The following is a 72,089-nucleotide window of genomic DNA, read 5'->3' as shown; positions in this document are numbered from 1 at the left end:
CAATAGCAGAAGAAATAATATTAGCTCATAGATTTAATCAGATGCCATACAACACCAGGTTGTCCAAAAGGTTTATTTGAAATCACAAACTTTCAGAGCGGTGCTTCATCATCAGGTGAACTAACCTGGTATTGTGTGACTTCTGACTTTGTCTACACCAGATCAATATCAGCACCAACACATCATATTTAATGTCAACAAACAATCAAACAGAATACATGATTGAATATTTTTACCAATCGAACTGTTCACACGTGTCATTACACACTTCAAAAGCAGTTGGGACTTGAACCCAGGTTTCGAGATTTCTGGAGTAGAAACACAATCACTGCACCACAAGAGGACCCTTATTGAACATGATGGAGATTTTCTCGACCAACCATCTTCAACTGCTTCATAATGACTTCTCTGTGTCATGAGGTCAGAAATGGAGATGTTCTCTGAAGATGAGCTGGCTCATGACTGATGGACTCTCTTTGACATATAGCTTTCTATTTTTCTTATTCTTAAAACTGCAAAAAATGGCACAGAATCATGGTGATAGTGGAAAAGCTTTTCACTGTATTTTACTGTCTTTCTTACAAGAAAATACATGTGACATTAAAACCATTCATTCATGATTGCACAACGTTCATTACCATTCATGAATCCTCAGATACTAAAAAGCAGTCCATCTGCAAATGCAATAAGGGCTGAATGATATCTCGGCTTGGATTGACAAGTGGCAAGTAATGTTTGTGCCACACAAATACTAAGTTATGACAATCACTGATAAGAAATAATCTAACTACCACCCCTTGACTTTCTGTGGTGTCACCATCACTGAATCCCCCACTATCTTTGGGATTAACATTGACCAGAAACTCAAATGGACTTGCTACGTAAACACAATGACAACAAGAGCAGATCAGAAGTTATGAATACTGTGGTGAGTAACTCACCGCCTGAATCCCCAAAGCCTGCCCACAAGGCACAGATCAGGAGTGTGATGGAATACTTCCAACTTGACTGGATGGGTGCAGCTCCAACAACACTCAAGAAGCTCGACACCATCTAGGACAAAGCAATCTGCTTGATTGGCACCACATCCACAAGTATTGAATCCTTCCACCACAGATACTCAGAAGTAGCTTTGTGTGCTCCAAATAAGATGCACTGCAGAAGTTCATCAAAGATCCTTGGACAGCACCTTCCAAATCTGTGCTCACTTCCATCTCATGGGGTGGCATGGTGGCTCAGTGGTTAGCACTGCTGCCTCACAAGACCAGGGACAAGAGTTCAATTCCTGCCTTGGGCCACTGTCTGTGTGGAGTTTGCACATTCTCCCCGTGTCTGCGTGGGTTTCCTCCGGGTGCTCCGATTTCCTCCCACAGTCTAAAGATGTGCAGGTCAGGTGAATTGGCCATGCTAAATTGTCCATAGTGTTAGGTGTAGGGGAATGGGTCTGGATGGGTTGCTCTTCAGAGGGTCAGTGCGGACTTGTTGGGCCGAAGGGCCTGTTTCCACACTGTAGGGAATCTAATAAAGGCAACAGATACATGGGAACACCAGACTTGAAATTTGCCCTCCAAGCCACTCACATGCTGACAGGGAAATATATATTGCCTTCCTTCACTATCTTTGGATCAAAATCCTGCAACTTCCTCCTTAACAGCATTGTGGCTTAAACCACAGAAGGTGCACAGTAGCTGTTCAAGAAAGACACTCACCACTACCTTCTCAAGGGCAAATAGAGCCAGCTGATAAATGTTGGCCTAGCTAGCAGCACCCACTACCCCACAAAAGGCTCTGATTTCATGCTGCAGAGTTTGGTTGTGTCACATTATATGTCGGGATAGTCACCCAGGAAATGTTAAACACCAAAGTCTTAAAACTCCAGGAGAACAATACAACTGAACACAAATCACTCACATTAACCACCCAACCAACTTTCCCCTTGACATCCAACTACTAGCCTGGCAGCATCACTCCCAACATGACCTGAGTCGCCATCAATAATCAACTAATCCTCTGGCACATTGACTGACAAGCCCTCTACCCGGTGTCTCGCACCAGTGACCTGCCATTGAGATTCTTCACTCCTGGCCTAATTCCTCCCCCATGCTCTCAAACCTGATTCAGCACTATCACCAGACATGGCTTCTGATGCCCACCCCTAACAACTCCTGACCTATCTACCTTGCTGCCATTCTACCTCCAATGATGTTACAACTATACACCTTCTTCATGCACTGTTACTTTTGGAAGAAGCTTTGGGTCAACTGAACTCTTTACTCATTTTAATCCAGCAGCTCATGCCCAAGAAAAAGGGGATCTCTACACTATCTCCTCCAAGGAACGCTGCATCAAATCATTGCTGAAGGATCCTCCATTAGAAGAAGTTAGGTGTAGATTTCATTTGTCTGGTCAGAATTGGAATTAAGGTTTGAAATGGGCCATTGACTGACCCAAGCTCCATTCAGACACATTGACCAACCTGTACGTTTACTTTAGGATCCTTTGGGATTGAACCATGTTTTCTTCCTTTAGGTGAGTCTGTTGGATATCAGTGTATCCAGAGGGGAAGCTACCAAAGCTGCCTTTGGACAAATCTATGGAATTGAGAATATTTTATTCCTTCCATGTGATGTAACATCTGAGAATCAGCTGAAAGGTACCAATTCAAACACTAATTTTATCAACATGCCACTGACTTGTTAAATCTGACTAACTGGTTTCTAAACAGACACTTTGCTGCAACCAATGAATGTAACAATTAGCTGGAGTGAACATGAATGGGAGTTACATTGCTGGCAGAGTATGTTTATACACAGCAATATGATTAAATATAATCAGTACAGCATTGAGGATCACCTTTCATGTACTGAGAAAGAAGCCCAAGGATGCAATTACACTTAGAAATCATGCCATCAGAGCAGGGAGCAAATATCTACCCAGAAATGGGGTACTTCATTGGGAACACAAATTCCAGAATTCAATACTTAGTCTGTGCTCAGGCACCAATTTATACTGTTCAGCTTTTTCGTGTTCCTTGGTTTCAGGGTTTCAGTGTTCCTGGTGGAGAATCTTGTGATCTCAGTACATGCTTCTTGTGTAGGTCGTGGTTTAGATGACCCTGATTTAGTGCCCCAGGAGTGAGACCATATTCTAGTTTAGTGTCTCATTTCTCCTGATGATGGTTCCCACAGTCTGTTCAGTTCTGTCCAAAAGACTAAGGCCTGTTGCCTCTTGCAAGGAAGCAGGGATGTTCCTCAATGGTTTGATGTCGCACACCATTACCATTTCCAGGTGTGTATATGGAGGTGGGGAGGTGCTTTTTGCAAATCTACAGGTGGCTTTTTTTTTCAGGATCTGGATGGTTGTTGATTGTGGGAAACAGGATGCATGCTGGGAGCATTCCTCACATTTCATGCACATACAGTAGAAGGGTTCTGATTAGATTAGATTACTTACAGTGTGGAAACAGGCCCTTTGGCCCAACAAGTCCACACCGACCCGCCGAAGCGCAACCCACCCATACCCCGACATTTACCCCTTACCTGACACTACGGGCAATTTAGCATAGCCAATTTACCTGACCTGCACATCTTTTGGACTGTGGGAGGAAACCGGAGCACCCGGAGGAAACCCACGCAGACACTGGGAGAACGTGCAAACTCCACACAGTCAGTCGCCTGAGGCGGGAATTGAACCCGGGTCTCTGGCGCTGTGAGGCAGCAGTGCTAACCACTATGCCACCGTGCCGCCCACTTTTTTAAATTGCAACATCAGCTGAAATGTTTAGATTAGATTACTTACAGTGTGGAAACAGGCCCTTTGGCCCAACAGATTCTCTATGAGAATTTCCAAAAATTCTGGTTGCACATCAAGAGAGTTTGGTGAAAAGGCCTTGCCCAACCTCATTTCCCAGGACAGAGATCAGGAAAATTCATCAATTGTTTGCACGTATAGATCATCCTCGATAATGAAACATCTAACAACTGAAATAGAAAGTCTCATTATAAGGTGAGATTGGATAGGATGGGATTATTTTTCCTGCAGCAGAGAAGGTTGAGGGGTAATCTAATTTAGGTATACAAACCTATGGAGGTAAAAACAGGGGAGATCGCGAAATTCTCTTCCCTGTGGCACATGTGTCTCAGACCAATGGACGAAAGTTTAAAGTGAGGATTTGGAAATGCCGGTGTTGGACTGGGGTGTACAAAGTTAAAAATCACACAACACCGGGTTATAGTCCAACAGATTTAATTGGAATCACTAGCTTTCGGAGCGCTGCTCCTTCATCAGGTGGTTGTGAAGGACACAATTGTAAGGCACAGAATTTATAGCAAAAATTTACAGTGTGATGTAATTGAAATTATACATTGAAAAATACCTTGATTGTCTGTTGAGTCTTTCATCTGTTCGAATACCATGATAGTTCCACTTCTTTTATGTGTAAACCACAAAGTGAGGAGTAAGTGTTTTACAAAAGATGTAAGGAATGAAATTTCCACTCAGAGTAGTGGAAGTATGGAATGCACTGGCTGAAAGGGTGATGGAGTCAGGTGCTCGTGCAATATTTAAGAAGCATCTGATTGAGCACATAACATGCCAGAGCAAAGCAAGTGCAGGTAAATGGGACGAACATAGTTTGGCATTTGTTGGTCAGCATACATATGGTGGACTGTTTCTCTGCTGCATCTCCCTATGATTCTATCACTCAGTAGCTGAATGAGACATTCTGAGGAATGTATTTAGTACTGGTATTTTGGCCGTAGACATTGCAAACTTTGATAATTAACTACATTCACTGTCTTTTCCAGATTGCTTCAGCAAAACTCTTGAAAAATTTCAGAAATTGGATATAGTATGTAACAATGCAGGGATCTTTGATGAGCAAAACTGGGAGAACTGCCTCAGTATAAACCTGGTATGTGTCAATTGTATATTGTTTATTTTAATTGTGTTTCATGTGAGCACATTAATTAACACTTAATGAAACTGGGATGTGGTTTAGTTTGGAGATGAATATTTTTAAGGTTTCATTCTGTAAATCAATGTAAAACTCAGCGAAGAATGGTCGCAATAAAATCCTTGACTCAATAGATTGCAACAATATGGACTCCTGTGGTACTTTGCTGAGGCTGAGGATAAAGTTAAAAATCACACAACACCAGGTTACAGTCCAACAGGTTTATTTGGAAGCAGTAGCTTTCAAATAAACCATGTTGGACTCTAACCCGGTGTAGTGTGATTTTTTTTTAACTTTCTCCAGCCTAGTCCAACACTGGCACCTGAAAATCCATCTGAGGATAATTGGGTCATATCCTTGATCCCTCACTACCAAAAGATATCTCCATCTGATATCTATACCCTTTGGAATCTGGCCAACTCAGACAACGATGGTGACACTGCACAGGCTCTTGCCGATGATGATGGCACTCTTGTCAAAGCCCATGTTTCTAAGCACCACTAACTAATGATGGGTGTGGAAGTCCCCATCCAGAATTTTTGGAAGCTTTCTTTTCCTCAGATCAGGTGATTCTTATCATGGATGTGCTGTAATCTGAGATTGCTGGGAGAATGGGATGGCGGAGAGAGATATGTAAGACAGAAGGATGGGAATTGGTGACCAGCAATAATTTCCCTTGACCTTACACCATGACAATTTTTTAACTTGGGATGTGGGTATAGTTGCCTCGGGACATTTGAGAAGGTGGTGATGAGCTCCTTCTTAAACTGTCACTATCAATGTTCTTTTGGTCCACCCAAAAAGCCATTAGAGAGGGAATTCCTGGGTGTAGACCCAGTGGCACTGAAGGAACAGTGATATATTTCCAAATCAAGATAGTGAGTGACTTGGAGTGGAATTTGCGGTAGTGGTATTTCCATTGATTTAGAAGATTTTAACTGTTCTTATTAAATAGCAGAACATATTTGTTAGGCTGATGACATATGTCTGCTTGATGTGTTTATGACATTTCACACAACATGAACAAATATTGAAGTGGAGGCTCAGGTTCTGTGAAGGCACTGTTGTGCCAAGGGAACAGGAAATTCCCATGAAGATGGGAGAAGATGATGGTCTGTAAACTGAGAGTTACGGTTCAGTCATTACAAATCTACTTTTCATAATAATGATCTCATTTATGTGCTGGAACATTAAAACAGCACCCAAGAAACTTTAGTGGGCAATTCAGTCCCTTTCAGTGTCTTGTACAGGAACATTACATATCCATATACAGCAAGGCTTGAACAACATCCGGGCTTTGTCAGATAAGTAACAAGTAACATTCACACCACACAAGTATAAGGTAGTGATCATCTCCAACCTGAGAGAATCTCACCCTCACCTCTTCACATGTAATGGCATTGCCATCACTGAATTCTACACAATCAGTAACCTGGGTTGTAGCGTTGATGAGAAATTGAAGAGGCTCCTTTGGCTTCAAAATTAAGACAAACACTGGGAATTCAACCACAGATGACTTACCTCCTGACTCCCCAAGTATTGACTGCCATCCCCAAAGCACATTTCAGGTGTGTCACAGAATATTGTCAACTTGTCTGATTCAATGCAGCTCAAACATCACTCACCAAGCATGACACCCTCCAGGATTCAACTGCCTACATAATTGGCACTACGCCACAAACATTCACTCCTTCTAACATCAATGCTAGGTCACAGCAGCGTGTACCATCTATAAGATACACTGCAGAATTTCTAAAAAGCTTCTTTGAAGGCACCTTCCAAACCCATGAATCATGATAACTGGGCTAATGCAAGGTCAATGAATGAAGAGCATGAAGCTATCAGATAATCATAAAAACCTGCCTACTTCTCTTGCGTTCTGTACAGAAGGAAATCTAATGGGGAATCTGATTATCTTACCTGGTCTGCCTGATTCTACACCCACAGCATTGTGATTAACTCTAAAATGGTCTACCACAGGATATAGTGGCACAAAAATACCACAGGAAAGATGAATAAGAAGGAAAGGTGGAGGACCATTGGACATCATCTTAAGTATCAGAAATGACAAAAACAGCAAAGTTAATATCGCAAAGTCCTCCTCAGGGCTATTAACTCAGGATGTGTGCCAAAATTGAGAAAGGTATCCCACAGGCTATTCAAGCACCAGCCTCACATAGATATGCTAACTGCTTTTGTGAGTTAGTAATCATGTCACTATAATAGTCGCCCTAATATCATGGGTTCAAATCCTACCATGGCAGATGGTGACATTTAAATTCAAAAAAACAAAATCTGGAATTAGAAGCTGAAGTTATTGTTACCATGAACTGTTGTTGATTGTTGGAAAAAACCAGCTGCATCACTAACGTCCTTTCGGGAAGAAAAACTACTGCCCTTCCAAGTTCTGCCTACATTTGACTCTCGATCCACATTGTTAGGCAATTAACTGCACTCTGAGCAATTAGGAATGGGCAATAAATACTGGCCCAGCCAGCATTGCCCACATTCCATGAATGAACAAATATTAAAGAAAATCTTACCTCTATCATTTTCTCAAAGGAAATGAGGATGGGCAATCAAATTTGACCTGGGCGATGACTACTCCACCCAGGAACGAATAAAAACCCAACTAATTGCTAAGTGCGATGAAAAGTTTAAGCTTGAGACCAGTCACTGGAAAACACCATCACCAGACATATATCACGCACCAGAGAATGTGCTCCTTTTCCCTGGTCTCTGTCAGCTGCCTGCCAATCAATTTCCTGTGGATGTCAGTGGAGCACTACCACACCCCATTTAATACAATCGACTCAGAGAAAGTGAGGACTGCAGATGAGGGAAATCAGAGTCAAGAAGTGTGGCGCAGGAAAACCCAGTAAGCTACGAGTCATTATATTTATTCAGAAACAGATCTGTTCAAAACTCACTACGTTGATATGAATCTGGGCGCGAAATCCATCCCATTAACCAAGTCACAGATTGATCGAATCCATTTGACCAATCTGTTCATCCATCCACTGACCAATCTTCACACCATCGTAGCTAGTTTGTTCATTCCACTGAATATCCTCTTCATTCAATGGATCAGTCGGTTTATTCTAGTGACCAGTTTGCCAATCCCTTAGTTTGTCCATCCTGTTTATCAGACTTCCCATTCCACAAATTATTCTGCATCTTTCCACAGCATTTTACTGTTTATCATTCTACTAGCATCTGAATTTTTCTGTGTTCTGCTAATGCTTGAATGTAGTAAAAACAATGACTGCAGATGCTGGAAACCAGATTCTGGATTAGTGGTGCTGGAAGAGCACAGCAGTTCAGGCAGCATCCAGCACCACTAATCCAGAATGCTTGAATGTACTCTTGCTGGGTGAATATCAATGAGATTTGCTATCCACATACATCTCTGTATTTTGCAATTGTCTACATGTCAGTATTTTAACATTAACTGAATGGCCTGCTGCCTGGTGATTCCTATGATGTTTGTATTTCAGGTCAGTGTAATTAAAGGAACCTATCTGGGAATACAGCACATGAGTAAAGAGACTGGAGGGAAAGGAGGAGTGATTGTTAATATCGCCTCCTTAGCAGGTAAGTCAGCAAAGTTTATCAATAGTTTATCAATGAATATTCTAAGTTTTGCCTGAGGATTCTGGAAAACATCCACAGTGGACAAATTACACTTTGCACGTAATGTACAGCAAAGGAGAAGATATTTATCTCCACACAAGCTGCCGGTCATCTGAACAACTCACAACATCATTCAACTTCCGTAACTTCCCTTCAAGTGTCATTCACCTCAAGCCATTCTCTCGCAGTCACAAGGTGATTACATTTGAATCACTTCTGGTTTTTCCTTTATTCTTCGCTGGATTTGTTAGTGACTGTTCAATAGTCCGTAGAATTACACAGAACAGGAGAGGCTCTTTGGCCCATCAGATCTGTACTACCAAAAATGTATTGAATCTGCACCAGCCTTGCTTTCCAAGACAAGACCCATCAGAGGCCCACTACCGTTATTGGCCATCTCTGGGAGACAATAGGATAGACGTAGACAAAGATATAACGGAGACACTTAGAGCTCTATAAAATGCAATTAACTTATAAAGGACTTAAATAAATAATGCACGCTGCCTGGGATGGATGTCCTCTGAATGTCTTCATGACACCTCCTGACCTAGAGTACCTTTTGCAGAGGTATTCTTTGAAGTCTTGCTGAAAATCAAGGATTTCCTGGGCTGCTTCATAAACAGATCTGTGCCAAGTGTATGCCTTATTTCGAATTATCTGTGTACATGACCAAACCTGACTATTTTGCCCTCATTTGGGAAAGACACCAGTTACTGATTTCCTGCAATGTTTGCAGACTTGAATGTCTCAGCATAATTACCCTCATAAAACATTGACATAACTGCCCATTGTAAAGCCTCCTATCAGTTCCTGGTATCTTCAGCGTTGTCCAACACAGTTGACCTCTAGTCGAAACATTCTTTTTAAGTCTCCTCTATTATAACCCCTTTATCTATTCCTCAGCCTTCTCTTTCCAAAAAATATAAGCCAAGCCTAACTCTTTGACCCAACAATTTTAGCTGACATTTCAGCTTAGCAATAAGAGAAGGTTGTTCTGCTATCAATAGCTGAGATGTTAAAATGAGACGATGCCTGCCCCCTCAAGGGACAGAACAGTTACCATTGCTACTGTTTTAAAGAAGATCACAGAATACTTCCAGTGTTATTTTATCCAAACAAACTTTTGTAGCACATAAATACAGAATATAGCTGAAAAAACACTTCTACTCATCAGGACAGGTCTCAAGGAAAAACAAAGTAAAAGAAAAACTACATTGATACCAAATGTGAGGAAAGTGCAGATTGTTTGACAAATGGACCCTCTTTATAGAATCCCTACAGTGTGAAAACAGGCCATTTGGCCCATCAGGTCCACACCAACTCTCTGAAGAGCATCTTACCTAAACTCACCCGATCCCTGCAACCCTGCATTGCTCATGTCTAATCCACCCAGCCTGCCCAGTTCAGGAAAATCACCTAACCTGAACATCTTTGAACTGTGGAAGGAAACTGGAGGAAACACATGCAGACAAGGGGAGCATGCGAAAACACCACACAGCCAGTCGCCTGAGGCTGGAATCGAACCCAGGTCTAAGGCGCTGTGAGGTAGCAGTCCTAATCACTGAGGCACCATACCACCCTCTTGGTAGAAGTATTGCCACGGAGAGGTTAATTATGGAGAACCCACTCTCATTCTTTAACTTTGCTTGTTATATTCTCTGTCACCAAATCCTTTCTCCCCTCATCCCACTCCAGCGGGACTGTCTGTTCTTTCCAGTCTGGTACTTGGACACACTATTTTCTGCCATTCTCACATTCCGATCACTTTATCTGAACTTTTCTCCCTCAAGCATTCCACACCCCCACCCCCACACTATAGCATAAATGCTGCCCCCTTCACAGTTCACATTTCACATCCGCCCTGCTGAAGTGTCACCTGGACTCAAAATGTTAGCTTCCTCTCTCTCTCCATGCCTGCTGCCAGTATTTCATGTTTTCAGAGAAGTTATTTATGACTGACAGTTTCCTGCTTGCCTTTCCTTTACATTTTAAATTTAATAAATGCAGGCAAATGGAATCAGGACTATTTCTTCATGTAAGTGGTAAATGTTGACGTGACCTAGATGACCTGTTTCCATACCAATTCATTTCCATATTTTCACATGTTTCTGTTTGATGGAGTGTTTGATGCTAATTCTCTGCTGTTTTGTGGTGAACAGGTTTGATTCCTTTCCTCTTTGGACCAGTTTATTCAGCCTCAAAGTACGGAGTAGTAGGATTCACTGCGTCACTGTCTGTGAGTGCTATACTATAAAGAGTAAAGGTTTTCTAAATAAATAATGCACCAATACCATGCAAGAATCTAAGATCGGTTTCCTTTCATGAGTACACACCAATCTCTCTGAACATTAACCTTTACAAATTTCATGCTTTTTAAAATATTCTGTTTGTCTACAATAACTAACAAAGTGAACAAGTGCATACTTATAAATTGATAATTCATCCGTCAATAACCCTAATAGTTATGTGTGTTTGAATTGTGCTGCCACTCAGCTGAGCCTCAAGCAAAGCACAAACTCTTTCCAGGGAACTTGGGCTGGATTCCTGATTCCCCCAGTCTGTTGCAGTCAGGATGGGCCCTCAACATAAAACTCCACATAAACCAACATCTGAGAGCTTCCTGTCAGGAAGTTGTAAAGTTCTATAAAGCTCAAAGAGTATGAGACATTACGAAGTTTCTGCTTTCAGCTGACTTGCCTTGAGAAGCATGGGGTGCGATTACAAGTGCTGTGTCCTGTTTTCGTCGACACGAAGATTCTGACAGATCTGAAATCAGTGAAGACTCCAGATGAGAAGGAGAAGCTTGAGATGATGATAGCCAACCTTGGAGTTCTGAAGTGAGTTTGAACATAATCAGGAAGTGGGGTGGGAATTGATAGGATGAAAACATGTTCAAATATCAACATGGAGTATTTGTAGAGTAATGTGTTACAGAAATGATTGGCGTGGTATCCACAAAATACACAGATTGATTTCTGAGTCTTTGGCATTAACTGAGAATTTACATGTTTGATTTGATGAGTTTAAAGAATGATGTGAGAGGAGATGTGGAAACTACCCTGGAATGCCGACTGGAAATCAATGATCTTGGCTGTTTCTCCTTTGTTGACCCTGCTAGTTATATCCTCTCAGATTGGGTAGAAGGCCCAGTGGTGTGCAGCCTTAACACACTGGGGGAATTTGAGTTCTGATGGTGGGATATTTTAAACTAACTAGCTTAATGCTCATGATTACCATATGACTTTTATAGGACCTCACATGTTGCAGAGGGATTCTTGCAGCTCGTCATGGATCCGACCAGGAATGGAGCATCGCTGAAGGTGTTGGATAATGGCAAGCTTGAGTATGAAGCCATTCCGGCAATTCTTCCAGAAAATCCAAAATCTATTTAGGTACCAAATGAATTCAAGCAACAGGTCATTGAGAACAATGAAAAGTTTAAACATGGTCAAATATAAAAGGATGAACATTTTAATTGGTGGTGATGCTTTTGGTGTTTTCATATGAAATTGTTGGATATAAATCAGAACTGATCGAGGCTGTGTTATGTTCTTGGAAGAAGCATGCTGATGATACCATTACTACATCATAGCATGTGACCAGAGGGTATAAAGCGGTCAAACTGCATCTTACATCAGATCACTTGAGGCATGGATTGCTTAACCCTGCCCTAACCACTTAGGTGGCTGGGAAGTAACAATTGTTCACAATAGTTAGCTGCATAAATATCAGTTGGATTCTTTAATACCAATATTGATGATACAGGAGAGACATAGGTTTCAGAATTTTCACAGCTTTCAACTGCTGAAGGGAAGATAAATCAATTTTATTCATGGGCCAGGTGGCTTTTATGGCAGAGATTAGAGAGATCTCCTGATCTGGTGAATGTCTGATGGCTTCTCCCTCTGTTGTTCACAGCTACAAACTGTTCAGAGAACTGAGAACACAACACATAATTATAAGCAGCAGAAGACTTTTTTTATCATTAGATGGTTACTAGTCTACAGACCAATCAGTGACATGTTAGAGGTGTTATGGACTAGATCAAATCCCCATCAAATTTAACAAGGAGGTAGCCTAGGCCCCAACTTCTCTCTCATGCAAGGGCATGCATTAGATGCTATGTTCTAGATGAAACTAGTTTGGTTGCACTCCTTGGCTTTATGCCAAATACACTTTATTTTTACCCTGCAGTTAAACTACAAACAAAAGGACGAAAAAGTAGAATAAATTCTTTCTATTGGAAAACTTAACAGAATAACTAATTATTTAACTACCAAACAACAAGTACTTTTTATCATTTATGTAAATGATTTGGATGAGAGCATAAGAGGTATAGTTAGTAAGTTTGCTGATGACACCAAAATTGGAGGGGTAGTGGAGGTTACCTCAGATTACAACAGGATCTTGATCTGATGGGCCAATGGGCTGAGGAGTGACAGATGGTGTTTAATTTTAGATAAATGTGAGGTACTGCAATTTGGGAAAGCAAATCTTAGCAGGACTTATACACTTAATGGTAAGATCCCAGACAGTGTTGCTGAACAAAGAGCCCTTGGAGTGCAGGTCCATAGCTCCTTGAAAGTGGAGTTGCAGGTAGATAGGATAGTGAAGAAGGCGTTTGGTTTGCTTTCCTTTATTGTCACAGTATTGAGTACAGGAGTTGGGAGGTCATGTTGCAGCTCTACAGGACATTGGTTAGGCCACCGTTGGAAAATTGAGTGCAATTCTGGTCTCCTTCCGATCAGAAAGATGTGGAGAAATTTGAAAAGGTTCAGAAAAGATTTACAAGAATGTTGCGAGGGTTGGAGGATTTGAGCTATAGGGAGAGGTTGTGCACACATGGCTGTTTTCCCTGGAGTGTCAGAGGCTGAGGGGTGACCTTATAGAGGTTTATAAAATCATGAGGGGCATGGATAGGATAAATAGACAAAGTCTTTTCCCCGGGGTGGGAGAGTCCAGAACTAGAGGGCATAGGTTTAGGGTGAGAGGAAAAAGGTGCTGAGAGGTGCGAGGGAGGAGCGAAGGACTTCTGGGAAAGTGAGTCTAATGGTTTAAAAGACTTACTTCAGGCGTCGGGGCCTCCATTTACCAAGAGGTGCGAGGGAGGAGTGATGAACTTCTGGGAAGGCTTTAAGTGGGTGAGATCTAAACCCGAGACCATACACCATAGGGCCTCCCTCCCACCCACCTCCTCTAACCTTACTAAGTGTCTGTAAACTAGCTAAATTTTCAGGTTTCTCTTTTTTTCTTCTTCTCTTCCTTTGTTTAGTTCTGTATGGCTTTCAGAGTAGTGGGAGATGGATGTTAGGGCAGTTGCATGTTTCTCCTGCAGAATGTGGCAGGTGAGATTCACTTCACATGTCTCTGCCAACTACATCTGCGGGAAGTACACACAAAACTCCAGCTCCTTTAAAACTGGGTCAGGGAACTGGAGCTGGAGCTGGATGAACTACGGATCATCCAGGAGGCTGAGGGGGAAATTGAGAGGATGTACAGGGAGGTGGACACTCCCCAGACACAGGATAAAGACAGCTGGGTTACTGTCAGGGGGAGGAAAAGGAACCGATAGTCAGAGCAGGGACCCCTGTGGCCGTTCCCCTCAGCAATAAGTATACCATTTTGGATATTGTTGGTGATGACAGCCTACCAGGGGAAAGCCATAGTTGTCAGGTCTCAGGCACTGAGCCTGGCACTGTGGCTCAGAAGGACGGGGTGGGGGGAAATAGAAAAGCGCTAGTGGTAGGGGATTCAATAGACGGATTGACAGGAAATTTTGTAGTTAGGAACGGGACTCCCAGAAGGTATGTTGCCTCCCTGGTGCCAGCGTCTGGGATGTTGCCGATCAGGTTTACAAGATTCTGAAGGGAGAGAGTGAGCAGCCAGAAATCATGATACATAGTGGCACCAATGATATAGCCAGGAGAGGGATTGAGGATCTGAAAAGTGACTACAGCGAGCTAGGTTGGAAGTTGAAGAGCAGGACGAGTAGAGTAGTGATCTCAGGTTTGCTACCGGTGCCACAAGATAGTGAGATGAGGAACAGTCAGCAAATGCAACTTAACATGTGACTGCAAGGCTGGTGCAGGAGGGAGAGCTTCAGATACCTCGACCATCGGGATACCTTCTGGGGAAGATGGGACCTGTACATGAAGGATGGGTTGCACATGAACTGGAGAGGCACAGATGTCCTGGGTGGAAGATTTGCCCATGTGATTCGGGAGGGTTTAAACTAGTTTGGCAGGGGGGTGGGAATCAGGGCCATATGTCTGAGAGGACGTCAGTTGCAGAAGGGACAGTGACAGGATATATTGAATCTATCAGGAAGGTTTCTCACGCGATGAAACAAAGAGATCGGTTAAAGTGTGTCTGCTTTAATGCAAGGAGTGTCCGAAATAAGAGTGACGAACTTAGAGCATGGATCAGTACTTGGGGATACGATGTTGCGGTCATAACGGAGACGTGGGTTTCACAGGGGCAGGAATGGTTGCTTGATGTTCCAGAGTTTAGAACGTTTAAAAAGAACAGGGCGGGTGGAAAAAGAGGAGGGGATGTAGCATTGCTAATCAGAGAGTGCATCACAGCTATAGAAATGAAGGTTGTTGAGGAAGTTTTGTCTACTGAGTCAGTATGGGTGGAAGTTAGGAACAGCAAGGCAACAGCCACCGCACTGGGGGTTTTCTACACACCACCTAATAGCAGTAGAGAGATTGAAGACCTCATAGGAGGGCAGATTTTGGAAAAATGCAAAAGTAGCAGGATTGTTGTTTTGGGTGATTTCAACTTTCCCAATATCGACTGGAACCTCCAAAGTACCGATGGTTTGGATGGAGCCATTTTTGTCAGGTGTGTTCAGGAGGGTTTCCTTACTCGGTATGTAGACAGACTGACGAGGGGAGAGGCCATTTTGGATTTGGTGCTTGGCAAAGAGCCAGGACAAGAGTCAGATCTCGCGGTGGGAGAGCACTTTGGTGAAAGTGATCACAACTGCCTCACATTTAGCATAGCCTTGGAGAGTGAAAGGAGCAGTTACAGAGAGAAGATATTTAATTGGGGAAAAGGACATTATGATGCTATCAGACAGGAGTTGGGAAGTATGGACTGGGAGCAATTGTTCCACAGAAAGGGTACAGCAGACATGTGGAGACTATTTAAGGAGCAGTTGTTGCTGGTGATGCACACATTTGTTCCTTTGAGACAGGTAAGAAGGGGTAAGATTAAGGAACCTTGGATGACAAGAACAGAGGAACTTCTCATCAAAAGAAAGAAAGCAGCTTACATAAGGTGGAGGAAACAAGGATCTAGCACAGCTTTAGAGGCTTGCTAGAGAGGAGCTTAGAAATGGACTGAGGAGAGCCAGGAGGGATCACGAAAAAGGTTTGGCAAGAAGGATTAGGGAGAACCCAAAGGCATTTTACTCATACGTGAGGAAGAAGAGAATGATCAGGGAGAAGGTAGGGCCGATCAGGGATAGCATAGGGAACTTGTGCGTGGAGTCTGAGCAGATAGGGGAAGCCCTAAATGAGTTTTTTGCTTTGGTTTTCACCAAGGAAATGGAACTTGTTGTAAATGAAAACTTAGAGGAGCTGGGATACAGTCTTGACCAGATCAAGACTGATGACGTTGATGTGATAGAAATTTTGGAAAATATTAAGATTGATAAGTCCCCAGGGCCAGACCAGATTTATCCTAGGCTGCTCTGGGAAGTGAGAAAGGAGATTGCTAAGCCGCTAGCAAGGATATTTGTCTCCTCATTCTCCACAGGAGTCGTACCGGAGGATTGGAAGGAGGTGAATGTTGTTCCTCTTTTCAAGAAGGGTAACAGGAAAATCCCTGGACATTACGAACCAGTCAATCTTACATCTGTGGTCAGCAAAGCTTTGGAAAGAATTCTGAGGGATAGGATTTATGACTATTTGGCAAAGCGTAATGTGATTAAAGGCAGCCAGCTTGGCTTTATGAGGGGCAGGTCATGCCTCACAAATCTTATTGAGTTCTTTGAGGAGGTGTCAAGACAGGTCGATGACAGTCGAGCAGCGGATGTGGTATATATGGACTTCAGCAAGGCATTTGATAGGGTTCCCCATGGTAGGCTCATTCATAAAGTTTAGAAGTATGGGATACAGGGAGATTTGGCTATCTGGATTCAGAATTGGCTGGCTGACAGAAGGCAGAGTGTGGTTGTAGATGGAAAGCATTCTGCCTGGAGGTCAGTGTTGAATGGGGTCCCGCAAGGCTCTGTTCTTGAGTCTCTGCTCTTTGTAGTTTTTATAAATGACTTGGATGAGGAGGTTGAGGGGTGTGTTAGTAAATTTGCAGATGACACAAAGGTTGGAGGTGTCATCGATAGTATAGAGGGCTACTGCAGGCTGCAGCATGATGCAGAGCTGGGCTGAGAAATGGCAGATGGAGTTCAACCTGGATAAATGCGAAGTGATGCATTTTGGAAGGTCGAACTTGAATGCTGAATATAGGATTAAAGACAGGATTCTTGGCAGTGTGGAGGAACAGAGGGATCTGGGTGTGCAAGTCCATAGATCCCTCAAAGTTGCCATCCAAGTGGATAGGGTTTTTAAGAAAGCATATGGTGTTTTAGCTTTCATTAACAGGGGGCTCGAATTTAAGAGCCGCGAGGTTTTGCTGCAGCTGTACAAGTCCCTGGTGAGACCACACTTGGAATATTGTGTCCAGTTCTGGTCACCCTGCTATATGAAAGATACAGAGGCTTTGGAGAGGGTGCAAAGAAGGTTTACCAGGATGCTGCCTGGACTGGAGGGCTTGCCTTGTGAAGAAAGGTTGAATAAGCTTGGACTTTTCTCTCTGAAGAGAAGGAGGAAGAGAGGAGACCTGATCAAGCTATACAAAATAATGAGAGGAATAGATAGAGTCAATAGCCAGAAACTTTTCCCCAGGGTAGGATTGACTGGTATGAGAAGTGATAGTTTGAAGATATTAGGAGGAAGGTTTAAAGGAGACTTCAGAGGTAGGTTCTTTATGCCGGGAGTTGTAAATGCATGGAATACGTTGCCAGCTGTGGTGATGGAAGCAGTGTCATTGGGGATATTTAAGCGACTGCTGGACATGCACATGGATATCAGTGAGTTGAGGGGTGTGTAGGTTAAGTTACTATATTTTACATTAGGATTCAATCTCGACACAATATCCTGGGCCAAAGGGCTTGTCCTGTGTTGTATTTTTCTATGTTCTATGTTTGATATAAAAGAAACCTAAGGGGCAACATTTTCACACAGAGGGTGGTATATGTATGGAATGTGCTGCCAGAGGAAGTGGGGGAGGCTAGTACAATTGCAACATTTAAAAGACATCTGGATGGATATATGAATAGGAAGGGTTTGGAGGGATATGGGTCTGTTGCTGGCAGGTGGGACTAGATTGGGTTGGGATATCTGGTCAGCATGGACAAGTTGGACCGAAGGGTCTGTTTCCATGCTGTACATCTCTATGACTCTGACTCTAATCCAAATATAGTAACATCCAATAAACATACCTTTGGCAAAGAGAAATTCAGTAAAATAGATTATCTCACATAGAATTCTGGCAGCAATCTGAACTCCAGGTTTCAGCTGTGACAGAGAGAGGAATAACAGCTTCCACATACAGTGTCATGATCCAAACAACTGCTGAAAGCTGAACAAAAACCCTGGTTCAGTGGGAGCCTGACTCCACCCATTCATGCTGCTTCTATTGGTCCAACTTTGAAAAAAACCCAAGGCATCACAAGATGTTTACTTAATTGACTTGGAGCAGATCACTTGGTGCCTTTGTATCAATATCTGGCCATCAAAAAAGGACATAATTCACCTTTTCAAGCCATAGCATCATCACAGAGGCTGAATCTCCAGTTGCAGCCACAACAACTGCAGCTCATCTGCAAACTGCACTTCAACTGAACCAGCAATTGTGCAAAGAGAACTGACAATGAGTGTCGGGTTACTAATTTCAAAACATGCAACCATCCTTCAACAATTCTTAGTTTTAAAACAATTTCTTGGTCCACAATCAAAAAGTACATTGAATAGTACAACACAGGAGCAGGTCCATTGGGCCACCATGTCTGTGCTCATTATGTTACCATTCTAAACTAATCCCATCTGCCAACATATGTCGTATATCCCTCCATTCCCTGCCTGTCCATGTGTCTGTCTAAATCACTCTGAAACACTGCTGTCTCTTTCTAACACTTCCCATATCAGCGCATTCCAGGCATTGATCACCTTGTGCATAAAACATTTGCCTCGCACACCTCCTTTAAACAATCTCCTTCTCCTCTTAAATCTATGTCCCCTCATATTTGACAGTTCTAACGTGGTAAAGAGGTGATGACTATCCAAGCTATCCATGCCTCTCTAAATTTTACATATATCTATCAAGGTGCCCTCAGCCTCCCAAACTCTTGCAAAATCAATTCAGTTTGTCCAACCCTTCCTTTGAACTAATAAACTACAACCCAGGCAATAACTTGGTCAAATTCTTTTCATCCACTCCAAAGTGTCCAGATCTTCTCTATTGTGTGGCAACCAGAAATGCAAACAATACTTCAAATGTTTCACACAACTGCAACATGACTTGCCAATTTTTATAAAACAAAACCCCAATCAACGAAGGCAAGCATGCTGTATGCCTTCTTTACCACCTTATCCACTGGTGTTGCCCCCTTCAGGGAGCTGACCTCCCATAATACATCATCTCAGACTTTTCCAGATCAAATTCCATCTGCCATTTCTCAGCCCAGTTTTCCAACTGATCTGTATCCTGCTGTGTCCTTTGACAACCTTCCACAATGCCATTAATTTTTGAGTCACCTGCAAAATTACTAATCACTCTATTCACACTTTCAATCAAATCATTTATATAAGTTACAAATAACAGCAGTCCCACCACTAATCCTTGTGGAAAACGCCTCGTCGCAGACCTCCATCAGTAAAACACCACTCAACAACACTTTAACAAGGTTTCTCATGGGAGGCTGGTTAGCAAGGTTAGATATAATGGAATACAGGTAGAACTAGTGATTTTGATACACAACTGGCTCGGATGTAGAAGATGAGGCTGGTGGTAGAAGGCTGATTTTCGGTTTGGAGGCCTGTGACCAGTGGTGTGCCACAAAGAACAGTGCTGAGCCATGGAAATTGACAATATGCTCACCTCAACCAACTCCTCCAAAAACCCCACAACCCTTCTCCCAAATCCATGTTCGTTAGTTTTTCAAAGTAAACGGATGGATCTTGTTGTGATAGCTCTCTGCCTGGGTACAGGGAATACAGGCAGAGTGAACTCAGATCTGGCAGCCCTTTACCCGATCAAACGTTACTTGATTTTAAGGGTGAGAAACTTTTCCAATCCATAGTGTGGATGCTAGTCATGAACTAGAAATGTTTGGGTGGGGAAAAGTGGGAGGGTGAGAGAATTTCAGATTGGTGCAAAAACAGGAAGAAAATGGGGAGGAAACTGATCAGATCAGGAAGATGGACAGTGGACTTTCTGTCTCTCTCTGATTATAGATTGGTTTCAGTTGCTCATGTAAATGTTTACTTGTGATAAGTTAACTGCAAACACTTCATAAAGTCTTTGAGCAAAACAGAAAAGTCCACCGTCAGTGCTGCAATGGAGCTCCAGGGGAAAGTTGCGCTGGTGACTGGTGCTGCCCAAGGCATTGGGAAAGCAATTGCTGAAATCCTCCTGAAGAACGGCGCTAAGGTAACAATTCTGGTTGAATCGGATTCTGTCAATTTCCCTGCATAAAGAAAGGCAACGATTATCCATGCAGCGTGTTCACAAATGCAACCATTTGTGTTATCTGAAGTTTGATATGGAGCAAGTGGTGCATAAAAGCTAGGTTGAATAAAAAGAGTTTTAAACTGAAACTGATCTGCAGGGTAAAATGTATTCCAGCAATTTACAGGAGTTACCTGCGGGTCAGTATGCAATGGCAGAAGGTGTAACACCTGCCCATCTACCTCCCCTCTCCTCACTATCTAATGCTCCAGATATAAGTTCCAGGTGAAGCAGTGCTTCACCTGCACCTCACTCCATCTAGTCAACTGTATTCACTGCTCATAATGTGGTATCCTCTACACTGGGGAAACAAAGCACAGACTGGGTAACTACTTTGCAGAATACCTACATTCTGTCAGCAAAAATGAACATTGTAAAGTCATAGACTCACACAGCACAGAAACTGGCCCTTTAGTCCAATCCCTCCCTGCCATCCAGACTTCAGATCTGACCAAGTCCCATTTGCCAGCATTTGGCCTATATCCTTCTAAATCTTTCCTATTCATGTACCTTTCCAAATGTCTTTTAAATGATATAATTGTACTTGCTTCTATCACCTGCTCTGGCAGCTCGTCCCCTATGTGCACCATCCTCTGAATAAAATGTTGACCCTTTTTAAATCATGGTCTGGTCAATTTAACCTCTATCCTCTAGTTTTGGATTCCCCCACCCTAGGAAAAAGATCTTCACTATTCACCCAATCCATACCCCTCATGATTTTATAAACCTCTATAAGGTCGCCCCTTGGCCTCCCATGCTCCAGGGAAAAAGGCCCCAACCTATTCACCCTCTCCCTCCAACTCAAACTTTCCATTCTGGCAACATTCTTGTAAATCTTTTCTGCACATTTTCAAGTTTAACAGCTTCTTTCCTTGAGCAGGGAGACCAGAATTAAACACAGCAATCCAAACATGGCCAAACCAATGTCCTGTACAGCCAAAATGTGCCATCCCATGTGATGATGCTGTCACTTCAAGAAGGTTTTTTCTTATCCTGGGTTTTTTTGAAAAGAAGTTATAAAAGCTGGCTACTTGCAAGAGCCTAAGTGAAAACGTGGGGAGGCTTTAGGTTCTTTTTTGAAAAGTTGGAATAATGGAAGCAGCTTGAATGGCAGTGGCCAATTCTCTTACACAAGGCCATCTCGTTATTTTTAGCTGTAGCGGTCAGAAGCAGTTTGGGATCCCAGAAAAGTTGGAAGCTTCAGTGAAGGATTTGTGGGACTGGACCTAAACCTAGTCCGTCAGATGTATTACGTGCTCATGCTTCTCTCAGCTTGTTATGCTGGAAGAGGACAGAGCTCTGCAAGATGAAGCCTAAGATCTTTATATCAACAAGCCACATGCATATATAGTGCTGACATCATGAGCATGCTCTTTAAACGTATATAGAATAGTATCATAGAATCTCTAGAGTGTGGAAACAGACCTTTCGGACAACAAGTCCACACCAACTCTCCGAAGAGTAACCCACACAAACCCATTCCACCTACCCTACTGCCCTCCATTTACCCCTGACTAATGCAACTAACACACATCTTCCTTAACACCAAGGGCAATTTAGCATGACAAATTCACCTAGGCTGCACATCTTTGGATTGTTGAAGGAAACCACTTGGAAGTAACTCAGGCCAGACACAAGGAAAATGTGCAAACACCACACAGACGCTGGAATCAAACCTGGGTCCCTGGCACTGTGAGGCAGCAATGCTAAGCCCTGAGCCACCGTGTCACTCCACAGATTCCACATCTGCTACAAGACATGGCACAACATCTCCCATTTTCCAAAGAAAACCAATCCCAAACAGATAATTGTACAGAGGCACATGTGGTCAATTCAGTAATTATACACACGTGTAAAATAAGCTTTAACAAAATTAATAATTCAACTTTGGTATATCGTTCTGGAGCTTTGGCAACTTGCCCCAAACTAGTGATCATGTAATCACATCGACAGGTATGTTCTTTACTCGGTTCCTTTTTTATTGAAAACTTGGTTGGTTTGCTGCTAGTTGCAATCACTCAGCATCATCATTCAATCAGCATAGTTTTCTTCCTCTCCATATAACATTGCTTTGTTGTATTAAGGATAAATAACTGCCTGAAAATCAATGGCAGAAGAAATAATATGATCTCATGGATTCAATCAGATATTACACAACACCAGGTTATAATCCAAAAGGTCTATTTCAAATTAAGACTTTCAGAATGGTGCTCCTTCGTCAGGATCACTAATCTGGTATTGTGTGATTTCTGACTTTGTCAGAAGTCACACAATACCAATTCAACACTAATTCAACACCAGCACCAACTTATCATAGATTTAATGTCAGCAAATAATCATACAGAATACATGACTGGATATCCTGCACACATTTTTCCCAATTGAACCGTTCACAGGTGTTATTACACACCTCTTAAGCAGCTGGGACTTTAACCTGGGTTTCTTAGTTCAGGAGTAGAAATACAATCACTGCAACACATGAGGACCCTTGTTGAACATGGAGATTTTCTAAACCAAACATCTTCAGCTGTTTCATAATTACCTTCCCTCTGTCAAGAGGTCAGAAATGGGGATGTTCTCTGAAGATGAGCTGGCTCAGGACTGCTCGAATCCCTTTGACATAAAACTTTCTACTTTTCTTATTCTGAAAAATGTAAAAAATGGTGCAGAATCATGGTGATAGTGGAAAAGCTTTTCACTGTATTTTACTGTCTTTCTTACAAGAAAATACATGTGACATTAAAACCATTCATTCATGATTGCACAAGGTTCAGTGCCATTCATGACTCCTCAGATACTAAAGCAGTCCATCTGCAAATGCAATAAGAGCTGGATAATATCCAGGCTTGAATTGACAAGTAGCAAGTAACATTTGTGCGACACAAATGCTAAGTTATGACCATCACTGATAAGAAACAATCTAACTACAGCCCCTTGCCTTTCTGTGGTGTCACCATCACTGAATCCCCACTATCTTTGAGATTAACATTGACCAGAAAGTCAAACGGACATGCTGCATAAACACAATGCCAACAAGAACAGATCAGAAGTTATGAACAGTGGTGAGCAACTCACCTCCTGAATCCCCAAAGCCTGTCCACAAGGCACAAATCATGAGTGTGATGGAATACTTCCAACTTGACTGCATGGGTGCAGCTCCAACAACACTCAAGAAGTTTGAGACCATCTCGGACAAAGCAGCCGGCTTGATTGGCAGCACAGCTACAAGCATCGATTCCTCCCACCGCCGATGCTCAGAAGCAGCTTGTGTGCCATAAATAAGATGCACTGCAGAAGTTCATCAAAGACAGCACCTTCCAAACCTGTGTCCACTTCCATCTCAAAGGATTATAGGCTGCAGATATACAGGAACACCACACTTGAAAGTTGCCCTAAAAGACATTCACATGCAGACTGGGAAATATATTGCTTTTCTTCATTATGTTGAGATCCTATGCCTGTCTCTTTGTTGGCTACGTAGAGCAGTTGATCTTCCGTAATTACACCTGCACCACTCCCCACCACTTCCTCCACTACATTGTTTACTGCATTGGCGCCACCTCGGGCTCCCGCGAGGAGGTTGAGCAATTCATCAACTTCACTAACACATTCCACCCTGACCTTAAATTTACCTGGACCATCTCTGACACCTCCCTCCCCTTCCTGGACCTCTCCATCTCCATTAATGACGACCGACTCGACACTGACATTTTTTACAAACCCACCGACTCCCACAGCTACCTGGATTACACCTCCTCCCACCCTACCTTTTGCAAAAATGTCATCCCGTATTCCCAATTCCTCTGCCTCCACCGGATCTGCTCCCAGGAGGACCAGTTCCACCACAGAACACACCAGATGGCCTTCTTCTTTAGAGACCGCAATTTCCCTTCCCACGTGGTTAAAGATGCCCTCCAACGCATCTCGTCTACATCCCGCACATCTGCCCTCAGACCCCATCCCTCCAACTGTAAGAAGGACACAACGCCCCTGGTGCTCACCTTCCACCCTACCAACCTTCATATAAATCAAATCATCCGCCGACATTTCTGCCACTTCCAAACAGGCCCCACCACCAGGGATATTTTTCCCTCCCCACCCCTTTCCACCTTCCGCAAAGATCGTTCCCTCTGTGACTACCTGGTCAGGTCCACTCCCCCCTACAACCCACCCTCCCATCCTGGTACTTTCCCCTGCCACCACAGGAACTGTAAAACCTGCACCCACACCTCCTCCCTCACCTCTATCCAAGGCCCTAAAGGAGCCTTTCACATCCATCAAAGTTTTACTTGCACATCCACTAATATCATTTATTGTATCCGTTGCTCCCGATGCGGTCTCCTCTACATTGGGGAAACTGGGCACCTCCTAGCAGAGCGCTTCAGGGAACATCTCTGGGACACCCGCACCAATCAACCACACCGCCCCGTGGCACAACATTTCAACTCCCCCTCCCACTCTGCTGAGGACATGGAGGTCCTGGGCCTCCTTCACTGCCGCTCCCTCACCACCAGACGCCTGAAGGAAGAACGCTTCATCTTCCGCCTCGGAACACTTCAACCCCAGGGCAATGTGGACTTCAATAGTTTCCTCATTTCCCTTTCCCCCACCTCACCCTAGTTCTAAACTTCCAGCTCAGCACTGTTCCCGTGACTTGTCCGGACTTGTCCTACCTATCTCCTTTTCCACCTATCCACTCCACCCTCTCCTCCCTGACCTATCACCTTCATCCCCTCCCCCACTCACCCATTGTACTCTATGCTACTTTCTCCCCACCCCCACCCTCCTCTAGCTTATCTCTCCACGCTTCAGGCTCACTGCATTTATTCCTGATGAAGGGCTTTTGCTCGAAACGTCGATTTCGAAGCTTCTTGGATGCTGCCTGAACTACTGTGCTCTTCCAGCACCACTAATCCAGAATCAGTACAGCATTGAGGATCATCTTCCATGTACTGAGAAAGGAGCACAAAGATGCGTTTACACTTCAAAACTGGGCCCTCAAAACCGAGGGTAAACATCCACCAAAAAATGGGATGCTTCATTGTGAGAACAGATTCCAGAATTCAATAAGGTAAAAACAATGACTGCAGATGCTGGAAAGCAAATACTGGATTAGTGATGCTGGAAGAGCACAGCAGTTCAGGCAGCATCCAACGAGCAGCGAAATCGACGTTTCGGGCAATTTCGCTGCTCGTTGGATGCTGCCTGAACTGCTGTGCTCTTCCAGCACCACTAATCCAGTATATCCAGAATTCAATACTCAGTCTGTGCTCAGGCACCAATTTATACTGCTCAACTTTTTCGTGTTCCTCAGTTTTAGGGTCTCAGTTTTCCTGGTGGAGAATCTCAGTTCAGGTGTTCCTTGTTTCGACCCTTGTGGTCTTAGTACATACTTCTTGTGTAGATCATGGTTAAGATGATCCTGGTTTAGTGCCCCGGAGTAAGACCATATTCCAGTTTAGTGTCTCATTTCTCCTGATGATGGTTCCCACAGTCTGTTCAGTTCTGTCCAAAAGACTAAGGCCTGTTGCCTCTTGCAGGGAAGCAGGGATGTTCCTCAATGGTTTGATGTTGCACACCATTAACATTTCCAAGTGTATATGGAGGAAGGGAAGTGCTTTTTGCAAATCTACTGGTGGCTTTTTTTTTAGGATCTTGGTTGTTATTGATTGTGGGAAACAGAAAGCATGCAGGGAGTTTTCCTCCCATTTCACACACCACAAAGAGAAGTATTCCCGATGAGAAACTTCAAAAATTCTGACTGCACAGCAGGAGAGTTTAGTTTAAAGTTCTGTCTAGGCCTTGCTCAGCCACATTTCATGGGGAAAATATCAGGAAAATTCACCAATTGTTTGCATGTAGAGACCATCCACGATAATGAAACATCTGACAACTGGGATAGAAAGTCTCATTATAGGGAGAGATTGGATAGAATGGGGTTTCTTTCCCTGTAGCAGAGAAGGCTGAGGAGTGATCTGATTCAGGTACACAAAACTATGGAGGCACAGACAGGCAAATTGTGATATTCTCTTCCCCATGGCAGATGTATCTAAGGCCAAAGGCCAGAAGGTTAAAGTGAGGACTAAGTGTTTTACAGAAGACCTGAGGAATGAAATTTCCCCTCAGATGGTGGTGGAAATGTGGAATGCATTGGCTGAGGGGGTGATGGAGTCAGGTGCTCTTGCAATATTTAAGAAGTATCTGATTGAGTACTTAACATACCAGAGCAAGGTAGGTTATGGACCAAGTGCAGATAAATTGGATTAGCATAGTTGGTATTTGTTGGTCAACATAGATATGCTGGACTGAAAGGCCTGTTTCTCTGCTGCATCACTTTATGACTCAGTAACTGAATGAGTCATTCTGAGGAATGTATGTAGCGTTGATATGTTTGTTCCATAAGACCATAAGACCATAAGACATAGGAGTGGAAGTAAGGCCATTCGGCCCATCGAGTCCACTCCGCCATTCAATCATGGCTGCTGGGCACTTCAACTCCACTTACCCGCATACTCCCCGTAGCCCTTAATTCCCCGAGACAACAAGAATCTATCAATCTCTGCCTTGAAGACATTTAGCGTCCTGGCCTCCACTGCACTCTGCAGCAATGAATTCCACAGGCCCACCACTCTCTGGCTGAAGAAATGTCTCCACATTTCTGTTCTGAATTTACCCCCTCTAATTCTAAGGCTGTGTCCATGGGTCCTAGTCTCCTCACCTAACGGAAACAATTTCCTAGCATCCACCCTTTCTAAGCCATGTATTATCTTGTACGTCTCTATTAAGTCTCCCCTTAATCTTCTAAACTCCAATGAATACAATCCCAGGATCCTCAGCCGTTCCTCATGTGTTAGACCTACCATTCCAGGGATCATCCGTGTGAATCTCTGCTGGACGCGTTCCAGTGCCAGTATGTCCCTCCTGAGGTGTGGGGACCAAAACTGGACACAGTACTCCAAATGGGGCCTAATCAGAGCTTTAAAAAGTCTCAGTAGCACAATGGTGTTTTTATATTCCAACCCTCTTGAGATAAGTGACAACATCGCATTCGCTTTCTTAATCACAGACTCAACCTGCATGTTGACCTTTAGAGAACCCTCGACTAGCACTCCCAGATCTCTTTGTACTTTGGCTTTATGAATTTACTCACCATTTAGAAAGTAGTCTGTGCTTTTATTCTTTTTGCCAAAGTGCAAGACCTCGCATTTGTTCACGTTGAATTCCATCAGCCATTTCCTGGACCACTCTCCCAAACTGTCTAGATCCTTCTGCAGCCTCCCCACTTCCACAGTACTACCTGCCTGTCCACCTATCTTCATATCATCGGCAAACTTCGCTAGAATGCCCCCAGTCCCTTCATCCAGATCATTAATATATAATGCGAACAGCTGTGACCCCAACACTGAACCCTGCGGGACACCGCTCGTCACCGGCTGCCATTCTGAAAAAGAACCTTTTATCCCAACTCTCTGCCTTCTGTCAGACAGCCAATCCTCAATCCATCCCAGTAGCTCACCTCGAACACCATGGGCCCTCACCTTGCTCAGCAGCTCAGCAGCCTCCCGTGTGGAGGTTGTAATTGTTGCTAATCAACTGTATTCACTGTCTTTTCCAGATTGCTTCAGTAAAACTGGGAGAACTGCCTCGTGTAAACCTGGTATGTATCAAATGTATATTGTTTATTTTAATTGGGTTTCATATGAGCTGAATAATGAACATATATTGAAATTGGGCTGTGTTAAATTTGGCGATGAATGTCTTTTAGGTTTCATTCTGTAAATCAACGTACGACTCAGCAAAGAACGGTTGTGATAAACTCCTTGAGCCAATAGATTGCAACAGTACGTACTCCTCTGGTAGGTTGCTGAGGCTAAGGATAAAGTTAAAAATCACACAACACCAGGTTATAGTCCATCAGGTTTATTTGGAAAGTTGGACTATAACCTGGTGTTGTGTGACTTTTAACTTTGTGCAGCCCAGTCCAACATCAGCATCTCCAAATTGAGGCTGAGGATAATTAAGTTATATCCTTGCTCCCTCACTACCAGAGGTACCTCCATTTGAAATCTACGTCCTTTAGGATCTGGCCAGCTCAGACATCAATGGTGGCACTGCACAGGCTCTTGACGATGATGGTGACATTTTTGTCAAAGGCCATGTTTCTAAACACCACTAAGCAATGATAGACGTGGAAGACCCCACCCAGAATGTTTGGAAGCTTTCTTTCCCTCAGATCAAGTGATTCTTATCATGGATGTGCTGCGATCTGAGATTGTCAGGAGAATGGGATGGGGGAGAGAGATATGTAAGAAAGAAGGATGGGAGATGCTGACCAGCAATAATTTCCCTTGATTTTATTGACCTCATACCGTGACAATTTTTTAACTTGCTCATGGCATGTGGGTGGAGTTGTCTCGGGACATTTGAGAAAATGGTGGTGAGCTCCTACTTGAACTGCCACAATCAATGTTTTCTAGGTCCACCCAAAAAGCCATTAGAGAGGGAATTCGAGGATGCAAACTCAGTGACACTGAAGGAACAGTGATATATTTCCAAGTCAAGATATTGAGTGACTTGGAGTGGAATTTGAGGTAGTGGTATTTCCATTGATTTAGAAGATTTTAACTGTTCTTCTTGAACAACAGAACATATTTGTTACGCTGATGACATGTGTCTGCTTGATGTTTTTATGTTCTTATAACATTTCACACAACTCGAACAAATATTGAAGTAGAGGCTCAGGTTCTGTGAAGGCAACTGTTGTGCCCAGGGAACAGGAAATGTCCATGAAGATGGGAGAGGACGATGGTCTGTTAACTGGCAGTTTCAGTTCAGTCATTACAAATTCCTGGCACCTTCCTGAACAATCTACTTTTCAAAGTAATGATCTCCTTCATGTGCTGGAACATTGAAACAGCACCCAAGAAACATTAGTGGACAATTCAGTCCCTTTCAGTCTCTTGAACAGGAACATTCCATATGCATACAAAGCAAGGCCCCAAGGGATCCTTCCATATCCACCACAAATTCACCTGCACCTCCACACACATCATTTATTGCATCCGCTGCACCCGATGTGGCCTCCTCTATATTGGGGAGACAGGCCGCCTACTTGCGGAATGTTTCAGAGAACACCTCTGGGACACCCGGACCAACCAACCCAACCACCCCGTAGCCCAACATTTCAACTCCCCCTCCCACTCCTCCAAGGACATGCAGGTCCTTGGACTCCTCCATTGCCAGACCATAGCAACACGACGGTTGGAGGAAGAGCACCTCATCTTCCGCCTAGGAACCCTCCAACCACAAGGTTTGAACTCAGATTTCTCCAGTTTCCTCATTTCCCCTCCCCCCACCTTGTCTCAGTCAAATCCCTCGAACTCAGAACCGCCTTCCTAACCTGCAATCTTCTTCCTGACCTCTCCGCCCCCACACCCACTCCGGCCTATCACCCTCACCTTGACCTCCTTCCACCTATCGCATTTCCAACGCCCCTCCCCCAAGTCCCTCCTCCCTACCTTTTATCTTAGCCTGCTGGACACACTTTCCTCATTCCTGAAGAAGGGCTTATGCCCGAAACATCGATTCTCCTGCTCCTTGGATGCTGCCTGACCTGCTGCGCTTTTTTAGCAACACATTTTTAACAGCAAGGCTTGAACAACATTCAGGCTTGGACTGATTCTTGGCAAATAAATTTCACACCATGCAAGTGTGAAGTAGTGATCATCTCCAACATGAGAGAATCTTACCCTCACCTGTTCACATGCAATGGCATTGCCATACCATGGGTTGTTGCATTGATGAGAAATTGAAGAGGTTCCTTTGGCTTCAAGTTAAGTCAAAGACTGCGAATTCAGCCACAGATCACTTACCTCTTAACGCTCCAAATTGTGACAACCAGCCCCAAAGCACATGTCAAATGTGTCATGGAATACTGTCAACTTGTCTAAATCAGTGCAGCTCAAACATCACTCACGAAGCATGACACCCTGCAGGATTCACAGCCAGCAAAATTGGCACCACAGCCACAAACATTCACTCCTTCTAACATCAATGCTAGGTTGCAGCAGTGTGTACCATCTATAACATACACTACAGAATTTCTACAAAGCTTCTTTGAAAGCACCTTCCAAACCCATGAACTCTCCTACCCTGAACACCAAATGCATGAGAACACCATTACCAACAAGTTTCCCTTTAAGGCAATCACCATGCACACTCGGAACAATGTCAGCTTGTCTACAATAATGAACAAAGTGAACAAGTGCATACTTATAAATTGATAATTCATCCATCACTTTGTTACACAATATTATTTAACCTGCTTAGGCATTATTGCAACTTCTTTGTGACCTCATCATAGCTGGCATTTTTGTCTAGCTTTGAATGGCTGGTAAATGTAAATATCTTACTCTGTCTCTTTGCCAAATTTATTAACATAGATTGCAAATCACTGAGGGCCCAGAACTGATCATTGTGGCCCTACAAATGACACAGTCTGTCAACTTGAAAATGAACTTTTTCCTTCCTAATTTAAATCAGCCACACTGAAGAACTTACCTCGTGCCATAATCTATTAAATTTTAAGGGGTAAAGAATTCTCCCAAATATCATTATTGAAAGAAAAAGATTTAACAATTTTATTTTTTAAGTCCAAAAGAGAATATAAGACAACAACTATTTACAATTCCTTTCTCTTAAACCTATCTTTTACCTCCCACCACAATACTGTCCAATTTTTTTAAAAAGATTAAGATTTACAGAAAAAAAATTATGTTTCAAAACCAGCCAGCTGTGTTGATTCTCCTTTGTAGATTTTCCTGGGTCATCTTTTCTTCAGTCTTCTGCTGCACAAAATTCTTATGTACAGGTACTTTTCAGAGAAATACTATAGGAGCAACCTGTCTTTGTTGGTGCTCTTTACTCTTCTCCCCCTAACTGTTCAAAATTTCTGATTTTATATCCCAAAATACCAGATCATTTCATTGGTTTGATGTCATTCAAAACAGTGAAATTCAAATTCAATTGGATTTTGGTATCTGGGGCATAATTTTAACTGATTGGCCAAATTTGAATTTGTTTTGTATCATGGTATCATAGCTCCAACAATTTGTGTCAACCAAATGTTACATTTTAAAATCTTTCAGCACACTCTGTGCCTCTCGAAGTCCATTCCAGCTTCCACTATCTCTTAAAGGGGTCGTACATGCTTACACCTTCATTACACCCCCTCCCTTTAGAAACAAAATTAGCCATTGTAATGAAGAGATGGCTCATGGTTTTCCTCTATTCCTTAACCACATCACCATGAACATAGAACATAGAACGTTACAGCACAGTGCAGGCCCTTCGACCCTTAATGTTGCGCCGAACTGTGAAAATAATCTGACGCCCATCTAACCTACACTGTTCCATTATTACTCATACATACGTCCAATGCCAATTTAATTGCCCTTAACGGCAGCAAGAAAATTACATTAAATTTCCTATAGTATGGAAACAGGCCCTTCGGTACAACAAGCCCACAACGATCCTCCAAACAGTAACCCAACAAGACTCATTTTTCTACCTTTACCCTGGACTAATTCATCTAACACGATGAGCAATTTAGCATGACCAATTCACCTGACCTACACATCTTTGGACTGTGGGAGGAAACCAGAGCACCCAGAGGAAACCCATGCAGGCACGGGGAGAATGTGTAAACTCCACACAGACAGTCAGAGGCTGGAATCAAACCCAGGTCCTTGGTGCTGTGAGGCTGCAATGCCTACCACTGAGCCACCATGCCAAATGATATCCATATAACTTTAATCTAAGTTCATCCTAACTTCTTCACATATGTGTACTACATTGGATAGATACAAATCTCATCTATACTTTATTAGTTAAATCCATGATAATGCATCTGCTATTATATTCTTACAACCCACAACATTTACGATTTGTAAATTATATGTCTGTAATCTAAGACTCCAATTAAATAGTCCAATATTCTTGTCTTTAAAGTCTTCTAAGAATGTAAGAGGATTATGATCATGTCCACAACTGTCTCTGACACATAGTTTGTGTCGTACACATTAAAATGTCATAAGGCCAGTACCAAATGCAATAGTTCTTTTTTGATTGTTGAGCATTTCTTCTGGCGGATGTGGAGTTTCTCCAAAAAGTAAAGAACTGACAGTGCAATCCCATCATCATCTTCCTGTAGCAGTACTGCTCCAACTCTTATGTCATTCACATCAATGGCAACTTTGAAGGGCTTCAAAAAGTTCGGTTTAGCTAAAACTGGTATGGTGGTTAATATTGCTTTTAAATGGTTGAATGCCTCCTGGCATTGTTCTGTCCACCAATTTTTATTGTTCTTCTTCAGCAAATTGGTTAACGGTGCCACTACACTGCTAAAGTTTGGAATAAACATCTGATAGAATCCGCTGAGTTCCAAATATCAAAGCACCTCTTTCTTCGAGGTTGATCATGGAAATTCCTCGATGGCCTCCATCCTTATGTTCCATGCAGTCAACCTTCCATGACCAATGTTATGTCCTAAGAACATCAACTCTTCGTGAATTCAGTTTTGTTTAAATTTATTACCAGTTTTGTTTCTCGTAGTTGTTGAAAAAGCTCTATCAACTTTACCATGTGATCTTTCCAGGATTGCCTGAAGATCACTACATCGTCCAAATAGACAGTACAATTTGTTAACCCAGCCACAAGTCTGTTCATGGGTCTTTGGAAAGTGGTGGGTGGGTTCTTCATTCCAAGGGGCATCACTTTGAATTGATATGGCCCATTTGGGATTACAAATGCAGAAATTTGTTTTGGCGTCTCTGATAAAGTTACCTGCCAGTAACTATGCAGTAAGTCCAACTTGGTAATGTAACTGGCTTGTCTAACTCTCTCTATACAGTCCTCCAATCTCAGGATTGGATATGAGTCCAATTTTATAACGGCGTTGACCTTCCGATAGTTCACACAAAATCGTTGAGTCCCATCAGGTTTTGGAACTAAGACAACCAGCAAACATCACTCACTCTGGCTTGGTTTGATGATATGCTCATTGAGCACGGCCTCCATTTCCCTCTGAACCTGTCTGGCTTTGAAAGGATTAAGATGATAAGGGCGTTGTTTCATCGGAACAGCATCCTCGACATCTCCTTGATGTACAATAGCATTAGTCCTCCCCAACTGATTCCTACATATGTCCTTATGTACTGAAGTAACAAATAAACTGCGTCTATACTACTAAGATAAATAGTTTACTAACCTATCCCATTCCTCAAGGACTTCTTCATTTTTTAACATATTTTGAGACACATCAAAATCCACAACATCTAGATTTGATTCCTTACTCTGCAGGGCAGTAACTAACACCTGTTTCTCCAGTTCTTTGTCTCTAGTATAACACAGTTTCAACATGTTCCTATGACATGCCCAATTCAGTTTTTTCTATCTGGCATCCTTCCAGATGCTGGAAACCAGATTCTGGATTAGTGGTGCTGGAAGAGCACAGCAGTTCAGGCAGCATCTTGGATGCTGCCTGAACTGCTGTGCTCTTCCAGCACCACTAATCCAGAATCTTTCCCAGATAGTTCACCTGACACAACCTTTTTCTCAATTTGATAGGGACCACTAAACCTGCCTTTGAAGGAATCTCCTAACACTGGTAACAGTACTAACATGTCATCCCTTCAGGAAAACATCCAAGTCTCAGAGTTTTTATCTGCCACCTACTTCATTCCATGCTGTGCCCTCTTTCAGTGCTGTTTAGCTAAATCACCTATGTGATTTATTCTCTCCCCCACCTCCGATACTTAATCTGAGTGTGAGATCTCCGACTTTGGTCCTGGCAATTTCTCTTTAATTCATTTCAAAGGGCTTCTCACTTCGTGTCCGAATATTAACTTGAAGGGAGTGAACTGAGCAGATTCAGTTGGAGCAGGTCTGATGGTAAACAATAGGAATGAGATACCTTTATCCCAATCATTCAGGTAATCCTGGCAGCAAGCTCTCAGCATGATCTTCAAGGTCTGAATCTACATTTCTAAAGCTCCCTGGGATTCAGGATGATAAGCACTGAATTTAAAGTGCTGTATATCTAAGCTATCCATGACCTCCTTAAACAACCTAGCAGTAAAGTTAGACCCTTGGTTTGACTGAATGTCTCTGGGTAGCCCATATTACATGAAGAAAGCTACAAATTGCTCTACCATCCTTTTTGCCTTAATACTCCATAATGGAGTATTAAGGCCTTTAGAAATCTGGTAGACACATCCATTATGGTTAACAAGTACTGGTTCCCACCTTTAGTTCTTGGGAAGGGACTAACACAATCAATTATAACCTCTGCGAAAGGTTCTTCAAATGCAGGAATCGGCAACAAAGGTGTTGGTTTTATTACCACCTGTGACTTACCTACCATTCAGCGTGTATGACACATAGCAAAAGTTAACTACATCCTTGTGCATTCCAGGTCTATAAAAATGTTTTTATGCCTTAGCCTGAGGCTTTCATATTCCAAATTGACCTCCTAGATGCAGTTTATGTGCTACACCTAATACTTCCTGTCTGTATACTTTGGGCAACACAGTCTGGTGCACTTCAGCACATTTCTCCTCTGCACTAACCTGCCGTGGTCTCCATTTTCATCTTAGGATTCCATCTTTCAGATAATAATGCTCATGAATTTTCTCTGAATTCTTTTCTGAGTATATGTCCACATATATATCTTTTATCGTCTCATCTTTCTGTTGCAAGTCACTGAGCCTTTCAGGATTAAACACTGCTGTCTGACCCTCTGCCTGTTCAGGTTTTTCCTGCATCATTATGTCAAACAGAGTGTCCACTAACTGAACCTCAACTCCTTCAACTTTCTCTTTAAGTTTTGCTTTGTGCTGTGACTTATGACAGCGGGATCTGGTGACTAGAGTCTTGGAAAATACCAGGATATTTTTCTTTTACCTCCTTAGTTTCTTGGTCTTCTCTGGGCTTCTCCACAACAAAGGGTGTCACTCCCACCTTGGAACCTGCTAAATCAGTCCCAAGAACAAACTGGATTCTTGGAACAGACCATCTGTCAATCACTCCTTACAGAGGAGAACTCTAAATTTCTGTCCATCTATCCCACAAATTACCACACACTTGAGTAACAGATCAGAAAACGTGCAAATTTGCTCATCTCTTATGATTAGAGACTAGTTAGATCCCATATCTCTCAAAAGTATAACTTCTTGCCCTTCTCCCCTGTTCTTTCCGAGTAATCTTTACTCACATAGGTGAACTCTTTACAGAGATCTGGCACTAACTGCATACCCAGCCCCTGCCTTGGCTGTGCACTTTCCTGCAGCTCCTCAGCTTATCTTGGGGTCTCCTTTGCTACTTTCACTAATGCTACTAGTTTAGCTTCTTTTACCACATCTTTTCCCACAGTGCCTTTCTTTAACAACTAGCACTATGATTGTATGTGTTCCACTTTACCACAGTGTAAACACCTGAGGCATTTCATGTTCTTTCCACGCTCTTGAGTTTCTTTTTTAAACTGTGGTAAACACTTACCAGTGTTCTCTACTCTTTGTTTCATACTGTAAGATCTCCCCTTCTCCCAACTTTTAACCCTCACAGGATGACATTCTGGCCAGAAGCGTGTCTTATGCACCGACATGTATTCGTCTGCTAACTCTGCTGCTCTTCTCACTTCCTGAACTTTCTGTTCCTCTACCTGAATTCTTACCATCTCTGGAGTTGAATTTTTAAACTCCTCCAGCAGAATAATCTCGCTCATAGGTCTTATCTATTTTGAAAGCAGACACCCATTTATCAAAATGACTATGCTTAATTCTGTCGAACTCAACGTACGTCTGATCTGGTTCCTTCTTTATGTTGTAGTTCTGTTCGCCGAGCTGGGAATTTGTGTTGCCGACATTTCGTCCCCTGTCTAGGTGACATCCTCAGTGCTTGGGATCCTCCTGTGAAGCGCTTCTGTGATCTTTCCTCCGGCATTTGTAGTGGTTTGAATCTGCCGCTTCCGGTTGTCAGTTCCAGCTGTCCGCTGCAGTGGTCGGTATATTGGATCCAGGTCTCGTGCTTATTGATTGAATCTGTGGATGAGTGCCGTGCCTCTAGGAATTCCCTGGCTGTTCTCAGTTTGGTTTGTCCTATAATAGTAGTGTTGTCCCAGTCGAACTCATGTTGCTTGTCATCTGCGTGTGTGGCTACTAAGGATAGCTGGTCGTGTCGTTTCGTGGCTAGTTGGTGTTCATGGATGCGGATCGTTAGCTGTCTTCCTGTTTGTCCTATGTAGTGTTTTGTGCAGTCCTTGCGTGGGATTTTGTACACTACATTGGTTTTGCTCATGCTGGGTATCGGGTCCTTCGTTCTGGTGAGTTGTTGTCTGAGAGTGGCTGTTGGTTTGTGTGCTGTTATGAGTCCTAGTGGTCGCAGTAGTCTGGCTGTCAGTTTGGAAATGTTCTTAACGTATGGTAACGTGGCTAGTCCTTTGGGTTGCGGCATGTCCTCGTTCCTCGTTCCTTCTTTATGTTTCTGAACCACTGTCTGTACACTTCGGGTACCTACTCATAAGCTTGCAAAATAGCCTGCTTGACCTCTTCATAATCTCTTGACTGCTCATCTGACAGTGCAGCAAATACCTCACTAGCTTGTCTGACCAGATTAGTCTGCACGAGCATTACCCAAAAATCCTCGGACCACCCTATCTGCCTCGCCAATTTTTCTATTGAAATAAAGAAGGCTTCAATATTTTCTCAGCAAGATGTGGCAGAGGTTTGACATATTTTTATTTATCACTACCTTCTCTTTTAATCTCTATCCTGTTAACTTGACTTTGCTGACTAAGTTGCAACTTCTCAAGTTCAAATTCTCTGTCTTTTTGCTCTTTCTTTCTTTCTTTTTCCTCTTTCTCTTCCTATCTCCCTTTCTTCTCTCTCTCTCCCTGCTCAACTAAGAACCAATTCTCTCTCTTCTTCCTCTCTCTCTTTGTTTATCTTCTAATTCCATTTTCCTCAATTGTAATTGAACTTTTTCTAACTCGACTGCACTTGTCTGTTTCTCTGACTCACCTAAGTGTTTGAGTAATTCCCTCACAATTTCAGCTTTACTTTGGTCCTTGGCTAAACCCAATTCTAACCACTTTCCTAATTCAAAGAGTATGGTCTTTTCTTTTCTTTCTGAACTTTCTTGGCAAATTTGGGAATCATCTTCAGGTCCCTGAATCTCTATAGCAATTTTAAGGGCCATTTTATTCACTTTTAATTTAACCAACCACAAGTGACCAAAATTAAACAAATTGTCTCACCTCCTTTTATTTGAAGATCTAGGACACTAAACAGCAAATGTTTAAACCCATTGGGCTTTTTTTTGTACCCATAATCGATTCAAATCTGTCCAAATCTCAGATTGGATCTGTGTAAACCTGTTCAAATCACAAATCCAAGCCCCAAAATGTTCAAATCCTGGCGATGAACCCCCAAACTGTTACAACACGGGGTAAACCCCTCTGCTAATTTAAACCAGCCACACAGAAAAGCTCAACTTGTGCCATAATCTGTCAAATTTTGCTGGGCAAAGAACTATACAAATACCACTATTTTAAAAAAAAAATAACAATTTTATTTTTTAAGACCAAAAGAGAACATTAGAGAATGATTACCTTTTTTTTTAGATTAGATTAGATTCCTTACAGTGTGGAAACAGGCTCGTTGGCCCAACCCACACCAACCCTCTGAAGAGTAACACACCCAGACCCATTTTCCACTGAATGATGCTCCTAACACTATGGGTGATTTAGCATGGCAAATTCACCTGACTGGCACATCTTTGGACTATGGGAGGAAACCAGAGCACCTGGAGGAAACCCACGCAGACAATGTGCAAACTCCACACAGACAGTCACCTGAGGCAGGAGTTGAACCTTGGACCCTGGTGCTGTGAGGCAACAGTGCAAACAACTGAGCCACCGTGCCACCCCCTTTCTCTTAACAACTTCTCTTTCTAACTCCTTTCTCTTAAACCGATCTTTTACCCTCCCACTCCACAATTCTGGTCCAATAAAAAAAACCCTGATTAAGATTTACAAATTAAAAGTCATGTTTCAAAACTAGCCAGCTGTGTCGATTCTCCTTTGTAGATTTTCCTGGTTTGTCTTTTCATTGATCTTTTGTTGCACAAAATTCTAATGTTCAGGTACCTTTCAGAGAGCTATTCTGTTGGCAGTCTGTGTTTGTTGGTGCTCTTTGCTGTTCTCCCACTACCTGCTCAAAATGTCCGATTTTATACCCCAAAACGTTGGATCATTTCATTGGTTTGATGTCATCCAAAACAGTGAAATTCAAATTCAATTGGATTTTGGTATCTGGGGCATAATTTAAACTGTTTGGCTGAATTTGAATTTGTTTTGTTAACATGGTAATGCAGTTCCAGCTATTTGTGTCGACCAAATGCTATATTTTTAAATCTTTCAACACATTCTGTGCCTCTCTAAGTCGATGCCAGCTTCCACTCTTAAAAGTACAGTACAGACCTACACCTTCATAACATTTGTTAACATATTATCAACGATCCCATGAACTCTTAAGTTACCTTTTCAGTGAAATCCAAATGTATTACGTTGGCTGCTTCTCCTTTATCAACACTGGTAGTTAGATCACCATACATAGGGCAGGAGATACACCTCAAACTGATCAATAGCTAAATCATTATTGGGTTATGTGAGGGTGGCTTGTTCCAAACATTTAACATCTCCAACTAAAGACGGGTCCAAGGTCTGGGGATTGAGAGACAAGTCTAATCAGATTGAATGTGTAGTAATGCGTGTTTGAATTGTGCTGCCTCTCCGGTGAACATCACACAAAGTACAAACACTTTCCAGGAACTTGGACTGAATTCCTGATTCAATGAGGTAAAAACAATGAATGCAGATGCTGGAATCCAGATTCTGGATTAGTGGTGCTGGAAGAGCACAGCGGTTCAGGCAGCATCCAAGGAGCTTCGAAATCGACGCTTTGGGTAAAAGCCCTTCATCAGGAATAAAGGCAGTGAGCCTGAAGTGTGGAGAGATAAGCTAGAGGAGGGTGGGGGTGGGGAGAAAGTAGCATAGAGTACAATGGGTGAGTGGGGAAGGGGATGAAGGTGATAGGTCAGGGAGGAGAGGGTGGAGTGGATAGGTGGAAAAGGAGATAGGCAGGTAGGATAAGCCTGGACAAGTCACGGGGACAGTGCTGAGCTGGAAGTTTAGAACTAGGGTGAGGTGAGGGAAGAGGAAATGAGGAAGCTGTTGAAGTCCACATTGGTGCCCTGGGGTTGAAGTGTTCTGAGGCGGAAGATGAGGCGTTCTTCCTCCAGGCATCTGGTGGTGAGGGAGCGGCGGTGAAGGAGGCCCAGGACCTCCATGTCCTCGGCAGAGTGGGAGGGGGAGTTGAAATGTTGTGCCATGGGGCGGTGTGGTTGATTGGTGCGGGTGTCCCGGAGATGTTCCCTAAAGCGCTCTGCTAGGAGGCGCCCAGTCTCCCCAATGTAGAGGATACCACATCGGGAGCAACGGATACAATAAATAATATTATGGATGTGCAAGTAAAACTTTGATGGATGTGGAAGGCTCCTTTAGGGCCTTGGATAGAGGTGAGGGAGGAGGTGTGGGCGCAGGTTTTACAGTTCCTGCGGTGGATGATTTGGTTTATGCGAAGGTTGGTAGGGTGGAAGGTGACCACCAGGGGCGTTCTGTCCTTGTTATGGTTGGAGGGGTGGGGTCTGAGGGCAGAGGTGCGGGATGTAGACGAGATGCGTTGGAGGGCATCTTTAACCACGTGGGAAGGGAAATTGCGGTCTCTAAAGAAGAAGGCCATCTGGTGTGTTCTGTGGTGGAACTGGTCCTCCTGGGAGCAAATCCGGCGGAGGCAGAGGAATTGGGAATAAGGAATGGCATTTTTGCAAGAGGTAGGGTGGGAAGAGGTGTAATCCAGGTAGCTGTGGGAGTCGGTGGGTTTTTAAAAAATGTCAGTGTCGAGTCGGAGATGGAGATGGAGATGGAGAGGTCCAGGAAGGGGAGGAAGGTGTCAGAGATGGTCCAGGTAAATTTAAGGTCAGGGTGGAATGTGTTAGTGAAGTTGATGAATTGCTCAACCTCCTCGCGGGAGCCCGAGGTGGCGCCAATGCAGTCATCAATGTAGCGGAGGAAGAGGTGGGGAGTGGTGCCGGTGTAATTACGAAAGATCAACTGCTCTACATAGCCAACAAAGAGACAGGCATAGCTGAGGCCCATACGTGTGCCCATGGCTACCCCTTTGGTCTGGAGGAAGTGGGAGGATTCAAAGGAGAAATTGTTAAGGGTGAGGACCAGTTCGGCCAAACGAATGAGAGTGTCAGTGGAAGGGTACTGTTGGGGACGTCTGGAGAGGAAAGAACGGAGGGCTTGGAGGCCCTGGTCATGGCGGATGGAGGTGTAGAGGGATTGGATATCCATGGTGAAGATGAGACGTTGGGCGCCGGGGAAACGGAAGTCTTGAAGGAGGTGGAGGGCGTGGGTGGTGTCTCGAATGTATGTGGGGAGTTCCTGGACTAGGGGGGATAGGACAGTGTCGAGGTAGATAGAGATAAGTTCAGTGGGGCAGGAGCATGCTGAGACAATGGGTCGGCCAGGGTGGTCAGTCTTGTGGATCTTGGGAAGGAGGTAGAACCGGGCAGTGCAGGGGTCCCGGACTATGAGGTTGGAAGCTGTGGGTGGGAGATCTCCTGAGGTAATGAGGTTCTGTATGGTCTGGGAGATGATGGTTTGGTGATGGGGGGTGGGGTCATGGTCAAGGGGGCAGTAGGAAAAGGTGTCCTCGAGTTGACGTTTGGCTTCAGCGGTGTAGAGGTCAGTGCACCAGACTACCACTGCGCCCCCTTTATCCGCTGGCTTGATGGTGAGGTTGGGATTGGAGCAGAGGGATTGGAAGGCTGCGCATTGTGAGGGTGAGAGGTTGGAGTGGGGGAGGGAGGTAGACAGGTTGAGGTGGTTAATGTCCCGGCGGCAGTTGGAAATGAGGAGGTCGAGGGCAGGTAATAGGCCAGCGCGGGTTGTCCAGGTGGATGCAGAGTGTTGGAGGTGAGCAAAGGGGTCCTCGGAAGGTGGGCGGGAGTCCTGATTGTGAAAGTAAGCCCGGAGGCGGAGGCGACGGAAGAATTGTTCGACATCACAGCATGTATTAAATTCATTGATGCGTGGACAGAGGGGGATGAAGGTGAGTCCTTTGCTGAGGACTGATCATTCGTCCTCAGTGAGGGGGAGGTCTGGGGGGATGGTGAAAACTCGGCAGGGCTGGGAGCTGGGATCTGGTGTGGGTGTAGAGTTGGGATTGGGGGCGGAACCTGTAACTGGAGTGGGTGTGATGGTGGGGGGATTGGGGGTGGAGCCATGAGCAGGGGTAGTGTTCCCCTCGGGGTTCTGGGTGGTGGGAATAGTGACAGTGGGGTCTGTGGGGGGCATGTCAGCAGAATGCAGGTGAGTGGCGCTGGTGGGGGCAAAAGTGGTGGTGACCACGGCAGTAGGGGTGGCGGAAGTCACTGAGCATGTGGCATCAGCGATGATGTGAAGGGCGGAAGTGATGTCACGTGTGATGCATGAGGAATTGTGAGGGGTGGAAGTGGTTGTGGAAGTGGCCATGATGGGGGCGGAAGTGACATCATCAATCAGCATGGGGGTGGCAGCTGCATCAGCCACATGGCTAATGGCGGAATAGATTCCGAGGCCAGGGGAATTTTCTGGAATGTTTGAGGAGCGCTGGTTACGGCGGTGGGTAGATAAAAGTTTGTTGTACTTACAGTTTTTGATGTTTGAGATGGAATTGAAATACTGTTTGTTGAGAATATGAATTCTCCTGAGGATGTAGTACAGAGTGGATGCTTTGCAATTCTGAGACAGTGTGGCCCTCAGCTGAGGCAGGGTGTGCTGCAGTCAGGATGAGCCCTCATCACAAAACTCAGGAAGTTGTAAAGTTCTATAAAAGAGTACGAGACATTACAAGGTTTCTGCTTTCAGCTGACCTGCCTTGAGAAGCATGGGGTTCGATTACAAGCGCTGTGTCCTGTTTTCGTCGACACTAAACTTCTGACAGATCTGAAATCAGTGAAGGCTCCAGACCACAGGGAGAAACTTGAGATGATGATAGCCAACCTTGGAGTTCTGAAGTGAGTTTGAATATAATCAGGAAGTGGGGTGGAAATTGATAGGATGAAAACATGTCCAAATACCTACGTGGAGCATTTGCAGAGTAATGTGTTACAGAAATGACTGCTGTTGTATCCACAAAATGACACAGATTGATTTCTGAATCTTTGGCATTAACTGAGAATTTACATGTTTGATTTGATGAGTTTAAAGAATGATGTGAGAGGAGATGTGGAAACTACCCTGGAATGCCGACTGGAAATCAATGATCTTGGCTGTTTCTCCTTTGTTGACCCTGCTAGTTAGATCCTCTCACATTGGGTAGAAGGCCCGGTGGTGTGCAGCCTTAACACACTGGGGGAATTTGAGTTCTGATGGTGGGATAGTTTAAACTAATTGGATGAACGCTCATGATTACCAACTGACCTTTACAGGACCTCACACATTGCAGAGGGATTGTTACACCTCATCATGAATCTGACCAGGAATGGAGCATCGCTGAAGGTGTTGGATAACGGCAACTTGAGTCTGAAGCCCAACCTGCAATTCTTCCAAGAAATCTAAACACTACTTGGTGACGTAATGAATTCAAGCAACAGGGCACTCAGAACAACGGAAAGTTTAAATCTTGTCAAATATAAAAAGATGAACATTTTAATTGGTGGTGCTACTTTTGGTGTTTTCATATTAAATTGCTGGTTATAAATCAGAACTGATCAAGCTGTGTTATGTTTTCATAAGAAGCATGCTGATGATACCATTGCTACATCATAACATGTGACCAGAGTGTATAAAGATGTCAAACTCCATCTTACCTCAGATCACTTGAAGCATGGATTGATTAACCCTGCCCCAATCACTTACGTGGTTGAGGAAAGTAACAATTATTCACAAGAGTTAGCTGCATAAATATCAATTGGATTCTTTAATACTAATGTCCAAGCACAGTTTCTTATGTTAGAGGAGGGATATAGGTTTCAGAATAGTCACAGCTTTCAACTGCTGAAGGAAAGATAAACCAATTTAATTCATGTGTCAGGTGGCTTTTCCGGCAGAGGTCAGAGAGATCTCCTGATCTGGTGAATGTCTGATGGCTTCTCCCTGTGTTGTTCACAGCCACAAGCTGTTCACATAGCTGAGAACAAATCACATAATTGCTCGCAGCAGAAGACTTTTGTCATCATTAAATGGTTACTAGTCCACAGACCCATCAGTTACATCTGACAGGTATTATGGACTATACTAAAACCCCTTCAAATTTAACAAGGAGCTAGCCTAGGCCCCAAATTTCCTCTTACGTAAGGGCAAGTATAAGATGCTCTGTTCCAGATAAAATTAAATTGGTTGCACTCCTCAGCTTTAAGCCAAATACACTTTATTCTTACCCTGCAGTTAAAATGCAAACATAAGGAAGTAGAAATTGAATAAATTCATTCCATTGGAAAACTTACCAGAATAACTGATTATCTCATACACAGTTCTGGCAGCAATCTGAACTCCAGCTTTCAGCTGTGACAGGGACAGAACTAACAGATTCCACATACAGCTTCACGATCCAAGCAACTGCTGAAAGCTGAACAAAAACCCTGGTTCTATGGGAGCCTGACTCCACCCATTCATGCTGCTTCTATTGGTCCAACTTTGATAAAAACCCAAGGCATCATAAGCTGTTTACGGAAATATCTTGGATCAGGTCACTTGGTGCCTCACTTTCAATGTCTGTTCCTTAAAAAAGGACAGAATTCACTTTTTCAAGCCATTGCATTGTCACAGAGGCTGAATCTCCAATTGCAGCCACAACAACTGCAGCTCATCTGCAAATTGCACTTAAACTGAACCAGCAATTGTGCAAAGGGAACTGACAATGAGTGTCGGGTTACTTGATTTCAAACCATGGTTTTAAAACAATTTCTTGGTCCACAGTCAAAAAGTACATTGAACAGTACAACACAGGAGCAGGTCCATTGGGCCACCATGTCTGTGCTCAGCATGTTACCATTCTAAACTAATCCCATCTGCCAACATATGTCGTATATCCCTCTATTCCCTACCTGTCCATGTGTCTATTTAAATCACTCTGAGACGTTGTTGTCTTTTTCTACCACTTTCCCTAGCAGCGCATTCCAGGCATTGTTCACCTAATGCACAAAACATTTGCCTCACATACTTCTTTTAAAAAGTCCCCTTCTCCTCTTAAGTCTGTGCCCCCTCGTATTTGACATTTCCATCCTTGTAAAGAAATGCTGACTATCCACCCAATCCATGCCTCTCTAAATTTTACATACATCTATCAATTAACCTCAGCCTCCCACCCTCTTGCAAAAACAGTCTAAGTTTGTCTTGCCCTTCCTTTGAACTAATAAACTACAATCCAGGCAAGATCCTGTTCAGCTTCTATTGCATCCACTCCAAAGAGTCCAGATCTTTTCTATCATGTGACCACCAGAACTGTACGCGATACTTCAAACGTGGCTGAAAGTAAGTTTCACACAGCTGCGACATGACTTCTCAATTTTTATACACGAAGTCCCGATCAATGAAGGAAAGTATGCTGCATGCCCGCTTTACCACCTTATCCATCGGTGTTGCCCCCTTCAGGGATCTGATCTCCCATAATACATCATCTCACACTTGTCCAGATTAAGTTCCATCTTCCATTTCTCTGTCCAACTTTCTAACTGATCTGTATCCTGCTGTGTCATTTGACAACCTTCCACAAGGTTAGGGCAGCACGGTGACACAGTGGTTAGCACTGCTGCCTCACAGCACCAGAGACCTAGGTTCAATTCCCACCTCAGGTGACTTGACTGTGTGGAGTTTGCACGTTCTCCCCGTGTCTGCGTGGGTTTCCTCCGGATGCTCTGGTTTCCTCCCACAGTCCAAAGATGTGCAGGTCAAGTGAATTGGCCATGCTAAATTGCCCGTAGTGTTAGGTAAGGGGTAAATGTAGGGGTATGGGTGGGTTGCGCTTCAGCGGGTCGGTGTGGACTTGTTGGGCCGAAGGGCCTGTTTCCACGCTCTAATCTAATCTAATAACAACTCCATTAATTTTCAGGTCATCAGCAAAAGTACTAATCACACTATCCACACTTTCAATCAAATCATTTATATAAATTACACATATCAGAGGTCCCAGCACCAATCCTTGTGGAAAACCCCTTGTCGCAGACCTCTGTCAGTAAAACACCCCTCAACAAAACCTTGACAAGGTTTCTCATGAGAGGCTGGTTAGGAAGGTGGCACAGTGGTTACCACTACTGCCTCGCAGCGCCAGAGACCCGGGTTCAAGTCCTGCCTCAGGTGACTGAATGTGTGGAGGTTGCACGTTCTCCCTGTGTCTGCATGGGTTTCCTCCGGGTGCTCTGGTTTCCTCCCACAGTCCAAAGATGTGCAGGTCAGGTGAATTGGCCATGCTAAATTGCCCGTAGTGTTAGGTAAGGGGTAAATGTAGGGGTATGGGTGGGTTGCAGGTCGGTGTGGACTTGTTGGGCCGAAGGGCCTGTTTCCACACTGTAATTTAATCTAGTCTAATATCTAATGGAATACAAGTAGAAATAGCAATTTTGAACACCAACTAGCCACGAAACAACATGACCAGCTATCCTTAGTAGCCACACACACAGATGACAAGCAACATGAGTTCGACTGGGACAACACTACTATTATAGGACAAGCCAAACCATGAACAGCCAAGGAATTCCTGGAGGCATGGCACTCATTCACAGATTCAACCAATAAGCACGAGACCTGGACCCAATATACCGGCCACTGCAGCGGACAGCTGGAACTGACAACCGGAAGCGGCAGATACAAACCACTACAAATGCCAGAGGAAAGATTACAGAAGCGCTTCACAGGAGGCTCCCAAGCACTGAGGATGTCACCTAGACAGGGGACGAAATGTCTGCAACACAAATTCCCAGCTCGGCGAACAGAACCACAACAAGCACCCGAGCTACAAATCTTTTCCCAAACTTTGATACAGATGTTCACCAGGACGATGTCCTCCCAAAACACCACAATCCTTCTCCAAAATCCATTTTCCTTATTTTTTCAAAGTGAAGGGGATGGATATTGTTGTGACAGTTCCCTGCTTGGGTACTGGGCGGGGGGTACAGACCGAGTGAACTCAGATATTACAGCCCCTTACCCAATCAAACGCTCCTTAGTTTAAATGGTGAGAAACTATTCCAACCTATCGTGTGGAAACTGGCCATGAATTAGAAATAGGAGGGTGGGGGGAAGTGGAGGGGTGACAGAATATCAGTTTGGTGCAAAAACAAGAAGAAATGGGGAGGAAACTGATCACATTAGGAGGATGGGCGGCAATCTTCCTGTCTCTCTCTGATTATATATGGATGCCAGCAGCTCATGTAAACATTTACTCATGACAAGTTAGCAGCAAACACTTCATCAGGTCTGGGGGCAAAAGGCTAAAGTCCGCCGTCAGTGCTACAATGGAACTCCAGGGGAAAGTTGCGCTGGTGACTGGCGCTGCCCAACCATTGGGAAAGCAATTGCTGAAATCCTCCTGAAGAACGGCGCTAAGGTAACAATTCTGCTGGAATCAGTTCCTGTCAATTTTCCCATGTAAAGAAAGGTGACCATTGCCCAGGCAGTGTGTTCAGAAATGCAGCTGTTTGTGTTAATCTGATGACTGATCTGGAGCAAGTGGTGCCTAAAAGCAAGGTTTAATAATCAGAGTTTTAAACTGAAACCGATCTGCAGGGTAAACTATATTCCAGCAATTTACAGGAGTTACTTATGGTAAGTATGCAATGGCAGAAGGTGTAACACCTGCCCATCCACCTCCCCTCTCCTCACTATCTAACATTTCAGAAATAAATTCCAGGTGAAGCAGTGCTTTACCTGAAATGATTAGATTAGCTTAGATTACAGAGTAGAAACAGGCCCTTCAGCCCAACAAGTCCACACTGACCCGCCGAAGCGCAACCCACCCAGACCCAAACCCCTATATTTACCCCTTCACCTAACACTACGGGCAACTTAGCGTGGCCAGTTCACCTAACCTGCACATTTTTGGATTGTGGGAGGAAACCGGAGCACCCGGAAGAAACCCTCACAGACACGGGGAGAATGTGCACACATCAAACAGAGAGTCACCTGAGGCAGGAATTGAACCCGGGTTTCTGGCGCTGTGAGGCAACAGTGCTAACCACTGTGCCATCGTGCCGCCCATTTTGATTACCTTCAGCCCAACAAGTCCACACCGACTCACCGAACAGCAACCCACCCAGAACCATTCCTGTACACCCAACACTATGGGCAATTTCACATGAACAATTCACCTAACCTGCACATTTTTGGATTGTGGGAGGAAACCCACGCAGATGTGGGGTGTATGTGCAAAGTCTACACGGACAGTTGCCCGAGCCAGGATTTGAACCCTAGTCCCTGGTGCTGTGAGGCAGTAGTACTAACCACTGAGCTACCGTGCCACCCAGCTCCATTTTTCTTTTTTTTTGGGGTGCCGGCATATTAAACCTGCTACCCTCTCAGGTGGGTGCAAAAACATCACAGGGCACCCTATAGCTAGGGGAGGTGATGGCCTAATGGTATTATCGCTAGACTGTGAACCATGAGACCTAAGTAACTTTCTGGCACCTGGCTCTGAATCCCGCCATGGCAGATGGTGGAATTTGAATCCAACAAAAATCTGGAATTAAGAGTCCAATGATGAACCATGAATCCATCGACGATTATCAGAAAAAAACCCATCTAGCTCACTGATACCCTTTAGGGAAGAAAGCTGCCAACTTTACCCAGTGTGGCCCACATGTGACTCCAGACCCACAGCAATGCAGTTGACCCCCAATTGCCCTCTGGGCGATTAGGGATGGGCAAGGAATGCTAGACCAGCCAGTGACACCCACATCCCGTGGAAGCTTAGAGTCATAGAGATGTACAGCAGGGAAACAGACCCTTCGGTCCAACTTGTCCATGCTGACCAGATATCCCAACCCAATCTAGCCCCATTTGCCAGCCGCCTATATCCCTCTAAACCCTTCCTATTCATATACCCCCTGAAGTCACACCAACTGAATTAATTTGAATTAGCTTTATAGTCACGTACTCAAATAAGTAGTTAAAAAGTTTACAAGTCACTACTTATGGCGCCATTTTGGTACACAGTACCTAGTTTCCCTCAGTGTCGCTGGGTCAAAATCTTGGAACTCCCGCCTCAAGGGATACACACTTTCCAAATCCATGACCTCTACCATCTAGAAGCACACAGGCAGTACATCCATAGGAATACCACCACCTGCAAGTTCCCCTCCAAGCCACTCACCACCCTGACCTTTATTTTAAACAATTGTTTATGAAGGACATGGTGGTGAGTGGCTTGGAGGGGAACTTACAGATGGTGGAATTGGCCTGCCTACTGGAACCGATGCAGTCCTTGGGTTGGAGGTGTGACACCACCCTATAGGCACAATCAACTGATGCAACTGGTGAGGAATCAGAAATAATCCTTACCCCCTGAGATGAGGAGACTGCAAGGGTTTAAAGTGGCCATCATTTGCTGCCTGATTTACCATCATGGACTCGACGGGCTGAACTGCCTCCATCTACAATCAAGTTTTAGAGAGTCAAACTAGCCCAGAAACAGCAGCCAAAGCCTCAAGAACGCAATGGCTTTCAGAACCTGGAGACCATTTGATAAGAAAATGTTAGTAAAATTACCAACATTAACTCGATCAAACAGTCACGTCAGAAAGCATGATTTGGAGATGCCGGTGTTGGACTGGGGTGTACAAAGTTAAAAATCACACAACACCAGGTTATTGTCCAACAGGTTTCATTGGAAACACACTAGCTTTCGGAGCGACGATCCTTCATCAGGTGATAGTGGAGGGCTCAATCCTAACACAGAATTTATAGCAAAAATTTACAGTGTAATGTAATTGAAATTATACATTGAAAAATTGATTGTCTGTTAAGCCTTTCATCTGTTAGAATACAGTGATAGTTTCACTTCTTTCATGTGTAAATCACAAAACCTTTTTTTTAAAAAGTTGCATTCTCGGGTTAGCTGTTAACAATGGTGATAGCTAGACAATATGTTGAAAGTGTTGGCCCCCTGTGTTCTCTGTCTATGACCTGATGTTTAGATTGATTCTAATCTAAAAAGTGAGGTAATGGAGTTTTACATAAATTCATGCAGTTTTTGAGCTCAGAGTTCTACATGAATGCATGCAGTTTTTGAGCAAAGTACAATGTAACCCTGCAAGTACAAATTCACCCCACAAGCTATATGGGTGCATGTGGGCCTTTGTCTGCCTGTGTGTGTGTGTATGTCTGGGTTGGGGGTTGTGAGTGTGAGAAAGTGTATGTCTGCGTGTGTAGTGAGTGCAGAGTGTGTTAAGTCTGTGAGGGGGTGCATGTGTGAGTGTGGGAGTTTTGTGTCTGTAGGGGTGTGTGTGGGTGTCTGTGTGCTACAAATTCTGTGTTAGGATTAAGCCCTCCACTATCACCTGATGAAGGAGCGTTGCTCCGAAAGCTAGTGTGTTTCCAATTAAACCTGTTGGACAATAACCTGGTGTTGTGTGATTTTTAACTTTGTACGTCAGAAAGCAGACAGTCTATATATAGCTTAACACAGGAATATGAAACCAAAATGTGTTAACCACGACAACCACAAGTACCCAGGGCTGCATGACTAGAGAACACAACAGTTTCTGGTGGCTGAAGTCAAAAGATGCCTCTGAAAGGCTCCACAGTTATAAAAAAATCAGTTTAATAAAGTTTATTTTCCTGTAAGTGATGTTAAAGTACTGAAACATTTGTTTGACAGATTTAAAAGAACTGTTGACCAAATTTTAACATATAGTATTTATTAGTTTTCACTGGTAAATTTTTTTTAAATCTACACCAGCAGGATCAGATTCTGCTGAAAGGTGGCAAGAAGTTAATCATTAAGGCAAATTTCCACACGCTCGAGACCGTGCAGGAGTCTTCACAGAACTAGGAGCAGGAGAGGTCCATTCAGTCTCTTTAGCCTACTCCGCTATTCAATACCTGCACCTCACTCCATCTAGTCTACTGTATTCACTGCTCACAATGTGGTCTCCTCTACACTGGGAAAGCAAAGCGCAGACTGGGTAACTACTTTGCAGAATACCTACATTCTGTCAGCAAAAATGAACGTAGCAAAGACATAGACTTATACAGCACAGAAACTGACCCTTTAGTCCAATCCCTCCATGTCAACCAGACCTCTAAGTTGACTTTGTCCCATTTGCCAGTATTTAGCCCATATCCTTCTAAACCTTTGCTACTTGCGTAAGCTGTCCAAATGTCTTTTAAATGATGTAATTGTACTTGCTTCTATCACCACCTTCAGCAGCTCGTCCCGTACATGCACCACCCTCTGTATAAAAAAGTTGCCACTTAGGTCCTTTTTAAATCTTGGCCCTATCACTTTATCCTCTATCCTCTAGTTTTGGACTTCTGCACCCTAGCAAAAAGACCTTGACTATTCACCCTATCCATATCCCCCATGATTTTATAAACCTCTATTATGTCGACCCTCAGCTTCCCATGCTCCAGGGAGAAACAGCCCCAGCCTACCCAGCCTCTCCCTCAAGCTCAAACCTTCCAGTCCTGGCAACCTCCTTGTAAATCTTTTCTGCATATTTTCAAGTTTAACAGCATCTTCCCTTGAGCAGGGAGGCCAGAATTGAATACGGAATTCCAAATGTGGCCGAGCCAATGTCGTGTGCAGCCGCAATGTGCCATTCCATGTGATGATGCTGTCTCTTTAAGAAGGTTATTTTGTCCTGGGAACTTTTGAAAAGAGGTTGTAAAGGCTGAAGTGCAAATTGGCTACTGTTGAGAACTTAAGTAAACAACTTAGGAGGCCTTTTCATTCTTTTTTGTAAAGTTGGAATAATGGAAGCAGCTTGAATGGGAGTCACCAGTTCTCATACATGAGGCTGTCTCGTTATTTTTAGCTGTCTTCAGTGAATGATTTGTATGGCCGGGCCTAAGCAAAGTCCGTCAGATGTATTATGATCTCATGCTTCTCTCAGCTTGTTATACTGTAAGAGGACAGAGCTCTGCAAGATGGACCCTGAGATCTTTATATCAACAGGCCACATTCATAGACAGTGCTGACATCGTGAGCATGTCCTTTAAAGGTATATAGAATAGTATCATAGAATCCCAACAATGCTGAAACAGACCCTTCAGGCAGCAAGTCCACACTGACCCTCCAAAGAGTAACCCACAATAACCCATGCATCTAACTCACACCTCCCAGAGCACCAAGGGCAATTTAGCATGGCCAATTCATCTAAACTGTACATCTATGGATTGTGGAGGAAACCGTTCAGCGGTAACCCATGCAAACACCCAAAGAATGTGCAAACTCCACACAGAGAGTCACCCAAGGCTGAAATCAAACCTGGGTTCCTGGCACGGTGAGGCAGCAGGGCTATACACTGAGCCACCATGCCATTCCATAAGATTCCATATCTGCTGCAAGACATGACGCATTTCCCATTTTCCAAAGAGAACCAATCCCGAACAGATAATTGTACAGAGGCACATGTTGTCAATTCTGTATATATATACACATTTAAAATAAGTTTTCACAAAATTAATAATCCAACTATGATATAACGTTCTGGAACTTTGATAAATTGTCCCAAGCTGGTGATCATATGATCACGTCGAGAGGTGTGTTTTTTTCTCAGTTCTTTCTTATTGAAAACTTGGTTGGTTTGCTGCAAGTTGCAGTCACTCAGTGTCATCACACAATTGGCATAGCTTTTTCCCTCTCTACAGAACATTACTTTGTTGTATTAAGAATAAATAACTGCATGAAAAGCAATAGCAGAAGAAATAATACTAGCTCATACATTTAATCAGCTATCACACAACACCAGGTTATAGTCCAAAAGGTTTATTTCGAATCACAAACTTTCAAAGCAGTGCTCCTTCATCAGGTGAACTAACCTGGTATTGTGTGACTACTGACTTTGTCCACACCAATTCAACACCAGCCCTGAAACATCATAGATTAAATGTCAGCAAACAATCATACAGAATACATGATCGAATATTTTGCACACAGTTTTCCCATTTGAACTGTTCACACATGTTATTACACACCTCTACAGCAGCTGGGACTTTAACCCAGGTTTCTCGGTTCAGGAGTAGAAATACAATCAGTGAACCACAAGAAGAACCTTATTGAACGTGGAGGTGTTCCAGACCAACCACCTTCAGCTGTTTCATAATGACCTTCCCTCTGTCATGAGGTCAGAAATGGGGATGTTCTGTGAAGATAAGCTGGCTCAGGACTGATGGACTCTCTTTGACATATAGCTTTCTATTTTTCTTATTCCTAAAACTTTATAAAATGGTGCAGGATCATGGTGATAGTGGAAAAGCTTTTCACTGTATTTTACTGTCTTTCTTACCAGAAAATACATGTGACATTAAAACCATTCATTCATGATTGCACAAGGTTCAGTGCTATTCATGACTCCTCAGATACTAAAGCGGTCCATCTGCAAATGTAATAAGAGGTGGATAATATCCAGGCTTGGATTGACAAGTGACAAGTAACATATGTGCCACACAAATGCTGTTATGATCATCACTGATAAGAAACAATCTAACTACCGTCCCTTGACTTTCTGCGGTGTCACTATCACTGAATCCCCACTATCTTTGAGATTAACATTGACCAGAAAGTCAACTGGACCTGCTACGTAAACACAATGGCAACAAGAGCAGATCAGAAGTTACGAATACTGTGGTGAGTAACTCACCTCCTGAATCCCCAAAGCCTGTCCACAAGGCACAGATCAGGAGTGTGATGGGGTACTTCCACCTTGAGTGGATTGGTATAGCTCCAACAACACTCAAGAAATTTGACACCATTCAGGACAAAGCAGCCCACTTGATTGGCACCACATCCCCAAGCATCGACACCTACTACCACCAAAGCTCAGAAATAGCTGCATGTGCTACAAATAGGATGCACTGCAGAAGTTCAAAGATCCTTGGACAGCACCTTCCAAACCTGTGACCACTTCCATCTCGAAGGATAAAGGTAGCAGATAGACAGCAGCACCACACTTGAAAGAAGCCCTCCAAGTCACTCACATGCTGATTGGGAAGTTATATGGCCTTTCTTCACTATGTTTGGATCAAAATCCTGCAATTCTCTCCTTAATGGCATTGTGGGTTAAACCACAGAAGGTGCACAGTAGCAGTTCAAGAAAGCTGCTCTCCATTACCTTCTCAAGGGCAAATAGGCATTAATTGCTGGCCCAGCTAGCAATACCCACATCTCTACAAAAGGCTCCGATTTCATGCTGCAGAGTTCAGTTGTGTCACATGACATGTTGGGATAGTTACCCAGGAAATGTTAAACAGCAAAGACTTAAAACTGCAGAAGATCAATACAACTGAACTGCAATCATTCACATTAACCACCCAACCAACCATCCCCTTTACATCCAACTACTAGAATGACAGCACCACTCCCAACATGACTTGAGAGGCCCCCAGTAGTCAACTAACCCTCTGGCACATTGACTGACAAATCCTCTACCTAACCGGACACGTTGCAATGACCTGTCCCCATCCCACTTCCCAACTCATTCCCTCCCATTAAGTTTCTTCACTTCTGACCCAACTCCTCTGCCTCGCACCCAAAACTGATTCAGCACTATCACCTTACTTGGCTTCTGATGCCCACGCCTGACAACTCCTGGCCTATCTACCTTGCTGACATCCTACCTCTTAACCTACATTTCACCCATTCTTCCCCACAACCACTTGTACATTACCCACTTGCTGTTCCTATGACAGAATCATAGATTCACACAGTATAGAAGAGGCCATTAGACCCATCAGGTCTCCCCTGATAAAAGTTACTCTGAATCTACAGTCATCACACTTTCCAGCACTTGGCCCATAATATTCAATGTTATATCATTTCAAGAGTTCATTCAAGAACTTGTTAAAGGTTGTGAGGTTTCTCATCTCAACTACTTTCTCACAGTGCAGCCTGGATCCCCTCTAAACCTTCTGCCTTTCACTTTAAAAGTATTCCCCCTTATTATTGACCCTTCTACCTTGGGGGAATAGCTGCTTGATATCCCCCCGGTACATGCCCCTAAATCTTTTATATCTCCAACAGATCACCGCTCAATCTTAAATCACCACCAACAACCTTGATGCAATTTGAACCCACCTCCACTAAACATTAAGCTGTGCCCCTCATTTAATAAGACAATGATGCTACAACTATACACCTTCTTCATCCACTGTTGCTTTTGGAAAAAGCTATGGGTTAGCTGAACTCTTTACTCATTTTAATCCAGCAGCTCATGCCAGAGAAAGGGGATCTCGCATAATGTCCTCCAAGAACGCTGCAACAAATCATTGCTGAAGGATTCTCCATTAGAAGAAATTAGGTATAGATTTCATTTGTCTGGTCAGAATTGGAATTAGGGTTTGAAATGGGCCATTGACTGACCCAAGCTCCATTCAGACACATTGACCAACCTGTACGTTTATTTTAGGATCCTTTGGGACTAACCATGTTTTACCTCCTTTAGGTGAGTCGGTTGGATATCAATGTACCTACAGGGGAGGCTACCAAAGCTGCCTTTGAACAGATCTACGGAGCTGAGAATATTTTGTTTCTTCCATGTGATGTAACGTCTGAGAATCAGCTGAATGGTACCAATTCAAACACTAATTTTATCAACATGCCACTGACTTGTTCAATCTGACTGACTGGTTTCTTAACAGACACTTTGCTGCAACCTGTGGGAGTAACAATTAGCTGGGGGGAGTGTGAATGGGAGTTACATTGTTGGCATTAGTAAGTTTATACACTGCAATTTGATTAAGTATGCTCAGTACAGCAATGTGATGCTTCATTAGGAGAACAGATTCCAGAATTCAATACTCAGTCTGTGCTCAGGCACCAAATGATACTGCTCAGCTTTTTTGTGTTCCTTGGTTTCAGAGTCTCAGTGTTCCTGGTGGAGAATCTCAGTCCAAGTGTCTCTTGTTTTGACCTTTGTGGTCCTTTCTTGGTCATGGTTTTGATGGTCCTGGTTTAATGTCCCAGGCGTGAGACCATACTCTAGTTTAGTGTCTCAGTTCTTCTGATAATGGCTTTCAGAGTCTGTTCAGTTCTGTCCAAAAGAATAAGGCCTGTTGCCTCTTGCAGGGATGTTCCTCAATGGTTTGATGCCGCACACCATTACCATCTTGCAGATGTATATATGGAGGAGGGGAAGTGATTTTTGCAAACCTTTTTTTCAGGATCTTGGTTGTTGTGAATTGTGGGAAACAGAAAGCATGCTGGGAGCATTCCTCGCATTTCACACACCACCAAGAGACGGGCTTCCCTGAGAAACTCCAAAAATTCTGGTTGCACATCAAGAGCATTTGGTGAAAAGTTCTGTCTAGGCCTTGATCAACCACATTTCCTGGGGAAAAGATCAGGAAAATTAATCAATTGTTTGCATATCAAGATCATTCTCGATAAAAAAATATCTGACAACTCGGACAGAAAGTCTCATTTTCAGGAGAGATTGGATAGAATGGGGTTATTTTCCCTGCAGCAGAGAAGGATGAGGAGTTATCTGATTCAGGTACACAAAACTATGGAAGCAAAGACAGGCAGATTGTGAAATTCTCTTCCACGTGGCAGATATATCTAACACCAAAGGACGAAAGTTTAAAGTAAGTGTTTTCTCGAAGACCTGAGGAATAAAATTTCCATTCAGAGGGTGGTGGGAATATGGAATGCACTGGCTGAGGGGGTGATGGAGTCAGGTGCTCTTGCAATATTTAAGAAGGATCTGATTGAGCACTTAACATGCCAGAGCAAAGTAGGTTATAGTCCAAATGAAAGTAATGGTATTAGCATAGTTTGGTATTTGTTGGTCAGCATTGATATGATGGACTGAGGGCCTGTTTGTCTGCTGAATCCCTCTATGATTCAGTAACTGAATGAGTCATTCTGAGGAATGTTTTTAGTGTTCACATGCTTGGTCGTAGACATTGCAAACTTTGATAACCAACTCTATTCACTGTCTTTTCCAGATGTTTTCAGCAAAACTCTTGAATAGTTTCAGAGATTGGACATAGTATGTAACAATGCAGGGATCTTTGATGAGGAAAACTGGGAGAACTGCCCCAGCATAAACCTGGTATGTGTCAATTGTATATTGTTTATTTTAATTGGGTTTCATGTGAGCACACTAATTGATACTTACTGAAATTGGGCTGTGGTTGAGTTTGGAGATGAATGTTTTTAAGGTTTCATTCTGTAAATCAATGTAGGACTCAGCAAAGAACGGTTGTGATTAACTCCTTAAGCCAATAGATTGCAACAGTACGTACTCCTCTGATAGGTTGCTGAGGCTAAGGATAAAGTTAAAAATCACACAACACCAGGTTATTGTTCACCAAGTTTATTTGCAATTAGTAGCTTTCAAGTAAATGCTGTTGGACTATAACCTGGTGTTATGTGATTTTTAACTTTGTCCAGCCCAGTCCGACACTGGCACCTGAAAATCCATCTGAGGATAATTAGGTTATATCCTCGGTCCCTCACTACCAGAGGTACCTCCATCTGACATCTATGTCCTTTGGAATCTGGTCAGCTCAAACAATGATTGTGGCACTGCACAGGCTCTTGCCGATGATGGTGACACTTTTGTCAAAGGCCATGTTTCTAAGCACCACTAACTAATGATGGACATGGAAGTCCCAGCAGAATGGTCAGATGCTTTCTTTTCCTCAGATCAAGTGATTCTTATCATGGATGTGCTGTGATCTGAGATTGTCGAGAGAATGGATTGGAGGAGATAGATATGTAAGACAGAAGGATGGGAGCTGGTGACCAGCAATAATTTCCCTTGATTTTATTGACCTCACACCGTGACAATTTTTTAACTTGTTCAAGGGATGTGGGTGTAGTTGCCTGGGGACATTTAATAAGGTGGTGGTGAGCTCCTTCCTAAACTGCTGCAGTCAATGTTGATTAGGTCCACCCAAAAAGCCATTAGAGCAGGAATTCAAAGATGTGGACCCAGCAGCACTGAAGGAACAGTGATATATTTCCAAGTCAAGATACTGAGTGGCTTGAAGTGGAATTTGCAGGTAGAGGTATTTCCATTGATTTAGAAGATTTTTCTTGGCAGTATGGAGGAACAGAGGGATCTTGGTGTTCAAGTACATAGATCCCTCAAAGTTGCCACCCAAGTGGATAGGGATGTTAAGAAAGCATATGGTGTTTTGGCTTTCATTAACAGGGGGATCAAGTTTAAGAGCCGCAAGGTTTTACTACATCTCTACAAGTCCCTGGTGAGACCACACTTGGGATATTGTGTCCAGTTCTGGTCGCCCTACTTTAGGAAAGATAGAGGCTTTGGAGAGGGTGCAAAGAAGATTTACCAGGTTGCTGCCTGAACTAGAGGGGTTGACTTATGAAGGGAGGTTGACTAAGCTCGGACTTTTCTCTCTGGAGAGAAGGAGGAAGAGGGGTAACCTGATCGAGGTATACAAGGTAATGAGAGGCATGGATAGAGTCAATAACCAGAGACCTTTCGCCAATGCAGGATTGACTGGCACGAGAAGTCATAGTTTTAAGATATTAGGAGAACGATATAGAGGGGACATCAGAGATAGGTTCTTTATGCAGAGAGTTATGAATGAATGGAATGTGTTGGCAGCGTTGATGGTAGAAGCAGAGTCATTAGGGACATCTAAGCGACTACTGGACATGCACATGGACGGCAGTGAATTGAGGGGTGCGTAGGTTAGGTTATTTTATTTTACATTAGGATTAATTCTCGGCACATCATCATGGGTCAAAGGGCCTGTGCTGTATTTTTCTACGTTCTATGTTAACTGTTCTTATTAAACAGCAGAACATATTTGTTAGGCTGATAACATATGTCTTCTTGATGTTTTTATGTTCTTATAACATTTCACATAAGATGAACAAATATTGAAATGGAAGCTCAGGTTCTGTGAAGGCATCTGTTGTGTCAACAGAACAGGAAATGCCCATGAAGATGGGAGGGGATGATGGTCTGTTAACTGACAGTTACGGTTCAGCCATTACAAATTCCTGGCACCTTCCTGAAAAATCTATTTTTCATAATAAAGATCTCGTTCATGTGGGACATTAAAACAACACCTAAGAAACATTAGTAGGCAATTCAGTCCCTTTCAGTCTCTTTTACAGGAACATTACATATCCATATACAGCAAGGCTTGAACAATATTCAGACTTTGGCTGATAAGTAGCAAGTAATATTCACACCATGCAAGTATAAGGTAGTGATCATCTTCAACCTGAGAGAATCTTACCCTCATATCTTCACATGTAACGGCATTGCCATCACTGAATTCTGCACAATCAGTAGCCTGGGTTGTAGCATTCATGAGAAGTACAAGAGACTCCTTTGGCTTCAAGATTAAGTCAAACACTGAGAATTCGACCACAGATCACTTCCCTCTTAACTCTCCAAATTGTGACCACCAGCCCCAAAGCACATATCAAGTGTGTTATGGAATACTGTCAACTTGTCTGAATGAATGCAGTTTAAAATTCACTCACGAAGCATGACACCCTCCAGGATTCAATGGCCAGCATAATTGGCACCACATCCACAAATATTCACTCGCTCCAACATCAATGCTAGGTCTCAGCAGTGTGTACCATCTATAAGATACACTGCAGAATTTCTACAAAGCTTCTTTGAAAGCACCTTCCAAACCAATGAACTCTCCTACCCTGAATAGCAGATGAATGAGAGCACCATTACCAACAAGTTTCCCTTCAAGGCAATCACCATGCAGACTCAGAATGTCAGCGTTCTTTCACTGTGGCTTAGCCAAAATCCTGGAACTCCCTATCTCACTACTTTGTAGTGTACCCAAAGCACATATACCACAATGGGTCAGAAAGACATCTGATGGTCACTTTCTGAAGGACAGTTAGGAATGGGCAATAAGAAATGGCCTGTTCAGTGATGCCCACATCCCACAAACAAATTAAAAATGGAATGTTTCTGTGTTTTTAAAGAGACGAGTCAGCATGTCACAGCTGTTTCACTACTCTGTTAGATCATAGATAATCTCTACATTATATCCACTGAAATGTTTTTGCTTCTTATCATCAGACAACATTACCTAGCAACAAATTATCTTTCTCTTTAAAGATCCAATTTTTCCTGATCAGCTACAATTGTTTCGAGTAAGAATAAAATTTCAATTAATATTTGCATGAAGAAATGCTTTTAATTCTATTCCAAAAAGATTTTGCTCTCATTTTAAATTGCCCTCCAGACGGATGAATTGCTTCATATCTAGCCAATTTACCCACATCCTTTTCAAAGCTCAACACATTTGAGGTAAGGGCAGCATTGTGGTAATCCAATGGGAGTAAGTGTGGTCTGCAGATGCTGATGAAGCATCTGCAGGAATCCTGATGAAGGGCATATGCCCAAAACATCAATTCTCCTGCTCCTTGGATGCTGCCTGACCTGTTGTGCCTTTCCAGCACCACACTCTCAACTCTAGTAATCTAATGGCCCAGGCTTAATGCCCTAATGCCAGTCATTCAAATCCAACCATGATAACTGGACAAATGCAAGGTCAATGAATGGAGATCATGAAGCTACCAGACAGTCATAAAAACCTGTCTACTTCTCTTGCAGGGAAGGAAATCTGATGGGAAATCTGATGATCTTACTCGGTCTGCCTATGTATGATTCTACCCCCACAACATTGTGGTTGACTCTAAAATGGTCTACCACAGCATATAGCTGCACACAAATACCACAGGAATGATGAATAAGAAGGAAAGTTGAAGGTCCTTCTGACATCAACTTAAGCCAGTGATGCCCATGTTCCACAAATGAATAAATATTAAAGAAAATCTTACTTCTATCATTTTCTCAAAGGAAATGAGGATGGGCAATCAAAGTTGACCTGGGCGATGACCACTCCACCCAGGAATGAATAAAAAACCAACTCATTGCTAAGTGCAATGAAACGTTGAAGATTGAGGCCGGTCAATCAAAACCACCATCACCAGTCACATATTGCACATTAGAGAATGTGCTCCTTATCCCTGCTCTCTGGTCAGCTGCCTGCTAGTCAATTGCCTGTCAATATCAGTGGGCTATGACCACACCCCATTTAATATAATCAACTCGGAGAAAGTGAGGACTGCAGATGCGGGAAATCAGAGTCAAAACGTGTGGCGCTGGAAAACCCAGTAAACTACGAGTCATTATATTTATTCATTAACAGACTTGCTCAAAACTCATCACATTGATGTGAATCTGGACCCTAAATCCATCCCACTAACCAAATGACTGATTAACCTGTTAGTAAAATGGAACCTGCTGATCCACTCACTGACCAATCTTCACATCACAGTAACGAGTTTGCTCATTCCACTGAATATCCTCTTCATTCGTGGATCAATCGGTTTATTCCAGTAACCAGGTTGTCAAACCCATAGTTTGTCCATTCTGTTTATCAGACTTCCCATTCCATAAATTATTCTGCATCTTTCCACAGCGTTTTACTGTTTATCGTTCTACTAGCACCTGAATTTTTCTGTGTTCCACTAATGCTTGAATGTATTCTTGTTGGGTGAATTTCAATGTAGCTTACTAACCACATATAAACAGATTAGCTCAAAACTCATCACATTGATATGTATCTGGTCCTAAATCCATCTCACTAACCAAGTCACTGATTGATCTATTCCATTTTACCAACCTATTATTCCATCTATTGACCGATCTTCACATCACAGTAATCAATTTGCTCATTCCACCGAATATCCTCCTCATTCACGGATCAATCATTTTTTTCAAGAAACCAGGTTGCCAACCCCGAGTTTGTCCATCCTGTTTAATAGACTTCCCATTCCACAAATAATCCTGCATCTTTCCACAGTGTTTTACTGTTTATCATTCTTCTGGCACCTGCATTTTTCTGTGATATGCTAATACTTGAATGTACTCTTGCTGGGTGAATTTGAATGTAGCTTGCGGTCCATATGCATCTCTCTGCATTTTGCAACTGTCTGTACATGTCAGTATTTTCACATTAATTGAATGGCCTGCTCCCTGATGATTCCTATGATGCTTGTATTGTAGGTCAGTGTAATTAAAGGAACCTATCTGGGAATACAGCACATGAGTAAAGAGACTGGAGGGAAAGGAGTGATTGTTAATATCGCCTCCATTGCAGGTAAGTCAGCAAAGTAACAATAGCTTATCAATGAGCATTCCAAGTGTTGCCTGAGGATTCTGGAAAACATCCACAGTGGGCAAATTACATTTTCAGGGGAAGCTCATTTTACAGCAAAGATAATGATACTTAACTTCCACACAAGCTGTTGGTCATCTAATTCAACTCACAACATCGTTCAACTTCTGTAACTTACCTTCAAGTGTCATTCACCTCAAGCCATTCTCTCGCAGTCACAAGGTGATTGCATTCGAATCACTTCTGGTTTTTCCTTTGTTCATCATTGGATTTGTTGGTCACTGTTTAATAGTCCATAGGATCACATAGAACAGGAGAGGCTCTTTGGCCCATTGGGTCTGTACTTCCAAAAATGTACTGAATCTACACCAGCCTTACTTTCCAGCACAAGACCCATCAGAGGCCCACAACAGTTATTACCCATCTCTGGGAGACAACAGTATATACATAGACAAAGATATAACAGAGACACTTAGAGGTCTATAAAATACAAATAATTTATTAAGGACTTAAACAAATCACGCACACTGGCTGGGTTGGAAGTCCTCTCAATGTCTTCACTACACTTCCTGACCTCGGGTAACTCTTGCAGTGATATTCTTTCAAGTCTTGCTGAAAATCAAGGATTTCCTCAGCTGCTTCATGCAGAGATCTGTTCCAAGTATATGCCTTATTTCAAACTATCTGTGTACATGACAAATCCTGAATATATTAGTCCATTCATATGTTCCTCAGCCTTTCCTTTACTAAAAGGATGAGCCAAGCCTAATTCTTCATCCCAACAATATACACTGACATTTCAGCTTAGTAATAAGGGAATGTTGCTCTGCTATCATTTGCTGAGCTGTTAAAATGAAACAATGCCTGCACCCTCAGAGGACATAAACATAGCCATTGCTACAGTTTTAAAGAAGATCATGGGGTAGCTCCAATATCACTACTAGCATTTATCTGAACAGTCCTTTTGTAGCACAAATACAGAGTATAACTGAAAAACAACCCAATTTGTTTTCACACTCATCAGGACAAGTCTCAAGAAAAACCAAAGTAAAGGATAAATTAAATTTGTATCAAATGTGAGGAGTGTGTAGATTGGTTGACAAGTGGGCCCGCTTCATAAGAATCTCCACAGTGTGAGCACAGGCCATTTGGCCCATCGACTCCACACTGACTATCTGAAGAGCATTTCACCCAGCCTTGTTACACTGCATTGCCCATGGCTAATGCACCCAGCCTGCACCCTTCTGCACAATATAGCATGGTCAATCCAACTAACCTGCATATCTTTGAACCGTGGAAGGAAACTAGAGCACATGGAGGAAACACGTGCAGACAAGGGGAGAATGCGAAAACACTACACAGCCAGTCGCCTTAGGCCGGAATCGAACCAAGGTCCCTGGCGCTGTGAGGTAGCAGTGCTAATCACTGAGCCACCATGCCTCCCTCTCGGCAGAAGCATTGCCATGAAGAGGTTAATTATGGAGAACCCACTCCCATTTCTTCCCTTTCTTTAGCTTTGCTTGTTACATTCTCTGTCACCATGTTCTTTCTCCCCTCATCCCACTCCTGTGGGACTGTCTGTACTTTCCAGTCTGGCACTTAGACACACCATTGTTCTGCCATTCTCATATTCCGATCACTTTATCTGAACTATCAACACCCTTTCTCCCCCAAGCACTCCCCACCCCCACACTTTAGAATAAATGCTGCTCCCTTCACAGTTCACACTTCACATCAACTCTGGTGAAGAGTCATCTAGACTCGAAAATGTTAGCTTACTCTCTGTCCATGGCTACTGCCTGTCACGGAGATCTCCACCATTTTTTGCTTTCAGAGAAGATATTTAAATTATATTAGATTCGATTAGATTAGATTCACTACAGTATGGAAACAGGTCCTTTGGCCCAACAAGTCCACACCGACCCTCCGAAGAGCAACCCAACCAGACCCATTCCCCTACATTCACCCCGACTAATGCACCTAACACTACGGGCAATTTAGCCTGGCCAATTCACCTAACCTGAGTCGCATGTAGATAGGATAGTGAAGGAGGTGTTTGGTGTACTTTCCTTTATTGGTCAGAGTATTGAGTACAGGAGTTGGGAGGTCATGTTGCGGCTGTTCAGGACATTGGTTAAGCCACTGTTGGAATATTGCATGCAATTCTGATCTCCTTCCTATCGGAAAGATGTTGTGAAACTTGAAAGGGTTCAGAAAAGATTTTCAAGGATGTTGCCAGGGTTGGAGGATCTGAGCTACAGGGAGAGGCTGAACAGCTGGGGCTGTTTTCCTTGGAGCATCGGAGGCTGAAGGGTGACCTTATAGAGGTTTACAAAATTATGATGGGCATGGATAGGATAAATAGGCAAAGTCTTTTCACTGGGGTCAGGGAGTCCAGAACTAGAGGGCATAGGTTTAGGGTGAGAGGGGAAAGATATAAAAGAGACCTAAGGGGCAACTTTTTCACGCAGAGGGTGGTACGTGTATGGAATGAGCTGCCAGGGGATGTGGTGGAGTCTGGTACAATTGCAACATTTAAGAGGCATTTGGATGGGTATATGAATAGGAAGGGTTTGGAGGGATATGGGTCGGGTGCTGACAGGTGGGACTAGATTGGGTTGGGATATCTGGTCGGCATGGATGGGTTGGACCAAAGGGTCTGTTTCCATGCTGTACATCTCTATGACTCTATGACTGACTGACAATTTCCTGTTTAGCTTTCCCTTACATTTTAAATTTAGTAAATGCAGGCAAATGTAATCACCACTATTTCTTCACGTAAGGGGTAAATGTTGACATGAATGAGATGGACTGAATGACCTGTTTCCATGCCAATGCATTTCCACATACTCACATGTTCCTGTTTCGTGGCATTTTTGATGCTAATTTTCTGCTGTTTCGTGGTGAACAGGTTTGATTCCTTTCTTCCGTTGACCAGTTTATGCAGCCTCAAAGCGTGGAGTAGTAGGATTCACTGCGTCACTGTCTGTGAGTGCTATACTACAATGCAAAGACTAAAGGCTTTCTGTATATATAATGCACAAATACCATGCAAGCATCTAAGATTGGTTCCTTTCATGAGTACACACCAATCTCTCTGAACATTAACCTTCACAAATTTCATGCCTTTTAAAATATTCTGCTTGTCTACAAAAATGAACAAAGTGAACAAGTGCATACTTATAAATTGATATTTCACCATCACTTTGTTACTCAATATTATTTAACTGGTTTTAGCTTTATTACAACCGCTTTGTGAGCTCCTCACAGCTGTCATTTTTGTCCAGCTTTGAATGGCTAGGAAATGTAAATATTTTACTCTGACTCTTTGCCAAATTAATTAACATAGACCCCAGCATTGGTCATTGTGGCCCTCCAAATGTCACAGTCTGTTAACTTGAAAATGTACAATTTGTAAATTAAAAGTCTGTAACCTAAAACGCCAATGGAATAGTCTCATATTCTTGTCTTTAAAATGTTCCAAGAATGTAAGAGGATTGTGATCCGTGCACAGAACCATCTCCGACACATAGTTTGTGATGTACACCTTGAAATGTTGTAAGGCCAATACCACACTCAATAGTTCTTTTTCAATCATGGAGCATTTCCTCTGGTGGATGTTGAGTTTCTGCAAAAAATAACCAACTGGTAATGCAATCCCATCATCGTCTTCCTGTAGCAGTACAGCTCCAACTCCTATGTCACTAGCATCGATGGCAATTTTGAAGGGTTTCAAAAAGTTTGGTGTCGCTAAAACTGGTGTAGTGGTTAATATTGCTTTTAAATGATCAATTGCCTCCTGGCATTGTTCTGTCCACCAAAACTTTGTATTTTTCTTTTCAACAAATCGGTTAATGTTGTCACTACACTGTTGCAGTTTGAAACAAACTTCCAACAGAACCAATTTAATCCCAAATATTGAAGCACCTCTTTCTTCAAGGTTGGCCATGGAAATTCCTCGATAGCTTCTGTCTTTGCGTTGCATGCAGTAAACTTGCATGACCGATGTTATGTCCCAAGAATATGATGTCTACTTTTGTTAATTCAGTTTTGTTTAAATTTATTACCAGCTTTGCTTCTCGAAGTTGTTCAAACAGCTCTGCCAACTGTACCATGTGATCTTTCCAGAACTTAATAAAGATCACTGCATTGTCCAAATAGACTGCACACTTTGTTAACCCAGTCACAACTCTATTCATAAGTCTTTGGAATGTGAAGGGCATGTTCTTCATTCCAAGGGGCACCACTTTGAATTGATATAGTCCATTTGGGGTTACAAATGTAGAAATTTCTATTGATGTCTCTGATAAAGGTACCTGCCAGTAACCATGCAGTAAGTTCAACTTGGTGATGTAGCTGGCTTGTCCGACTTTTTTTGCACAGTCCTCCAATCTCGGAATTTGATATAGAACATAGAACAATACAGTGCAAAACAGGCCCTTCGGCCCTCAATATTGTACCAACCTGTGAACTATTGTCAGCTCATTCCCCTATACTATCCCATCATCATCCATGTGCTTATCAAGGATTGTTTAAATCTCCCTAATGTGGCTGAGTTAACTACATTGGCAGGCAGGGCATTCCACTCCCTCACCATTCTCGGAGTAAAGAACCTACCTCTGACATCTGTCTTAAATCTATCACCCCTCAATTTGTAGTTATGTGCCCTCGTACAAGCTGACGTCATCATCCTAGGAAAAAGACTTACACTGTCTAATTTATCAAATCCTCTGATCATATTTCATGTCTCTATCAAATCCCCTCTTAGCCTTCTTATTTCCAATGAGAACAGACCCAAGTCTCTCAGTCTTTCCTCATAAGACCTTCCCTCGAGACTAGGCAGCATCCTGGTAAATCTCCTCTGCACCTTTTCCAATGCTTCCACATTCTTCCCAAAATATGGCGACCAGAACTGTACACAATATTGCAAGTACAGACGCACTAGTGTTTTGTATAGTTGCGGCATGATATTGCGGCTCCGGAACTCAATCCCTCTACCAATGAAACCTAACACATTGTATGCCTTCTTAACAGCACTATCAACCTGGGTGGCAACTTTCAGGGATCTATGTACATGGACTCCAAGATCCCTCTGCACATCCACACTACCAACAATCTTTCCATTGACCTAGTGCATTGAATCCCTGTTATTCTTTCCAAAGTGCATTGAACTCCATTTGCTGTCTCTCAGCCCAATTCTACAGTTTATCCAAGTCACCCTGCAACCTGTAACATTCCTCCAAACTGCACGCTACTCCACCAACTTTAGTGTCATCTGCAAATTTACTAATCCATCCACCTATGCCTGTCTCTAAGTTATTTATAAAAATGACAAACAAGCAGTGATCCCAAAACAGATCCTTGTGGCACACCAGTAGTAACTGAACTCCTGGCTGAATATGTTCCTTCAACCACCACTCACTGCCTTCTTTCAGAAAGCCAGTTTCTAATCCAAACTGCTAAATCACCCTCAATCCCATGCCTCTGCATTTTCTCCAACAGCCTACCATGTGGAACCTTATCAAAGGCTTTACTGAAGTCTATGTATACCACATCAACTGCCCTACCCTCATCTACATGCTTGGTCACCTTCTCAAAAAACTCAATGAGATTTGTGAGACACGATCTGCCTTTGACGAAACCATGTTGACTGTCTGAAATCAAATTGTTGCTTGCTAGATGATTATAAATCTTATCTCTTATAATCCTTTCCAAAACCTTTCCGACAACAGTAGTAAGACTCACTGGTCTATAATTACCTGGGTCATCTGTACTGCCCTTCTTGAACAAGGGCGTAACATTTGCAATCCTCCAGTCCTCTGGTACAAAACCTGTAGACAATGATGACTCAAATATCAAAGCCAAATGCTCTGCTATCTCCTTAGCTTCCCAGAGAATCCTTGGATAAGTCTCATCTGGCCCAGGGACTTGTCTACTTTCACTCCTTCTAGAACTGATAACACCTCTTCGTAACTAACCTTGATCCTTTCTAGTCTAATATCTCGTATCTCATTCTTCTCCTCTACAATGTTCTCCTTTTCCTGAGTAAAAACCAATGAGAAATGTTTGATCTCTCCGATCTCCACAGGGTCCACACTCAACTTCCGACTTCTGTCTTTGACTGGCCCTATTCCTACCCTAGTCATCCTTTTATTCCTCACATACCTATAGAAAGCTTTAGGGTTCTCCTTTATTCTTTTTGCTGCATGTCTGATTTTGTATGAGACTGATTTTGTAATGGCGTTGACCTTCCAATAGTCCACACAAAATCATTGAGTCCCATCAGGTTTGGCAAACACCACTCAATCTGGCTGGGTTCAATGATATCCACATTGCGCATTGTCTTCAACTCTTTCTGGGCCTGTCTGGCTTTGAAAGTATTAAGCCGATAAGGGTGTTGTCTTGTCAGAACAGCATCCCCTACGTTTACTTCATGTACATCTGATTTCTACATATGTCCTCATACTGCTACAACAAATCTTTCAACTGCGTTCTTTGCTCCTGAGACAGATAGTTTACTCACCTATCCAACTCCTCAAGGACTTCTTCATTTTTCAACATATTCAGAGGCACATCAAAATCCACTATATCTGGATTTGATTCCTTACTCTGCAGGGCAGTAACTAACACCAGTTTCTCCAGTTCTTTCTCTCTAGTATAATACAGTTTCAACATGTTCACATCGCATACCCAATTCAATTTTTTCTATCTGGCATCTTTACCAGATAGTTCACCAGACTCAACTTTTTCTCAATTTTTAAGGACCACTAAACCTGCCTTTGAAGGGATCTCTTATCACTAGTGACATTACCAACACATTGTCCCCTTGGGAAAACATCTGAGTTTTTAATCTGCCGCCTGCTTCATTCTATGCTGTGCGCTCTTTAGGTGCTATTTAGCTGACTCACTGACATGATTTAATCTCTCTTTCACCTCCGTTGCATAATCTAAGTGTGAGGTCTCCAACTTTGGTCCTGATGATTTCTCTTTAATTAATTTCAAAGGGTTTCTCACTTCGTGTCCAAATATTAACTCCAAGTGAGTAAATGGAGTAGATTCATTTGGGCCATCTCTAATGGCAAACAATATGAATGGGATACCTTTATCCCAATCATTCAGGTAATCTTGACAGTATGCTCTCAACGTGGTCTTCAAGGTCTGATGCCACCTTTCTGAAGCTTCCTGGGATTCAGGATGATACACATTGGATTTAAAGTGCTGTATACCTAAGCTATCCATGACGTCCTTAAACAGCCTAGCAGTAAAATTTGACCCTTAGTCCAAGTGAATCGCTCTGGGTAACCCATACCATTTGAAGAAAGCTACTAACTCCTCTACCACCCTTTTTGCCTTGATACTCTGATGGAATTGCCTCCAGAAATCTGGTAGACACATCCATTATGGTTAACAAGTACTGGTTCCCATTTTTGGTTCGTGGGAAGAGACCTACACAATCAATTATAACCCATGTGAAAGGTTTTTCAAATGAGGGAATTGGCAACAAAGAGGCTGGTCTTATTACCCCCTATGGCTTACCTACCATTTTGCACGTATGACACATACAGCAAAAGTTAATCACATCCTTGCACATTTCAGGGCAATCTAAGTGTTTTTGTACCTTAGCCTGATTCTTTTGTACACCTAGGGGACCTCCTAGATGTAGATCATGTGTTATCCCAACATTTCCTGTCTGCATGCTACTGGCAACACAATCTGGTGCACTTTAGCCCATTTCTCCTCTGCACTAATCTGCCATGGTCTCTATTTCTGCCTTAGGGTTCTACCTTACAGATAATATCCCTCACAAATATTCTTATCTTTTATCATATTGCCTTTCTGTTGCAAGTTCCTTTGCCTTTCAGGATTAAACACTGCTGTCTGACCCTCTGCCTGTTCAGGTTTTTCCTGCACCTTCACATCAAACAGATTGTCTGCTAATTGAACCTCAACTCCATCATCTTCTTTAGTTTTTGCTTCATGCTGTGACTATGATATTGGGATCTGGTTACTGCAGAGTCTGGGAAAATACCAGGATATTTTTCTTTTACCTCCTTAGTTTCTTGGTCTTCCCTGGATTCTCCAAAACAAAGGGTGACGCTCCTACTTTGGAACCTGCTAAATCATTCCCAAGAACAAACTGGATTCCTGGAACTGACACTCTGTCAATCACCCCCACTGTATTGTTCCTAGTCTTAAGTTGGCACTGCAACCTGATCTTTCACAGGGGAATGCTAAACTTCTGTCCATCTATTCTACAAATTACTACATTCTTGGGTAACAGATCAGAAAGAGTGCAAATTTTCTCATCTCTTACTATCAGATCCTGTATAGCTCAAAGTTATAACTTAATACCCTTCTACCCCTGTTCTTTTTGAGTAATCTTTACTCACAGAGGTGAATTCTTCACAGAGATCAGGCACTAACTGCATACCCAGCCCCTGCCTTGGCTGTGCACTTTCCTGCAGCTCCTCAGCTTTTGTTGGGGTCTCCTTTGCTACTTTCACTAATGCTACTAGTTTAGCTTCTTTTACCACATCTTTTCCCACAGTGCCTTTCTTTAACAACTAGCACTATGATTGTATGTGTCCCATTTTACCACAGTGGAAACACCTGAGGCCTTTCTCCTCCTTTCCACCTTCTTGGGTTTCTATTTTCACCTGTGGTAAATACTTACTAGTGCTTTTTACTCTTTGTTTCATTGCATAGGCTCTCCCCTTTTCCCTACTTCTATCCCTCACAGGATGAAATTCTGGCATGAAGCTTGTCTTATGCACCAACATGTATTCATCTGCAAACTCTGCTGCCCTTCTCACTTCCTGAACTTTCTGATCCTCCATGTGAATTCTTACCATCTCTGGACGTGAGTTTTTAAACTCCTCCAGCAGAATAATCTCTCTTGGAACCTCGTTGGTATTATCTATTTTTAAGGCCCATACCCATTTATCAAAATTATTATGATTAATTCTTTCAACCCAACATAAGGCTAATCTGGTTCATTCTTTATGCTTCTGAACCACTGTCTGTATGCTTATGATATCAATTCATAAGCACACAAAATAGCTGCTTGACCTCTTCATAAGCTCTTGACCCCTCATCTGACAACACGGCACATACCTCACTAGCTTTTCCCATCAGTTTTGTCTGAACTAGCATTACCCATAAATCCTCAGACCACCCCATCTGCCTCACCAGTTTTTCATTTGAAATAAAGAAGACTTTAACATCTTTCTCATCAAAATGTGGCAGAGTTTTGACATATTTATATATATCACTACCTTCTCTTTTCATCTCCATCCTGTTAACTTGACTTTCCTAAGTTGCAATTTCAAGTTCAAACTCTCTCTCGTTTTGCTCAGCTAAGAACCTTTTCTCTCTTTCTTTTACCTATCTCTCTTCTCTCTTTCTATTTCTTCTCTCTCTCTCTGCTCAGCTAAGAGCCAACTCTCTCTCTCTTTTTTTCCTCTCACTCTCTCTATTTATCTTCTAACTCCACTTTCCTCAATTGTGATTAAACTTTTTCTAACTCCACTGCACTTGTCTGTTTCTCTGGCACACCTAAGTGTTTAAGTAGTTCCCTTACAATTTCAGCTTTACATTTGTCCTTGGTTAAACCCAACTCTATCCTCTTTCCTAATTCTAAGAGTATGGTCTTTTCTTTTCTTTCTGGGCAAATTTGGAAATCACGTTCCAACCCCAGAACCCCTTCAGCAATTTTAAGAGCCATTTATTTCCATTTTAATTTAACCAACCACTAGTAACCAAAATTAAACAAATTGTCTCACCTCCATTTTATTTAAAGATCTGTGATACTAACTAGGTGTTTAAACCTACTGGGTTATTTTTGTACTCATAATCTATTCAAATCTGTCCAAATATCAGACTGGATCTGTGCAAACCTGTACAAATCACAAATCCGAGACCCAAGCTGTTCAAATCCTGGCAACGGACCCCTCAACCATTGCAACACGGGGTAAACACTTCTGCTAATTTAAACCAGCCACACAGAAAAGCTCCCCTCGTGCCATAACCTATTAAATTGAGAGGCAAAGAACTATCACAAATACCACTATATAAAGAAAAAAAAATTCAACCATTTTATTTTTTCAGTCCAAAAGAGAACATTAGACAACAACTATTTCCAACTCCTTTCTCTTAAACCTATTTTTTCCCCTCCCACTCTACCAAATATAGTACCATCCGTTAAACAGGTCTTTGGCAAAAGCAAATTCAGTAAAATAGATT

At 42.9% G+C, this 72,089-nt stretch overlaps 2 protein-coding genes and 1 long non-coding RNA gene across 3 annotated transcripts in view; all 3 read left to right on the top strand.

The window, feature by feature from the left end:
- The window catches only part of LOC140491777 (15-hydroxyprostaglandin dehydrogenase [NAD(+)]-like), a 14,421-nt gene extending 2,359 nt beyond the window's left edge, over positions 1–12,062 (top strand). The window contains exons 2-7 of the mRNA XM_072590179.1: positions 2,530–2,653; positions 4,806–4,912; positions 8,452–8,548; positions 10,747–10,823; positions 11,276–11,424; positions 11,838–12,062. Coding sequence (XP_072446280.1) covers positions 2,530–2,653; positions 4,806–4,912; positions 8,452–8,548; positions 10,747–10,823; positions 11,276–11,424; positions 11,838–11,979 — 696 coding nt within the window. The 3' untranslated portion in view covers positions 11,980–12,062. The remainder of the gene's footprint in view (positions 1–2,529; positions 2,654–4,805; positions 4,913–8,451; positions 8,549–10,746; positions 10,824–11,275; positions 11,425–11,837) is intronic.
- An 8,142-nt stretch (positions 12,063–20,204) lies between these two features.
- Positions 20,205–43,204, top strand: LOC140491775 (15-hydroxyprostaglandin dehydrogenase [NAD(+)]-like). Its single transcript, XM_072590178.1, has 4 exons — positions 20,205–20,305; positions 27,999–28,040; positions 42,414–42,562; positions 42,977–43,204. Exons 1-4 carry the CDS (start codon positions 20,213–20,215, stop codon positions 43,104–43,106), a joined length of 414 nt encoding a protein of 137 aa, XP_072446279.1. The 5' UTR covers positions 20,205–20,212; the 3' UTR covers positions 43,107–43,204.
- A 3,793-nt stretch (positions 43,205–46,997) lies between these two features.
- Positions 46,998–61,824, top strand: LOC140491776 (uncharacterized). The gene is made up of 4 exons (XR_011963425.1): positions 46,998–47,091; positions 55,145–55,268; positions 56,649–56,755; positions 61,736–61,824. It is a non-coding gene; the product is annotated as an uncharacterized lncRNA (long non-coding RNA).
- Positions 61,825–72,089: the final 10,265 nt, after the last annotated feature.

Source organism: Chiloscyllium punctatum, chromosome 20, assembly GCF_047496795.1.
Source record: "Chiloscyllium punctatum isolate Juve2018m chromosome 20, sChiPun1.3, whole genome shotgun sequence".
Classification (NCBI taxonomy): domain Eukaryota; kingdom Metazoa; phylum Chordata; class Chondrichthyes; order Orectolobiformes; family Hemiscylliidae; genus Chiloscyllium; species Chiloscyllium punctatum.
This window is presented reverse-complemented; position numbering and strand designations above follow the sequence as displayed.

What these genes read in the sequence shown, in the direction of transcription:
- LOC140491775 (XM_072590178.1), top strand. Translation starts at nt 20,213, where the DNA reads ATGGAGCTCCAGGGGAAAGTTGCGCTGGTGACTGGTGCTGCCCAAGGC. An exon ending in TCCTGAAGAACGGCGCTAAG is followed by an intron (nt 20,306 to 27,998) that starts GTAACAATTCTG and finishes TGTCTTTTCCAG; the next exon opens with ATTGCTTCAGTAAAACTGGG. An exon ending in AACTGCCTCGTGTAAACCTG is followed by an intron (nt 28,041 to 42,413) that starts GTATGTATCAAA and finishes TTCTGCTTTCAG; the next exon opens with CTGACCTGCCTTGAGAAGCA.